We start from the raw sequence: 60012 nt of genomic DNA on the forward strand, positions 1-60012 counted from the left end.
AATGGCCGCCCAGGGCCACGGGCCAGGTCCCAGCTGCCGTGACATCTCCCATTGAGGCTCATCAGGCCCATTACCGAGTGCCCCACAGCCCTGGGAGGGCGACCCAGTTACTTGTTCAAGTTAGGAGACAATTCAATTTCTTGGTCCAGCAGAAAACAAGTGTCAGTCGCATTATCTTCTACAGAAGCAGAATATAGGTCTGCTGTATATGCAAGTCAGGAAGTAATTTGGTTGAAACAACTTTTGGAAGATTTCGGCAAGCCATTAGCTCAACCAACAGATATTTATGAGGACAATCAAGGATGCAGTAAACTTGCTAGGAGTGAGATTAGTGCGAGGACTAAGCACATTCATTTAAATCATCACCACTTATGTGACTTAGTGGAGCGTGGTGTAATCGAGTTTGTTTATTGCTTGTCTGACAAGAGGATAGGTGATGGTATGACAAAGCCATTATCAAGAGCCAAGTTTGTGGACTTCAGAACCGCAATGGGACTAACAGGGTAAGTAGTTGTGGAGTGGGGATGTTGGAACATGTTTGGTGCAACAACTCCATTCCTGTCTATGAGTGTTTAGTTGCTAAATTTGTATGCTGCTTATAAAATTAAAAAAAAAAAAAAAAATCCCGGAGACTCACCACACAGGGAGAGCATGTGACTATTTCCTGTTTTCCTCTGTGTATGAGAGAAGCAGCCTGGTGTAGATGTTGCACAGATAGACACACAAATGATTACTGATCTATTAACCTTATCATATATTGTTCCTGCATAAAGAAGCTCTGTTGTCACACGCTTGGAGAGTATCCTGAATAATCCGCTGCCAACAGGTCTGTTTAAATTCTTATGCAGTAAACTTTGTAGCTTAATGTACCTATAAATATTTTTCTAAAGTCACTTTAAGCATAAAGTGTATTACATAAACACTAGCCTTAATAATAATCCAGCATTAAGAAATAATATTCTAGTTAAAGTTTATTGAGAGTCTCAGGTCATAGCTTCCCATTAAGTGCTGCATCTCCGACAATCGTAAACAACTATAATATAGAATGCTAATCAAAAAGGGTTTAATAAAACCATACCATTTTTGTAGAGTAGCTGCATGTTCTGACAAGTAACTATGGTCAACCTGGAGATGGACTTTTTTTTTACCCAATTCATAAGATGGTAAAGCCAATGGCACTTAAAAGAGGCAAAATTCACATCTTGCAAGTCAATCCTTTGTGACATGAAGGGTCATTTTAATAACTTATTAGGCTGTAAAGGAGCCTCTTGTAGTTTTCTTACAGGTAAACCTAAAAAAGAAAATGTGCAAATGACAGTTACTTTAATGTGCTTAAAGATAGCAGAATTTCAGTGCAAAAAAACAGCAGAGAAAATGCAGCATTTACACTACATGTGTACACCGTCTAAATGTCTAAGCAAAGTGGATGTGATTCCATGAAAACTCCACCCTCTGTGCGTCTTAAGATGCTATTGAACTCTGCAGTTTTGGTATTTTTTTTTTTTATTTATAGACTTCTGAAAAAGGTATGAAAAAATGCCATTGTATTTTTAAGTGCAGAATCAACGTTTTTCTGATAAAAAAAAAAAACAAAAAAAACACGCATTAAAAAAGCGGATTCACTTCTGCACAAAAAACGCATCAAATATAGGGGGGGGGGGGGAACACGCATAAAAGAAACACAGTAAACGCAATAATCAGATAAGACTTAGTGTCATGTGGTGAGGACACTTGCATTAAAAAAAAGCATTTATACTATATGCGACCACAGCCTTCGCTTTTATTATTTTTTTTACAAGTTTAATATAGAAAAATATCTATCACGCCATTTTTGGCACCATTTACCAATCCCTGTAAATAGTCTGATCACTGTTTTGGGCAGGTCATTGCGATTAAAGCGACAAATATGTCTGTGTTAGTTGTCGATTTGTAATTTAAAACGGCAATATTTTAACCCCTTCATCATGGAGTCCTTTTTCATATTTGCATTTGTTTTTCGCTCCCCTTCTTCCCAGACCAATAACTTTATCTTTCTGTAGATATGGCCATGTGAGGGCTTGGTTTTTGTGGGACGAGTTGTACTTTTGTACACCATTGGTTTTACCAAATTTTGTACTTCAAAATAGGAAACAAATTCCAGCAAAAAAAAAAAAAAAAAGTGCAATTCCACTTTTTTTTTTTTTTTTTTAACATGTTCTCCAGATGCTAAAACTGACCTGCCATTATGATTCTCCAGGTCATTACGAGTTCATAGACACCAAACATGTCCACGTTCTTTTTTATCTAAGTGGTGAAAAAAATTCCAAGGTTGGTTAAAAAAAAAAACAAACGGCATTTTCTGAGACCTGTAGCGTCTCCAATTTTCAGAATCTTGGGCTGGATGAGGGCTTATTTTTTGTGTGCCGAGCTGATGTTTTTAATGATACCATTTTGGTGTGTATACAATCTTTTGATTGCCCATTATTGCAATTTAATGCAATGTTGCAGCGACCAAAAAAAACCGTAATTCTGGGGATTTGACTTTTTTTCGCTGCACTGTTTATCGATTAGATTAATTCTTTTTATAGCTTGATAGATTGGGCAATTCTGAATGCGGAGATACCAAATATGTGTAGGTTTGATTTTTTTATTGTTTTCTTTTTAATGGGGCAAAAGGGGGGTGATTTGAATTTTATATTTTTAAAAAAAAATTTTACATTTTTTTTTTACTCAATAGTCTCCACGGGAGACTAGAAGCTGAAGTTGTTTGATCGCCTCTGCTACACATAGGTGATGATCAAATCACCTGTGTGTAGCAGAAATGCTCACTTGCTATGAGCGCTGACCACCGGGCGGCGCTCATAGCAATCCGGCAGTGACAACTACGATTCCACCCACCTCTGTTTCAGGCACATGTCAGCTGTTCAAAAAAGCTGACATGTCCCGGGAAAGATGTGGGCTGAGTGCCACAGCCCACATAAAAAGGGGGAGACACGACAGGCGCCGTACTACTGCGCCACTATTGCGTGTGGCTCAGTACGTTTAGCTCCTGCCTGTGACGTTGTGAGTTCGAGACCTGGGGAGACTAGCAAAAAAAAAAAAAAATATGACTTTTTTGTAATTGCTTATTATTATTAGTTCAACAGGAACAAAAACAAAATGACTTTCTTCACCTCAGTATACAAGTACAAAGAAATATACTGCTGTATACAGTGTGCATGTATTATTTGCTTGTGTTCACTACCTGCAATACATGTCAAGATAATCAAAATCTTTTATTCTCATCATTTTGAGCTGTTGCTCATACATAAAGCTGCCACTTGCGAAGAAAAGAGAATACGAGATCTGATGACAGAGGGAGTGAATAAATTTAAATTTATGCAGGGAGAGGAGAGAAGTGGCCCCGCCCCCAAGAAGCTGCTGTGAAGACATCGGAGAGGAGAGTATAGAAGTCGGGACAAAGCAATGATGTGGCGGGACAGTCCTGCTGAATCCAGGACGGTTGGGAGCCATGCATCAGAACATGAAATGACTTGACAATTTATTTAAATAGATCTGTTAGGCCTAATGACTTACTTTGAAAATCCATGTCAATGTCTTTAGAATTATTTTTTTAAAGAAGTGCCCCCAAAGTTTTTATCCTATTACAAGCATCATATTATACAGCGCTGTGTACTTACAATTGCTCATTTTGCCTTCCTACCCGGCTAATTCTTATGTTTTTTTTCTGCATTAAGTAGTAACAGGAAGTCTCTTGTCTCTGCATTTATCATTCCCCTCTTCACCTCCGGACCCATCTGCTCCACTCCTGCCCCTGTCAGGGACTTTTGTAGTGACTCATGAGTTGTGGACTAGAACATGTGTAAGAGGGTCAGGGACTAGCCCTGTAAATGTTGATACTACTGTTTGCTTGTACATGATTGCCACATTTGAATGTTACGTATCTGTGCATGTATGTGTATGTATATATATATATATATATATATATAATATATATACACACACATATACATATACATATATATATATATACACACATATACATACACATATATTTATTTATTAGGGACAGTGCAGTTATTAGCAAGGACACTAGATGGGGGCACTGAGCACATTCATAATAAAGCACAGCTTTTAGGACACTTTAGAGTTAGAGGAGTATTAGCTGGGAACTAGTGTGAGATTTTCTGGTTTATGGTCAGTCAGGGGTGGACCCCTGGTGCTGCTCAGATATTCCTGTTCCTGAGCTGTGTAGCTGCCACACAAAGTGTGAAGTGGAATCCCTAGCCATCCATAGTAGATGTGGGAGAATTGTGCAGAGAAGTGAAGTGAAGTGTATGGTATCTGCAGCAGTGAAGAAGCCAGTGAAGAAGTCACTGAGGAAAGGTCAGCCTAAGGCCTCATACCCATTGGCGATTAAAAAAACAGTCCGATTTCTGGACTGTTAAAAAGGGTGGAGTGTTATGCGAGTGTCATGCGATTTCTAATCTTTCCATCCATTTTACATCCGTTTGCAATCCGTTTTTTTTTCCCCAGCAACTATTTTTCTTCGGTCATTTACAGGACCATTTACAGTGTTCTATACCACAGAATGGTAATTTATCCGTTTAAAACGGATGGTCCGTTTTTTTTAATCCCACCCATTGATTTGTATTGGCAAAAATCGCAGCATGCTGCGATTTTTTTCTCAGACCGATTTTGGATGAGAAAAAAATCGCAAGTGAGATGTCACCCACTCACTAACATTGGTCAGAGTGCAATCCGATTTAAAATCGGATTGCAATCATCCGATTTAATCGCCAATGGGTATGAGGCCTAAGTCTGGGTGCTGATGAAGTAGTCAAGTGGGCCACCAGCGAGTGCTCGGGTAGGATAACCAAAAGGGGTGGACAACCTAGTAGACGAGTATTTCCGTGTCTGGACTGAAGTCGGTTCCAGGGAGAGAGGATGAAGTGCAGGTTTCACCGGGCTCCTCATCCCGTAGTGACTTTGTGGTCCATGCTGGTGTAGCTGAAGAAGCTAGGGAAAGCTGAGAAGATGTATTGCTGGTACCATGTCAAGTGTGCTAATGGTGTATTGGATGTGCTGTGTCCTGAGGAAAATAAAACTGATTTGTTTAAAGCTATCCTGGGCTCTGCCTCCAATCCTTTGCACTCCAGGAAGAATGTGGGACGCACCAGGGAAGAATCAGCTGCCAGCACAGTAAGTACAGATTGTGCTGATGAGTCCACCCGCCAGCTGTATTATTACACATGCAAAAGTATGGCCCTTTCCAGGGTCACCAAACTCCCTGAGTCCCAAACTCCCTGTCACATGGACACAGTTTCTCAGTCACCTGGCACTCCTGAGATCCCTCGCCAGGATGAGGAACAGCAGTGCAGGCAAGGTAGGTGAAGTAGGAGTTGGGCTGAACAATACTGCAGTCTACTGGCATTGTGGACATTGGTTCGCCTCCTCACAACTCCACTTAAAGGGAATCTGTCACCCCATTTTAGCCCTATGAGCTGCTGCCATCGCCATCGGGGGCTTATCTACAGCATTCTGTAATGCAGTAGATAAGCCCCCGATGTAACCTGAAAGAGAAAAAAAACGAGTTAATTCTACTCACCCAGGGGCGGTCCGAGTTTGGTTTTGGTCTGATGGGTGTCGTGGTTCAATCTGGTGCCTGCCATCTTCTACAGATGACGTCCTCCTCTTTGCTTCCCGTCACGGCTCCGGCGCAGGCCCTCTTCCGGCGCCTGCGCACTGTAGTACTCTTCTCTGCCCTCAAAGCAGAGCAGTGCGCGTGCGCCAGAGCCTCGACGGGAAGCAAAGAAGAGGACGTAATCGCTAGAAAACAGGAGGTGCCGGACCGCGAAACCCATCAGACCAAAACCAGACCAGGACCGCCCCTGGGTGAGTATAATATAACTCGTTTTTCTTATCTTTCACGTTACATCGGGGGCTTATCTATAGCTTTACAGAATGCTGTAGATAAGCCCCCGATGGCAGCAGCTCATAGGGCTAAAAAGAGGTGACAGATTCCCTTTAAAGAGACGACTCCCAGCGCTCCTCTAAGCTGCATCAGTGATGCCATAACGCTGAGGCAATGTCACCTTTGAGCCTGACCGCTCCTCTATGCTTTCAGGCCGCATCTGCAATATTGTAGCCACCTTTCTTCCCCAGGACATCAGATCCGTATGTGGTGTTTGCAGGTACGCAGGATGCAGTGACGAGTCGCGAGACAATTTGGTGCTTTCTATACAAAGTTTATAAGACTAGAGGGAACTTTCCTCAGTCACGGCCTGATAACCAAAAGGGGTAACACAGGTTGCCCTCGGAGGGGCTCTATACAAGCAAACACAAATGGGTAGAGCATGACTACTTCCGGCAATAGCCGGTCACTATAGGGCCGCAGTATGGCCGACTACGGGTCCTTAAATATATAGTCAACTTAGCCGTCCAGACGTCCCTCGCCATTCAGGATGGTGGTCTTTCGGCGTAGTAGTCGCTGGGCCCAGTTGCTGAGGCGTTGGCGAAATCTTCGCGCCCTCCGGCGCACTGATGACACTGGAGCCCTACAGGCCCCGGCAGAGTCCTTGGACTGGTGGGCCGCAGTCCCCAGCCTGGGGCAAGCAGCAGCAATGTAGGGTGGCGAATCACAAGCCACCTGCGCAGCTAACGACTGCGATGGGGAGTCCTCGGCCAGCAGAGGCTCAGCCCCTGCTGCGGACCAGAGCGGGACAGTGGTAGCCGCCGACGGCACTGTACCTGCCGTGGCCACTGGTGAGAGCAGGGCGGCTACGGGTGGTGGGGAACAGGCCGCAGCCGCGGGCTGGAGCGAGATGGCAGCGACCACGGGTAGGCCGCAGCCGCGGGCTGAGGTGAGGAGGCGGGTCGAACTGGGGCCGCAGTGGCCGTGGGCTGGAGTGGGGCAGCAAGTCTCGGATGACCGCCTTGGCGGCATCCCTCTGGAGTCCTCAGTGGGTGTCTTCCCTGGCACTGGTAGGTCGCTCTAGCTTTCAGTCGCTCCCACGGTCTCCTGCTGCCTGTGTCCCGGTCTGCTGACTCATCGTCCCGGGAATTCCCCGCCTCCTTTATACTGGTCCCTCCCCAGCCCATCTGCTTGTCACAACGGTCCATCCACGAACTCTGTCCCCTGGGGACAGTTTCCCCCGGAACCCAGATGACGGCTCCCTTGGTTCCAGTCCGGACACTCGACGGGGGCCGTTCCTCCCACACGTACAATACAATCACCTGTGCTCTCTGGGATTTCACTCCCGCATTTCATCCACCAATTATAGGGTTCCACTCTCTAGGCATTAGGCAGTTTTGACCCAAATGTGCAACTTTTATTGCTTTATATGGGTTGCACAGCACCAAATCCATCTCAAACATAAAACCCTACCCTTGTCCAGGCTCTAACCTCAGTCACTGTATTCATAAAGAGACCCTGGTACATCTCTCTCAACTACAGTTCACATCTTGGCTAGTCTCACCCGTAGCACACAATTCTACTTCATCCATCAGACTGATACTTAGGAGACTGTCACACAAGGAATATACTTCCGGCTTCTAAAGCCCCTGTCACACAGTGATCTCGCTAGCGAGATCGCTGCTGAGTCACAATTTTTGTGACGCAACAGCGATCTCACCAGAGAGATCGCTGTGTGTGACACTGACCAGCAACCGGCACCCCTGCCGGTTATCGCTGATCGACCTGGAATAGCCAGGACATTTTTTTGATCGCTGGTCTCCCGCTGGCCAGCACGCATCGTGTGACAGGCGGGAGAACAGCGATCAGCGCGCTGGTAACTAGGGTGAACGCAGGGTTTCTAAGCAGCGCGCGTCACTTAGAAACCCGATGTGAACCGCGCCGATGCAGGGAGCTGGTAACCAAGGTACACATCGGGTTTCTAAGTTACGCACGCTGCTTAGAAACCCGATGTGTACCTTAGTTACCAGCTCCCTGCATCAGCGCGCTGGTAACTAACATACACAGCGACGCCGCGCGCTCGGCGTCGCTGGTGAAGCTGCCTGTTTGACAGCTCACCAGCGATCATGTAGCGACACACCAGCGATCCTGACAAGTTGATATCGTTGTCGGGATCACTGGTGAGTCGTTATGTGTGATGGGGCCCTTAGAGACACACTTCAGGTGCTTCTAATCAAACACTGCAGAGCTGAGATTTAATCTTTTCCTTCCCAGCTATTTTACACTGCATAATCACAATGAGATGGAGAATTATTTGGTCAAGTCAGTTTCACCGTATAGTGAACATGTTAAATAAAAAAAAAAAAAAAAAAAAAAAAAAAATTGTGGAATTGCATTTTTATTTTTGTAATTTCAATGTACTTGGAATTTCCTTCTTTCCAGTGCATCACATGATGAAAAGAATGGTGTTATTCAAAAGTACAACTCGTCCCTCCAAAAACAAGCCCTCATACGGCTATGTGGACAGAAAAAAAAATAAAGTTACGGCTCTTGGAAGAAGGGGAGAAAAAAAAACAAAAAACAGAAAGAAAAAAGAATCTATGGAAAATAGCCCAGAGCCCAGTCATCGAGGGGTTAAAAGGTATATTTTCTTGTTTAGATTGGATAGAGGAGAAACTTCATAATTGCTGAGGATCTGACTGCTGGGGCCCAAAATTGATTGAGTGAGAACTGAGATTCTGAAGAGCCCTATATGAAGTGTGAGGTAGCGCTGTCATTCAAGGCTGGGGGACACTCGCTTGGCAGCAAATAAATCACATACGGTATGGGTTTTCCATAAAACCATATCAGTCTGTGAGGTTTATTATTCAGCATAAACCAAAGGAAGCACCACAAAGTTCATATCAGCATAGCGTCCATTATATAGGCTATTCAGCCTCATCATTATCTCACTCGTCAGGGTTCCTTATGCGGCTTCACCATCACATACGTTAGTTCCCTCCAGGGAGCTCTCAGGCACACATCGTCAATGCTCACAGCCGCTCCACAGGCTGATAGCCAGGAGATCCTTCTCCTCACAGGACCTTCCAAACTGGACCAATCAGGTCCCAGCATTCACCCATGTGACCTACCCTGGCCACCATATATGGTCCGTAGCCACGCCCACCGGGTCACATGGCTATGACCTCATCACAGGTCCTTCACATACTCACAGCCTTTTACTATAGGTGTTATCAGACACACCCCTGGGTGGATTTGTAGGCAGCTAGAACCCGCCCATCTCTCCAGCTGCCTGAAGGCTTCTCCCTAACACATAGGCACGAAAGATCAGCTCTGCTGATCAGCACATAACCAAGCCTTCATCTCAAAGCCACCCACTTTGAGATACACAACGGCCACTCATCTGCTCTCTTGGGACATCCACACAGCGCCCCCTAGCAGACACAGTAGTCATTACACCACAGAAGGTAGTGGTGGTCGATCATGCACACTGCGATCCATGCATTCTTAACGGAACCACCGAAAATAACTAAGCGCTGCACTCCGCTTGTCCTCGGCATACCCATTAGCTTGAATGGTGTGCCAATGGGCATGATTGACCAGTGCTCCTTGTACAAAGGGATCTTCAGAGCCCTAGTTCTCAAGACTGGGAAGTTTTCCCTATCCCATCAAAACTTGAGACTACCCCTTAAGCTTTGGTTCAAACGTCAAGCCATGATATCTCAAAAGAGAAGCGAGCCATTTAAATTGTCTGAGAAGAGCAACTTGCTTAAATTAGTGCTAATTTTAAAAGTAAAGGGGCCAGAAATAAGGTAATAGAGGATATCATTTTCATATATGTGAATGACAAGCAGAAATAGAAGCATTAAATGTTTTTTACCAATATTACCTGAGGCACGACGTTTCATTTTGGAAGGGATCTGCGAACCTACTAGATTACTTGGACGGATGAAAGTATGCTCTTTTTGGACACTCCATGCTGGGTCAGACCCTGAACATCAAAGAAAGACAAATTACATAAACATTTAAATTATGAAAAAATGCTTACAGTCAGCGATGGAAACTTATCAAGGTTCTTACCAGAAGATGGATTTCCTGAAGAAACTTTGAAGGAACGAGCAGCACTCAGAGGACAAGGACCACTGTGGACTTTCCCAGCATATATCTGAGTAGAAAGTCCAGAAGATGGTCTAACCAAGGAAGATGCAGGAAATGGGGGCACATCAATCATTTTCTGCTTAGGAAAAATAGAATAAGTCATGTTTGGAGAAATTTGCATGTAACCATAATTCCTCAATAGATGCCACTGTAGAAAATGGCATTTTTAGCGTTTTTAGTCTTTTTAACACTTCAAGCTTCCAAAGCCATAAAGCAGTTAAAAAGAATTGACCCATCCTTTCTTCTGGTGGCTTCTACTTAAAAGCTGCTCACTATTAATACATACAGTTATTAAGAAAATACTGGCCGCAAAACTTACAAAAGAAGTCAAAGTGATAAAAACAAGACAGACTTCAGAGTATGTGACCTCCTGCAGGCAGTCAAGAAAGAATGGACCAAGCTACTGAGAGGAGAAAGGCTTGCAGATCATGAAAATAACACGTAGTCAATGGATATATGGAAAAAAAAGTGTTCCTGTACTCCTTCTTTAACTAGCTAATTGGTACTGATGACAAATTGGCACCCTGTTGGGATTACTTGAAAACAGGTCTGACAGTTTGAACTTTTAAGCAGAGCTTTCACCAAATCAGTGTTGAAATTTGGATTAGACACAAATCAGCTTAGGGCTCACTCACACTGGCGTATAAATTGGACAAGTGCAATGAGAGAAAACATTGCATTACATTCTAAGGGAAGGCAGAGAGCTGTGTGCTTGTCTTATTAGTCTGGAGAGGGGGCTAATAACCATGGAGCTTTCTAGTCTATTAATATCAGCCAGTAGCAGTCTGCTTAGCCTTTACTTGTTATTGAAAAGGGGGATCCCCCCCCCAAAAAAAAAAAAAAAGTGGGGACACACTTATTTTTAAATAACTAGCAAAGGCTAAACAGACAACTGCAGGCTGATATTAATAAGCTGGGGAGGTCCATCGATATTGGCCCCTTCCTAGCCTAATAAGATCAGCCCTCAGCCGCTCCAGAATTGGCGTATCCATTAGACGCAGCAAACTAGCTTTAAATTACACAGATTACAGTATGTAAAAGATTATGCTAAAAACGCATTGCATAAGAATGTCATACAGATGCTAGTTGAGAAAAATCAAATTGTGCTCCCCCTACTTTACTGCATCAAAATTGGACTTATTTTTTATACTCTAGTGTGACTCCAGCCTAAAAGAGAAGGAAAAAAAGAGAGGATATACATATGCGTCCTCGATTGGGTGTGGGGTGGGGAGTTTACAAAAGGATAATCAGCTGCATATTTAGACCATTCTTGCCTTTAGCAGCTAGCTCCAGGTCCTGAAGTTTCACCATTTAGATGTTGCCGTCAGTCTCTGACAGTAACACTCAATAAGTTGTGATAGCCGTGTGCACAATTGCCCCAATTTTGCGATCCCATGACAACTGGCTAGGCTTCATAGGAGATTATTAAATTTCTGTAGTATTGTAGTGTATAATACAAAAAAAAATATCAAAACAGACAATTTCAATTTTCAAAAAAAAAATTCAATTTTTTCTTAAAAAAAGGGACAACAAAAATAAAAAAGGGGAAAAAAACAACAACAACTTGCTTTAACAATTTTACTGATATTTGTGGATGGTTAGAATAAACTTCCAGCAGATGTGTGGTTGGATAATACACAGTAAGTGAATTTAATCATCCCTAGGATAAACTTACCAAAAATATAACAAAAGGAACTATAGAAGCAGCAACTCTGGTTCCTATGAATCTTGTAATGTTACTTCTACAGTTGTGGCCAAAAGTATTGACACCCCTACAATTTTGTCAGATAATACCCAGTGTTTCTTCCTGAAAATGATTGCAAACACAAATTCTTTGGTATTATTATCTTCATTTAATTTGTCTTAAATGAAAAAACACAAAAGAGAATGAAGCAAAAAGCAAAACATTGATCATTTCACACAAAACTCCAAAAATGGGCCAGACAAAAGTATTGGCACACTCAGCTTAATACTTGGTTGCACAACCTTTAGCCAAAATAACTGTGACCAACCGCTTCCGCTATCCATCAATGAGTTTCTTACAATGCTCTGCTGGAATTTTAGACCATTCTTTTTTGGCAAACTGCTCCAGGTCCCTGATATTTGAAGGGTGCCTTCTCCAAACTGCCATTTTTAGATCCCTCCACAGGTGTTCTATGGGATTCAGGTCTGGACTCATTGCTGGCCACCTTAGAAGTCTCCAGTGCTTTCTCTCAAACCATTTTCTAGTGCTTTTTGAAGTGCGTTTTGGGTCATTGTCCTGCTGGAAGACCCATGACCTCTGAGGGAGACCCAGCTTTCTCACACTGGGCCCTACATTATGCTGCAGAATTTGTTGGTAGTCTTCAGACTTCATAATGCCATGCACACGGTCAAGCAGTCCAGTGCCAGAGGCAGCAAAGCAACCCCAAAACATCAAGGAACCTCCGCCATGTTTGACTGTAGGGACCGTGTTTTTTTCTTTGAATGCCTTTTTTTTACTCCTGTAAACTCTATGTTGATGCCTTTGCCCAAAAGCTCTACTTTTGTCTCATCTGACCAGAGAACATTCTTCCAAAACGTTAGGCTTTTTCAGGTAAGTTTTGGCAAACTCCAGTCTGGCTTTTTTATGTCTCGGGGTAAGAAGTGAGGTCTTCCTGGGTCTCCTACCATACAGTCCCTTTTCATTCAGACGCCGACAGATAGTACGGGTTGACACTGTTGTACCCTTGGACTGCAGGGCAGCTTGAACTTGTTTAGATGTTAGTCGAGGTTCTTTATCCAACATCTGCACAATCTTGCGTTGAAATCTCTTGTCAATTTTTCTTTTCTGTCCACATCTAGGGAGGTTAGCCACAGTGCCATGGGCTTTAAACTTCTTGATGACACTGCGCACAGTAGACACAGGAACATTCAGGTCTTTGGAGATGGACTTGTAGCCTTGAGATTGCTTATGCTTCCTCACAATTTGGTTTCTCAAGTCCTCACAGAGTTCTTTGGTCTTCTTTCTTTTCTCCATGCTCAATGTAATACACACAAGGACACAGTACAGAGGTTGAGTCAACTTTAATCCATGTCAACTGGCTGCAAGTGTGATTTAGTTATTGCCAACACCTGTTAGGTGCCACAGGTAAGTTACAGGTGCTGTTAATTACACAAATTAGAGAAGCATCACATGATTTTTCGAACAGTGCCAATACTTTTGTCAACCCTCTTTTTTATGTTTGGTGTGGAATTATATCCAATTTGGCTTTAGGACAATTCTTTGTGTTTTTTCATTTAAGACTAATTAAATGAAGATAATAATAACAAAGAATTTGTGTTTGCAATCATTTTCAGGAAGAAACTGAGTATTATCTGACAAAATTGCAGGGGTGTCAATACTCTTGGCCACAATGTATATACAATATTCTATACACCCGCTACTGTGAAGAGACTATGAAACTAGGAATTTCAGATGTTAAGACATGGTAAAAAAAAAATAAAAAAAAAAAAAAATAAATTATATATATATATATATATATATATATATATATATATATATATATTTTTAGGGTACGAACCTTAGAAAAAATAACTTTATCAGCCCTTATGGAGGTTACTGGGGTCTGTTGCTGCAGTATGCTACTTGATGTATCACTTCTACATGGTTGGCCATTCAGTATAGTTTTTCTAGGCAAATTAGTATGGGCTAGTGGAAGTCTCATGTGGGTTCTACCAAGAGTGCCTTGATCTTTTTGTAATGCTTCTACTGAAGCCATCTGTGGAGTTTTGAAGACGGCTAGTGCTAAGGTACTGCGAAGAGTGGGCTGTGGCATTCTAGATGCCATTACTTTTTGAGTAGACCTTTTGAGAGTTTTTGGGTACTGTACACCCTGGGACGTACTTCCCCTAATTCTGGCCTCTCCAGCTAATGACTGTCTGGAAACCTGCGGTATTACTGTAATTTGTTCCAACGTTACATTGTTGATCTTATCTTTCTGATTACTAGTCATCTTGGGTTTTGAATTCACAGGTAGTCCGCATGACTTTTTAAGAAAAATGTGATTTCCAAGACTTGGTAGAGGTGTAGACGTAGTGAATGGGATAGGTCTGTTGTAGAAGACATTTTCATCACGGGCAATATCAGTCAGGTCCAGATTATAAGTTAAGTCTGATAAATTGCACATACTTCTCCTTGGGGAGGATTGAGCCAAGGCGGTTATTGGGCACATGGGTCTACTATGTTTGTCAGGTTGATCGATTTGACAATCCACATTTTTAGAAAGATCAAACACTGTACAGTTTGTCGCAATCACTTTGGTAAGATCACCACTGTCAATGCCAGTGACCTCATTGCAACTGGACATTACAGTATGTGTTGCATTCATTTTAGGCTCTTCATCTATCACGCCGACGTCTGGAGGGATATTTGATGCATTTTTATGACTAATCAAGCGTGTCCAGTCTTGGACACCATTTCTTATGGTTCCCCGATTCACAGATATGTCATAGGTAACGTTAGGTTCAGCCTCTTTACAACGTGTAAAGGTCTTATAAACGGCACTATCTGGGGTTATTTCCGGATGAACTAAAACAATGTTCTCAAGGCAGTTGACATTTGCATCTGGTTTAATAAAATTCACGTTTTGCAGTGGGGCTTCAACAGCCACCAAATTCCTTTGTACAGGATTTTGAAAACATGCATGTAAAATATTTATAGTCTTATTCTCAGGGTCTATCCCTGTGCCCCACATAGTCCCAATGTTCACCATCACATCTACTTCTGATAGCTTTCGTACCATTTGTGTTTCAGCAGCTGCACACACTTCATTTTTCATGCCCATTACACCCAAGGTGACATCTGCAGCAGAGTTTTTAGAGCATACAGTCCCGATAGTCTGCATAGCGTCTACAGCAGGAGATGCATTACATATTTTTCCGATATAGTTTGTGTCATTTGCTATGGAATAATTACTTCCGGCACCAGTGGGGTCTTCAGGTACAGGAGCTTTGCTGCATGTTAAGTTAGCCTGAACGACATGCCTTCCTGACCAATCATCAATAGTTATGACTTGTGTGCCAAGCGCTATAGATCCATCACACGTAAATATATCTTGGGTTGTATTCACTAGTGGCAATGTATTAGGCTCTTCCACAGTGTCTTGTATGATGCATGGTAACCCATTAGACATGCTTACATTTGCACGTGAAGCATCAGCAGGTGACAATGACATCTCCCTTTGCATTTTTACTATATCCTGCGTGGCTTTAGCTTCATTCACCATCACATGCATTGTACTTATCTCCTGCGTGACATCAGCAATGGGATATTGATTGTGCATGGTTTGAATTTCCCGCTTGACACCATCAGCTGGTGCTTCATTATTGATCTCCTGTGTGGCATTTGCCACTTCAAATGTTTTTACAGAGCCCCGATAAGTGTCAGGTTCGATCATTTTGTTTGGTAGAGTGTGTAAAATGACATCAGTTATAGAATAGTTTATATTCATCTTTTCCAAGTCAAGTTGGCCAACACCCGAGTTCTCCCTGCAAGTGCTGCCGAACTGCACAGTTATTGTGGAGTTAATAGTGGCAGATAGATCTGGAGGCGGCTCTGCTTCAATAGAAGACACATTCCTGTACATTATCCTTTCTGTGTTGTCTCTCTTCAGTTGCTTGCAAATTTTATCACACTCGGCTGCAAAAAAACTTCTGAATTCCAGATCCAGAGTTGGACTTTCATGATTATGGAAATTTCCTTCTTTATGAATCCACGGTTCACTTTTCCATCCTCTCGGCACATTCTTCTCCCCTTTGGCTGGCAGGTTGCTCTGTGGATGTGCCATCCTACTTTTCCTTGCAAAGAGACTGCGCTTTATACGGCCTGCTGAACTAAAGTTTGGCTTGCGCTTTTCTTGACTTGAATTCCTATGTGCACATAGTTTTTTATTTAATACGTAGTTAAGTACTTTTACCATACATTGTGCACTGGACTTTCCAAGACCAGGACTCTTGAGTTTAATTAAACTGGAAAGAACTGAAAAGTGTTCTGTGTCACCTAAAAGGGAAAAAAAACAAACAAAAAAAAAAAACATAGTAAATTACAAACATATGGGACTTATACGTCAAGCAGTTTTCTACGGAATTCTGGCATGCAACAGCTTGAAATAGTGCCAAAGATTAAGCAACTCACTTTTGGAATTTTTAGTTCAGTCTCATTTTGTTCTGCCCACTTTTTTTGAAAAGGTTGGGGGGCTTCATAGGTATGCAGCGTGGCTGAGAACATCTTAGTTTTATCTTAATTTACTCTACAAAAGAAGAATGGCTCATCCATATGCAGGTGTTGTTCTTCAATTCTTAGTCAAAGACTCATTTGTCAAACTTGTAAAGTTTCTAAGGGTTAAGCCTTTTAAGACCTGGCCACTTAGTTTTTCCTTTTTTTTTTTTTTAAGCTTCCTTTCCCCTCTTTCAAGAGTCAAAATGTTTAAAAATTCTTTCATTGACATATTGTAGTGTGAGCGCTCAGGTCTGCCACTGTTTTTACGGTGTTAAATTTGCAGTAAAAATGACCCAGCATCACAGATCTGTACGATTACAGCAGTATCAAACCTCAGAATTTAACCACCAAAAATAAAGAAACTTTTTTTACTGCACTTTGTAAAAAGATTTTGTTTGAGTAGCGAGTTTGAGAACTTTCCTGTCCCCCACCACCCACTCATCGATTAACCTGTATAGGAGGGTGTATCTTTTTGACCGCTGAGCTATAGTTTAACTTAGTAGAATTTCATACAACATTTAGATCACTTGTTATTGCAGTTTTTTGGAGACATGGGAGGATGTGCATGTGGGAAAGTGCAGTTACCAATAATCTGCAATTCCAACTTTTTTTCTCTTTTTCATGTATGGTTTAAATATTTTCTTTTTTTGATCATCAATCTTATGAACAAGACAGTACCATATTTTAAAATTAATAAAGGAGGTTGTTATTAAATGAGTAAATCCTGTTCTTCCCCTGCCTATCAAACTTTTTAGTTTTAGTCCCACCCTTGAACTTGAACCTGCAAATCGCTTGAGTACCTATACTATACCCTGCAGTACCACAGTGTTTGGGTTCAACAGGAAGCCTTCAACAAGCCAATGCCTGCCTTTGTAACCTGCGAATATGTTGCAGGACGAGCATCGGCAAGCAGGCCATTAAAAAGCTGCCATCAGGGAGGGAGTCTACATTCTTAAATAGAAGTGATCGGAGCTGCAGTTACAGGCAGATGCCATATATTCAACACAGCCCAAAGTTGCTCAGTATTGAGCAGGCTGCACTCCGACTGTTCCATAGTATCACGCAAAAGACCTGGTTGTTAAGGGTTAATATTAAGGAGGTTCAACATTTCCCTGACTTGCGATTCTCTTAGCTTGTATGTTAGAACTAGTAATATATTTAAAAAAAAAACAAAAAAAAAAACTTACCTTAATTTGGCAAACTAGGGACTTACTGCAAAAGAGCAAGGAAGGTTCTCCTGAACATACAATTGTAACCAGTGAAATACTCCAATATAAAAATCACACTACAGATAAAACACTAATGAAGTCTTTCTAATTCTGCAAAACTGCATTAAAAATTCATTTTTATTGAATAATAAAAATTGAATTAACACAAGTTGTCAGTAATAGGTAAATTTTAAGTATAAGGGGTCAATTTAATACAATGCAAAATTACATGGTAATTTTCATGTTTTTAAGTAACAGTGCACATTTTAAAACATGGCAAAGCTTGAATTCACGTTTAGCTTATTTGGTGCCATTGTTCTGGGGTGGGGGTGGGGGGTAGGGGGTCAAAATCCATTGGCAACTCTGCCTCAAATCATCCCCACCTCCCCCGATACCACAGTGATTTATGTCAATATCTTGCACCCTGAAACTCCTGGGGTCACAGCCATGAAAGCAAGACAGGACTTTTGTATCACTTGAAAAGCCTAGGCAAAACGCAGAATTGTGTGGTGCATCCCAAACTTACAGCTTACTATGGCTAAGCACCTCATTTTTCTAATCATATTGGAGGTACAGTGACGCTGCCATGCATTATTATGTGAATTCTATATTTGTGCACTTACATTAGGTATAATCATGTTACTTGAAATTTTGAATATCATGTAATTTTGGTTTCTGTTCACGTTAACCCCCCTATACTTTGAATCTCTCAAAAGCTATCCACTCACATTTACTTTATAAAAATGATTTGAACATATTTTTTGGACTAGAATGACTGTTATTGGTCAAATACAAGGAACACGAAGTAGCAATCTTGTGGAAATCTAGCACCGATCATGGACGTTGCTGTTAGTGATAGCCGACACCTGCACACGATTACTGCGACACTCAACGTGAGGCCACGCAATCGTGCCGCCATAGATATACTGCTCTTTGCGGGAACGCACCTTAGTATATTTATATAATCTTCAACACTGAAAAGCTATTTGTTGTAGGGCAGAAACTGGGAGAGAATATAAGTTTACACAAATGAACTTGACAACGTCAATAAATAAATATGATAGAAGAAAACCCACTATCCTCACCTTGATAATTAATTCGTCTCCTTTTGGCACTACATTTAGTTTCATCCAAAACAGACTTGGGGGTGCAATAGAGTCGGGGAAGCGGCTCTGCCTCAATGGTGGAGATGTCCAATTCTTCAAGTTTCCTTTTGCTTGCACTCCAACCTTGCGATGCCTTACTTTTTAGCTGCTGGATTATCTCATTACATTCTAAACTGAAGAAGCTTTTGTAACCTGATGGATATTCGCGAAGGTCAAGAATCGAAGACCCTCCTTTAGGCACACTTTGCACTGGGGTGCTAAAGTACTGTTCACATTTGGAAGGTGGGATATCAATCTCAGAAAGACTGTCTTCTTCCTTCAGCCCAGAATCATCTATTAATGTTTTAGAAGGTTTCAGAATAGTAAAACTTTCTGCTTCCATCGTCACGGCACAGTCGGGCCTTCCGTACGAATGCATATTCCCTACTTCGGCCAAGTTTCTGTCACTCATTTTTGCACAACCATTTATGTCCAGTCCACAATGTGAAACGCCTCCTCGTTCCCAGGTCACCAGAGGGTCCTAAGAATTAAAACAGCATTCAGATGTGTATCATTTATTTCCTGCATTCTATTGCTCGTAACTTTGGAGAATGAAGTATTACATGTTATCTTCCCCATAGGGGCGGTCAGCAATAGAGTGAAGCTTAATGCTGTCAGGTCCGTTACTGCAGAATCCAAAGTTCTAAGAAGTTGTCAAATACCTGAAAACAAATCCAAAGTTACATGGCGTTTACACTTCATCTTCTTCATCCTTAACGATTACAGGAAAGAGCTATACTACTAATATACAGTTGGTCACTTACACAGAAATCAAATAACTTTTTACATGCCCCATTAAAATGTCTAACTTGCAAAACATGAAAATTAAATGTTTAATGATCTTTATAAAACAGTGTAAAGCAGCAATATAATCCAAAAAACAATTGCAATGGGCCACAACGAATTTCCCCTCCTCCCACCACTTCCTATTCTACGTTACGCATTGCGTCAAACAATATATTAAATTGTGAAACTTAATTACCATTTAGGCTAATTTTAAATATTAATAGTATGAACTTTTACAAGAACAGTGATAAAAAACAAAATTTTTTTAATACAATTTCTTTAATGAGTTGGGAAAAAGTGGATGATTTAAACTTTTATATATTTTTAAGAAACTGATATTTTCACTCCCCCCCCCTATTACAATCTCCTATGGGTTGGGATTCAGGGAAAACCAAAATGGCACCAATTGGGGCCCTTCAGTAGGTCCATAGCAGTCAAGGAAAATCCATTGGCACCCAGGGATCTCATTGCAGGGAAAATAGGTGCAGGTACTAGCTGGCAACAGTCACTGTACCAATTCCACTGTCAGTAATTGACAGCAGCATCTAAATTAAAGGGACTCTGCAGCCCAGACTGGCAAGTACAGGCGCTCTGTGCACCCTTGGTGTGACCATTTTAGTGCACTTTACCACCTACTAATCTTTATCGATCTCAGTCTCTCACTGGCTCAATCAAGCCAGAGCTGTCAAAAAAAAAAAAAAAAAAGGAGAGTGGGGGGGAAGAAGAGACACTGAGTGCTTGTACCCGGTTTGGTCATTCTATGTTGACAGAGTCCTTTTAAATAGCAGGGATGAGATGTAGCTTCAGTCACTGCTGTTACAGGAAATGCAAGCTGTGAAATGGAGATGGCACCAGCTTTGTATGGAGGGAGCTCAGCTCCTTAGACCACCATCTTAAACATAGACCCCAATGCACAGTTACATCAATATGCAAGAAGAAAAAAGGCATGCACATAAGGACCGAACTGTAAGAAACCGCCTAAAGGAATTGGGATTTAAATACAGAAAAGCTAAACGAAAGCCATCATTAACACCTAAACAGAAAAAAACAAGGTTACAATTGGCTAAGGAAAAGCAATCGTGGACTGTGGATGACTGGATGAAAGTCATATTCAGTGATGAATCGCAAATCTGCATTGGGTAAGGTGATGATGCTGGAACTTTTGTTTGGTGCCGTTCCAAATGAGATTTACAAAGATGACTGCCTGAAGAGAACATGCAAATTTCCACAGTCATTGATGATATGGGGCTGCATGTCAGGTAAAGGCACCGGGGAGATGGCTGTCATTACATCTTCAATAAATTCACAAGTTTATGTTGATATTTTGGACATTTTTCTTTTCCTCAATTGAAAGGATGTTTGGGGATGATGAAATCATTTTTCAAGATAATGCATCCTGCCATAGAGCAAAAACTGTGAAAACATTCCTTGAACAAAGACACATAAGGTCAATGTCATGGCCTGCAAATAGTCCGGATCTCAATCCAATTGAAAATCTTTGGTGGAAGTTGCAGAAAATGGTCCATGACAAGGCTCCAACCTGCAAAGCTGATCTGGCAACAGCAATCAGAGAAAGTTGGAGCCAGATTGATGAAGAGTACTGTTTGACACTCATTAAGTCCATGCCTCAGAGACTGCAAGCTGTTAGAAAAGCCAGAGGTGGTGCAACAAAATACTAGTGATGTGTTAGAGAGTTTGTTGGTTTGTTTTTCATGATTCCATAATTTTTTCCTCAGAATTGAGTGATTCCATAATTTTTTCCTCTATGCTTGGTTTAAAAAAGTAACCATTACTGACTACCACATTTTTTGTTCTTGATTTTTTTGAGGCCATGTACCCACATATGCAGAAAATCCCTGACTGAAAATCGGTCTCCTTCCCAGAAAACGTGCGTTTTTTTCCCACGCGTTTTTTGCGCATAAAAGCGCCCCCAGTCTCATAGAAAACAGTTAGAAATGCAGATTTTTCCACGAAATTAATGAGCATGCTGCGGTTTTTACCGCGATGCGTTTTTTTTGTGGAAAGACGCATCACTATGCACAAAAAGTGCAGAATTCATTAAAATGAATGGGATGCTTCTTGTAAGCATTTTTTTAAGCGTTTCTGCTGGTAAAAACGCTTAAACGCAAAAAAAACGCTTACGTGTGCACATACCCTCAGTGTTTCTTAAAGCCAGAAAGTTGCCATTTGAATTGACTTTAGATTTGTGCCATGTCTGTGATCTGCTTTTTTTCTACAAAATTAAACAACTGAATGAACATCCTCCAAGGCCGGCGTTTCCATAATTTTTGCCAGGGGTTGTACACAGTCTCTCATGTGGCATCTCAAAGTTTATTGCCAAATCCTGCTATAGACTTTTATTTATTACTAATTGCTGTGTGTCTGTGTGTTGTCCAACAAGGGAGGTGGCTTTGTCAAAGAGGGGCATGGTTTAGTGAATAAGGGCATGGCTTAATGCGCTACACTATGGAGCAAAATTCTGCCAGAAAGAAAGCCAAATAATAACAATGACAAATTTTGTTTTCCATCTTCTCCGCACAGCATGCTCCTACTCGCTTCTCCGAGAAAATCGGACCTCACTATATTGACACACTGATCATAATACTTGAAAAAGGCCACAATATGGCCGAAACATTGTATTTGGCAATGGCAGAATAAACAATTTTTGGTCATTTTTTTTCACCCGGATTGGATGCTGCTCTCTTTTTTCTACACTGATCATAGTGTCATTTGCATAATCGGCCCGATTATTTTGGATGGGAGGATCGACGGCTGTACCCGCTGAGTTTTTGAAGTTACTGCTTCGGGAAATGTCAGAATTGCTTATCCCCCCCCCCAAAAGCTATTTTAATGCATGTGGTCTTGTTTCCTTTTCCTCCTTGATGGTTTTGTATCACACAACAGTCTTAAAAGAAGGGAGTCAAGATGGAACATGTGAACAGCAATTTTTATGCTGTGCATCAGGTCCATTTTATGGATTGCTTTTGTATGCAGATTCTGGGCATTTTTTTCAGGTGGATTCCACCATGTGCACCTGCCTTATGTTTTCAAGGCTTAAAAGGGGTTTCCGCACAAACAAAATTTCATTTCAAATCATTAGATCTTGGAATAATAATAATTTTCACAACTGGATGCGTTTCTGACATCAGACGTAATAATCCGATCATGTGACCTGGGTCTGTCTAACCAGGGACAGATTATTACGTCCACCCAATCATCCATACACACGGGTGATGTGCGGGCGATAGCTGCCAGGTGTCAGCTGATTCTGACAGCTGACACCTGGCACTAAGTGCCAGGAGCGGACACGCACCACTCCCAGCACTTTAACACCTGAAATGCTGCGATTGAACGAGATCGTAGCATGGAAGAAGCCGGCAGAACGGGGTCCAAATCATTGCCATGGTGACCTGATGTCATCATGACGACATCCGGGTCACCAGAGCTAGGAAATTTGCTGATCATGTGCAGTGCATGATCAGCAACTTTCCCTGTCAGTGCAGAGCTGACAGTTTCTACAATTTGGGGATTCTGCTGCATCCCTATGTTGCACAAGTGATCAGCCTGCAAAAAATGATTGTCCCATAGTGGGACAAGGTAAGAAAAGTAAGATTTTTTATTTTTTAAATAATTGTAAAAATATTAAATAAAAAAAATCAAACTATATATTGTACCTATAAATAAATACGTGAATGACAAAAATATAAATGAAAGTACACAATTGGTATCGCAGCGTCCGCAGTGACCCGGACCTATAAAACTGTCCCACTGGTTAACCCCTTTAGTGAACACCAAAAAAAAATAAAAATCAAGGCAAAAACAACACTTTATGATCATACCGCTGAATGAAAAGTGGAGTAAAAAAGTGATCAAAAAGATGGATATAAATAAACATGGTACTGATGAAAAAGTCATCTTGTCCAGCAAAAAAACAAGCCGCCATATAGCTCCATCACCAGAAGAAAGTTAAAGCTCTCAGAATAAAGAAATGCAATAATAATTTTTTTCTGTAAGAATTTTTATTGTGTAAAAGTGCCAAAACACAAAAAAAACAATATGAATGAGGTATCTCTGTAATCATACTGACCTGAATAATAAAACTGCTTTATCAATTTTACCACACACGGAACGGCATAACCCCTCCCCCCTCAAAAAATAAAACCTGAATTGCTGGTTTTTGCTCATTCTGCCTCCCAAAAATTGGAATAGAAAGCGATTAAAAATGTGATGCGCCCGAAAATGTTACCAATAAAAACGTCAGCTCATCCCGCAAAAATCCCACATTACTTTGTGGATCAAAATATGGAAGAGTTATAGCTCTCAAAATGTGGTGATGCAAAAACAGTTTTTTGCAATAAAAGTCTTTTATAGTGTGTGACAGCAGCCAAACATTAAAACTTGATATAAATCTGGTATTGCACATGGACCCGGAGAATAAAGTTGTCTAATCACTACCACACAAGGAAAGGCGTAAAATAAAACCAATTCTTCACCTGTTGTTGATTTTTTTTCCTTCTGCCTCCCAAATATCGCCGTAAGGCTCGGTGCACATTTATCCTATGCTCTGCAATGAGCGCTTACGGGTTTTCCATGTAAATATCAGGAATACGTGATTCACATGGAACCTCTGGCAGAAGATTCCCTATAATGAGGCAGATAGAGGCACTGTGGACGTTGTCTGCTCTGTGATCCGGCGGTGATGTCTTTTTAGGATTGCATAAAAGTGCTGTCGTAACGTGCAGCGTAACTCTGCTGCCTCATTATAGTGCATGGATCCTTCGGGGGGTTTCATCTGAATCACGTCACTCAGAGATTTAGATGGAAACCCCAAAGTAAGTGCTCAGTCTAGGGCGCTGGATAACTGTTCTCAATAAAAGCTTCAACTCAATCCACAAAAAAAGCAAGTTCCCTCTCAGATCTGACCTCTGTTAACAGAAATATAAGGGGCTTCCACGTTACTGGTAGTACAAAGGCTCTGGAAAAGCTAAATGGCTCCATAACACTCCAAAAGAAATTCAGGAAATTCTCCGCTCTCAAATCCAAATGTCTCCTACCTTACGAGCCACACTGTGTACCTAAACCACATATTGCATCCACGTTTGGCATTTCTGAAGTGATGAGAGCCCGCCTAACTTATGGGTGCCTCCAGAAGCACAGGCTGGCCATAACTTGTGGTGACTACAACATACTAGTCACTACAGCATACAGGAACCTTTCCTTGCAACCAGAAAAAATGTAAAACCTGTCCATTTATAATGACCACGGACAAGATAAAGATCCCCAATTCACATCAGGACTACTAGATCCCAGGTACTTTCAGCTGCATCACATCTAATGTGGTGTACGTAATTATTTGTACTAAATGTCCAACTGGGGTCTGTATGTGGGAGAGACAGGGAAAAAGCTTAGAACAAGGATGAATTCTCATCATCACACAATAAGAGAAAAAAGAATGGATCTACCTGTGGCAAAACATTTTTGTATGCCTGATCATAACACCATGGATATGAAGTTACTGGTATTGAAAAGTAACTTCATATCCCAGAGAGAGAGAGAGAGGAGTGTCTGGGAGTTCAAGCTCATGATGACCTTTGACACTTTCAATGCTGGAATGAATGTGTTGCATGGATTTGTGTCTTTTTACATCAATTAAGGAATTTGCTCCTAAGACCTTGTAGGGGCATCACAACACATTAGGAGTCCCAATCAGAGGACAATAAAACATCCAGACTCCTTGTCTATGAACTGGTCCAATATTTATGTTTCTCCCTCTCCCACAATGATAATTTTGCTTTGCGTCACTTGTCTTTTCTATTGCATTTTTTCTGTGCTGTGTATAAATATGTGATTCTTCAGATTTCATATTAGTCAATGCCAGATGAGACCTGAGTAGTCTCAAAAGCTTGCAATGTGTTACAATCTTTTCAGTTAGCGATTAAAAGGTATCAACCACTCAGGACTCTCAATTCTGAATATTTTTCAATCTACTGACTAACACGGTACAAACATATACATCTTTCCTGATACAGCATACTGGTCACTGCAATGGCAATTTGCAGTTTTCCAAAATGGTGTCACTTGAGGAGGGGAATTCTGCCCTTCTAGCAATTAGGGGCTCTGTATATGGAGTCCGCACACTGTTCTATGAAAATCTGCTCTCCAAGAGGCAAATAGCGCTCCATTCCTCCCTAGTGTCCCTGTATGTCCAAGTAGTACTGTACAGCCACATATGGGGTATTGCCACATTCAGTAGAAATTGTGGGACAAGTTTTGGTGCCATTTTTACCCCCTTCGTGCGAAAATGTAAAATCTGGGGCTAAAACAAAATTGTTGTTGTTAAAAACGCAGATATTTTCACTGCCCAATGGTATAAAATTCTGTAACACATCCGGTGTCAATATAATCATTGCACCCCTAGATCAATTCATTGAGAGGTGTAGTTTGCAAAATGTTGTCACTTATGGGGAATTCTGCTGTTCTGGCACCTCATGGGCTCTCCCAGTAGGTCATGGCACCTGCAAACCATAACAGTACAATCTGGCATTCCTTGCCTTCTGAGCTTTGCACTGTGCCTGAAAAATATTTCCTGACTAGATGTAGGGTATTGGCGCACTCAGGAAAAAATGGACATTAGTTCGTTGTAAAAAAAAAAAAAATTCCTATTAGCCCTTAGAAAAATTAAAAACTTGGGTCTGATACAACATTTTAGTGGTAAAAATGTAGTTTATTCTTTCTTCACCGCTCAGTGGTATAAAATTCTGTGAGGCACATGTGGTGTCAATGTAAGGGGTTGAAGGTTTTACCCCTTTAAAAACATGCATGTATACTTCGTCGCTACTTGATCTCGTTATAATGCTGTCTTTAATGTGTGTATATAAGGCTAAAAATATTATATATATATATATATATATATATATATATATATATATATATATATATATTTTTTTTTTTTTTTTCCCCCTTCCTCTAGTATAATGTAATAATGTTAGTGGTCCACTACATTGAGCACTGAAGTGTATATAGTACAGTAAAGGGTTTAGTGGGAATGTAGATAGTTAATATAGGAGGGATCACTTAGCTTTAGGGAAGGGAGATTCCTGGTTAGGGACAGTGGGGGCGAGAATGCCCACAGAGCTCGGGTGGCCTCTGGCCCGGGCAAGTTAGATACCCCTCAACATTATCTAGAAGGGAGAGCCCATTCATCCAGAACGTGGGGAGCTGCATCACTATAGTCAGAGCAAGAAGCAGAAAAGTTATAGCTGAAGTGCAAGTAGCATAGCTATAGCTACAGACGTTTCTAGAGAAGAAACTGCATTGGAGTACATGGCAGGAAAGACGGGCAGTTTACTCATCATGTGGCAGTTCCTAGCATGAGCAGATGTCCTTAGGGCTGGGGCAAAATGGCCGGGGGGAACTCTCAAAGGAAACCAAGCTGCACAGGGAGAATACCGAGAAAATGTACAGTGCGGTACAACCCGATCTCGAGCCATACAACAGAGTGAGGAAGGAAAGGAAGAAGTGATGTGTAATGTGAATACTGCTGTAAATGCTGTACTGGATCTACTGTGAAGTTCCGAGAATTAAGTTTGGTATTTTGAATTATATTTCAACTGTGTCTCTGATCATTCACCCAAGGCCAAAGGTGACCCCATGAAAAGGAGGGTGGCCCTCAGCAGCGCCAGGAACGAGGAGGCAAGTGAACTACAACAGAAGTGTAGTGCGTCTGTAAAGGGAGGCCAGGGCTCAGGAGTCCCGGTGTCAGAGCCGGCATCAGCACCCGGCACACCCGGGCAAGTGCCGGGGCCCTGGCAAGACGGGGGGGGCCCACTCAGCACCTGAGTAAGGTTTTTTTTTTTTATATAAGTCCGGGGTCGGCTCTCTGGCTCCCTCCTCCTCCCTCCGCAAGACATCATACTCACCTCCTCCAGCGGTGCCTGCAGCTCCAATGGTCTCCGGCACCAGGATCCGCTCCATGTGAGCACACGGTACTGCTCATTAAGGTCATGAATATGGATGCCACTCCACTCACAGGCGTGGCACCCATATTCATGACCTTAATGAGCAGTATCACGTGACCGCACACTCTCACTGGAAAAAGATACCGGATATGCAGGGACCGCGCCAGGACTCAGGTGAGCTGCGTGCCCAGCCAAGGGGAGGGGGAGAATGAGCCCGGGGGGAATGAGCCTGGAGAGAAGGGGGAAATGGCCCCCAACAGCCAGGGTCGGCGCGAGCACCCTTTCAAGTGCCAGAGCCCTGAGCAGGTGGGGGGCCACTGGCCATCAGGGACACCAGCATGCTATGGGCGTCGGATGCCTGTGCCAAAGTCAGAGCCCACGAAAGGGCCCCCTGCTTGCTCAGGGACCTGGCACTTGCGATACTTACCTCTCCCCGCTCTACCTCTGCGGCATCTTCCACATCTCCTGACTGACGTTCAGGTCAGAGGGTGCAATAATGTCAAGTCTGTACACCCTCTGCCTGAACACTCACAGTGCAGACAGCTGGAAGGTGGCGGCACTGAGGAGTCCAGACCAGAGCAGCGGAAAGTGAGGAGAGATGGGGACCATCATACACAGAGTATCATATATGTGGCCCACTATACACTGGAGCATCATATATGAGGCCCATTATACATTGTATGGAGAAATATATGGGACTCATACTCTATGGGGCCCATCCTATACTGTTTGTCATATTATATGGGGCCTATTATATATGGGGAAATATATGGGGCTCATTTATGGAGCATTATATAGGGCCCATTATACAGTTTGGAGCAATATATGGGGCTTATACTGTATGGAGCATTATATGGGGTCCATTATTCTTGATGTAGCATTATATTAAAGGGATTCTGTCACCTATTTTTAGCCCTATCAGCTGCCTGCACCGCCATCAGGGGCTTAACTACAGCAGGGCAGAGCACTGTGCCTGTGCTGGAGCCGCAATGGGAAGCAAAGAAGAGGACATCACCGCTAGAAGATGAGAGGCGCCGGACCACAACACCCATCGGACCAAAACCGAACCGCCCCTGGGTGAGTATAATATAATTTGTTTTTCTTCTCTTTCAGGGTACATCGGGGGCTTATCTACAGCATTACAGAATGCTGTAGTTAAGCCCCTGATGGCAGTGCCGGCAGCTGATAGTCAAAAAATAGGGTGACAAATTCCCTTTAAGCCCATTATTCTGTATGGAGCAATGCATATCATTCATGATACTGTAAGGAGCATTATATGGGGCTCATTATTCTGTATGAAGCAATACATGGGGCTCATTATTCTGTATGAAGCAATACATGGGGCTCATTATTCTGTATGAAGCAATACATGGGGCTCATTATTCTGTATGAAGCAATACATGGGGCTCATTATTCTGTATGAAGCAATACATGGGGCTCATTATTCTGTATGAAGCAATACATGGGGCTCATTATTCTGTATGAAGCAATACATGGGGCTCATTATTCTGTATGAAGCAATACATGGGGCCAGTCATTCTGTATGGAGCAATACATGGGGCCAGTCATTCTGTATGGAGCAATACATGGGGCCAGTCATTCTGTATGGAGCAATACATGGGGCCAGTCATTCTGTATGGAGCAATACATGGGGCCAGTCATTCTGTATGGAGCAATACATGGGGCCAGTCATTCTGTATGGAGCAATACATGGGGCCAGTCATTCTGTATGGAGCAATACATGGGGCCAGTCATTCTGTATGGAGCAATACATGGGGCCAGTCATTCTGTATGGAGCAATACATGGGGCCAGTCATTCTGTATGGAGCAATACATGGGGCCAGTCATTCTGTATGGAGCAATACATGGGGCCAGTCATTCTGTATGGAGCAATACATGGGGCCAGTCATTCTGTATGGAGCAATACATGGGGCCAGTCATTCTGTATGGAGCAATACATGGGGCCAGTCATTCTGTATGGAGCAATACATGGGGCCAGTCATTCTGTATGGAGCAATACATGGGGCCAGTCATTCTGTATGGAGCAATACATGGGGCCAGTCATTCTGTATGGAGCAATACATGGGGCCAGTCATTCTGTATGGAGCAATACATGGGGCCAGTCATTCTGTATGGAGCAATACATGGGGCCAGTCATTCTGTATGGAGCAATACATGGGGCCAGTCATTCTGTATGGAGCAATACATGGGGCCAGTCATTCTGTATGGAGCAATACATGGGGCCAGTCATTCTGTATGGAGCAATACATGGGGCCAGTCATTCTGTATGGAGCAATACATGGGGCCAGTCATTCTGTATGGAGCAATACATGGGGCCAGTCATTCTGTATGGAGCAATACATGGGGCCAGTCATTCTGTATGGAGCAATACATGGGGCCAGTCATTCTGTATGGAGCAATACATGGGGCCAGTCATTCTGTATGGAGCAATACATGGGGCCAGTCATTCTGTATGGAGCAATACATGGGGCCAGTCATTCTGTATGGAGCAATACATGGGGCCAGTCATTCTGTATGGAGCAATACATGGGGCCCATTCTGTATGGAGCAATACATGGGGCCCATTCTGTATGGAGCAATACATGGGGCCCATTCTGTATGGAGCAATACATGGGGCCCATTCTGTATGGAGCAATACATGGGGCCCATTCTGTATGGAGCAATACATGGGGCCCATTCTGTATGGAGCAATACATGGGGCCCATTCTGTATGGAGCAATACATGGGGCCCATTCTGTATGGAGCAATACATGGGGCCCATTCTGTATGGAGCAATACATGGGGCCCATTCTGTATGGAGCAATACATGGGGCCCATTCTGTATGGAGCAATACATGGGGCCCATTCTGTATGGAGCAATACATGGGGCCCATTCTGTATGGAGCAATACATGGGGCCCATTCTGTATGGAGCAATATATGGGGCCCATTCTGTATGGAGCAATATATGGGGCCCATTCTGTATGGAGCAATATATGGGGCCCATTCTGTATGGAGCAATACATGGGGCCCATTCTGTATGGAGCAATATATGGGGCCCATTCTGTATGGAGCAATATATGGGGCCCATTCTGTATGGAGCAATATATGGGGCCCATTCTGTATGGAGCAATATATGGGGCCCATTCTGTATGGAGCAATATATGGGGCCCATTCTGTATGGAGCAATATATGGGGCCCATTCTGTATGGAGCAATATATGGGGCCCATTCTGTATGGAGCAATATATGGGGCCCATTCTGTATGGAGCAATATATGGGGCCCATTCTGTATGGAGCAATATATGGGGCCCATTCTGTATGGAGCAATATATGGGGCCCATTCTGTATGGAGCAATATATGGGGCCCATTCTGTATGGAGCAATATATGGGGCCCATTCTGTATGGAGCAATATATGGGGCCCATTCTGTATGGAGCAATATATGGGGCTCATTCTGTATGGAGCAATATATGGGGCTCATTCTGCATGGAGCAATATATGGGGCTCATTCTGCATGGAGCAATATATGGGGCTCATTCTGCATGAAGCAATATATAGGGCTCATTCTGTATGGAGCTCTGTGTGGTGCCCATAATACTGTATGGTGGACTACAGTTGTGGCCAAAAGAATTATTGACACCCCTGCAATTTTGTCAGATAATATTCAGTTTCTTCCTGAAAATGATTGCAAACACAAATTCTTTGGTATTATCTTCATTTAATTTGTCTTAAATGAAAAAACACAAAAAGAATTGTCCTAAAGCCAAATTGGATATAATTCCACACCAAACATAAAAAAAAAGAGGGTGGACAAAAGTATTGGCACTGTACGAAAAATTATGTGATGCTTCTCTAATTTGTGTAATTAACAGCACCTGTAACTTACCTGTGGCACCTAACAGGTGTTGGCAATAACTAAATCACACTTGCAGCCAGTTGACATGGATTAAAGTTGACTCAACCTCTGTCCTGTGTCCTTGTGTGTACCACATTGAGCATGAGAAAAGAAAGAAGACCAAAGAACTGTCTGAGGACTTGAGGAACCAAATTGTGAGGAAGCAAGAGCAATCTCAAGGCTACAAGTCCATCTCCAAAGACCTGAGTGTTCCTGTGTCTACCGTACGCAGTGTCATCAAGAAGTTTAAAGCCCATGGCACTGTGGCTAACCTCCTTAGATGTGGACGGAAAAGAAAAATTGACAAGAGATTTCAACACAAGATTGTGCGGATGTTGGATATAGAACCTCGACTAACATCCAAACAAGTTCAAGCTGCCCTGCAGTCCGAGGATGCAACAGTGTCAACCCGTACTATCCGTCGGCGTCTGAATGAAAAGCCGGATTACTTACCGGTAATGCTCTTTTAATGAGTCCACGACAGCACCCACTTGGAGAGAGGGATCCGCCCATAGGAACAGGAAACCTACACAGATAAAAGAGGGCGGTCCACCTCTCCCCCTCAGTTGGATTTCAGAGTACCAGGAGGACCGCCAAATATTAGGCCATTATATTATCCAATTATTCTAAGTTATTAACTTCACAACTAAGAAGGTGTATATACATTATGTTAACTTCTAGGGAGGGTTAGTGAACGGGTGCTGTCGTGGACTCATTAAAAGAGCATTACCGGTAAGTAATCCGGCTTTTTACCCTTCGCCACGACAGCACCCACTTGGAGAGACTTTCAGAGACCTTCACCTGGGAGGGACCACCGTGCCGAGGACCGCTCTACCAAAGGCTAGGTCAGATGAGCATGATAAATCAAGCCTATAGTGATTATAAAAAGTAGAGGGTGTAGACCAGGTTGCCGCCTTACATATAGATTCGATTGCGACGTCTCCCCTTTCTGCCCAAGAGGAAGCCATAGCTCTGGCGGAATGTGCTCTGATACCCTCCGGAGGATTCTCATTGCTCTCTGAGTATGCCAGCCCAATCGCGTCTCTGATCCATCGAGACAGGGTACCCCTTGTGACTTCACATCCCTTCTTTTGGCCCTGAAAAGAAACAAATAGAGCCCTACTCTTCCTCCAGCTGCTAGACCTTTCAATGTATTGTAATACTGCTCTTCTAACGTCTAGTGTATGGAATCTTTCTTCCTCTGGAGTAGAAGGGTTACTAAAAAATGAAGGGAGATGGATTTCTTGTGACCTATGAAACTTCCCTGCTACTTTTGGTAAGTATGAGGGATCTGGTTTTAGTATTAGCTGATCCTGTAACGTCACTAAAAAAGTGGGTTCTATTGAAAGTGCCTGTATGTCACTAACTCTTCTGGCTGAGGTTAGTGCAACTAGCAGTGCTGTTTTGAAGGATAGATGTTTAAGGGATATTGAATCTAAGGGTTCAAAAGGCGGACGTGTTAAGGCCTCCAGAACCAGGTTCAGATCCCAAGGAGGAACTCTAGGTATGTGTACTGGCTTGCTCCTCTCACATGCCGAGATGAATCTGCTTATCCATTTATTGCCTGCCACATTATTGCTATAGAGGGCCCCTAGAGCTGACACCTGAACTTTTAGTTAGTGTTGACAGCTAGCCCTAATTCCTTTCCTTTCTGTAGGAATTCTAGGATCGCCGTAATCGGGATTTCTCCAGACTCAGGCCTTGTGTGGGAGTCTAGGAATTTTCTCCATACTCTGGTATAAATTCTTGTCGTTGTTATTTTCCGACTTTGTAGGAGTGTATTGACTAGTCCCTCCGAGAACCCTCTTGATCTCAACATTTCCCTTTCAAGTTCCAGGCAGTCAAGTGGAGACTGTCCACTTGAGGATGGAAAAAAGGTCCCTGTGAGAGGAGCCTGGGGGTTGAGGGAAGCACCCACGGATCTGTTACTGACATCGCTTGCAGGCATGAAAACCACGGCCTCCTGGGCCAGAATGGTGCTATTAGGATTATTCGTGCTTCCTCTGCTCTGATTTTCCTGATCACCTGCGGTAGTAGTATGATTGGTGGGAACGCATATGCCAGTTTGAATTGCCACGGGGCCTGGAGGGCATCCAGAATTTCCGGACTGTCTGACACATTTAGAGAGGCGAACCTTCGCACTTGCCTGTTTTTTCTGGTGGCGAAGAGGTCTATTTGGGGAAGACCCCAAAGCGACACGATGTGTGTGAATATTCCCCGGCTTAGACACCACTCCCCTTGCCGCAGTGTATGGCGGCTTAGGAAATCTGCCTCCACGTTGTCTCTTCCCCTTATGTGGAGGGCTGAGAGAGACAACAAATGTTCTTCTGCTAGGGATAAAATTCTTCTTGCGGAAGACATTAAGGTGACCGATCGAGTTCCGCCTTGTCTGTTCAGATAAGCGACTACGGTGGTGTTGTCCGAAAGGATTCTCACGTCCTCCCCTTGTAACTGTGGAAGAAAATGAAATAATGCATGATAAACTGCCTTTAGTTCTTTTAAATTTGACGAATCCTTATCTTCGCCTATATCCCATAGGCCTTGGGCAAAGTTATTCCCCATATGGGCTCCCCATCCTGTGGGGCTAGCGTCCGTGATAATTATACGGGAGGGTGTTATAACCCAAGGTACTCCCGCCGTTAGGTTATCGTCCTTTAGCCACCACGCAAGGGAGGTTAGGACCTCCTGGGACAGCGTGATTTTCTTTGTCAGATTCCCTCGGTCACGGGACTCCTCTAAAAGAATTTGGTATTGTAGCGTCCTCGTGTGGAACTGGGCCCACTGAACTGCCGGGATGCAGGCAGTAAGGGATCCCAGAAGGGACATTGCTTCCCTTAAGGACATGTGTGGCCGACGTATCGCCATCTTAACCTTCTTTTTGATTGCTGAGATTTTTACCTGCGACAGCAGACACCTTTGGCTTATGGAATCTAGCTCGAGACCCAGGAAGGACTGAACAGACTGCGGCTCGATTCTGGACTTTTTGAAGTTTATTATCCACCCTAGGGCCTGTAAGGACAAGATTGTATCAGCAACTCGATCACTACATTGTCGAGATGAATTTCCCACTATCAGAAAATCATCCAGATAGGGTACTATTAGCGTGTCCTTCTGGCGTAAAAAAGCCATCACTTCCAGCATCACCTTTGTAAATACTCGTGGTGCGATGGAAATGCCGAATGGCATGCCTTCATCGGTGTCTACCACCGCTGGTTTGGTAGTTTCGATATTGGAGGGCCTGTAGTTCTTCCCTAATTATGGCCCTTATGTCTACGGCTGATGCCTGTTTTGCCGTCTCATTAATGCATCTTTTGCACAGCCTTTTTGTGTAAGATTCCGGTAACGGATGTGCACACAGGGCGCACTCTTTATTTTTTGATTTTTCCTTCCTCTTTGTCTGAGATATGATGAGAGAGAGAGAGAGAGAGAGAGAGAGAGAGAGACCGAGAGAGACCGAGAGAGACCGAGAGAGACCGAGAGAGACCGAGAGAGACCGAGAGAGACCGAGAGAGACCGAAGCCTTCTAGGAACACCGGAGGCTGCCATTTCCTCCGGTTCCTGCGCCCCCACATGGACCGGAATGGATCCTCCTGCCCAGTGTCATGTTATCACAGAAGGACCCCGGTCGGCGCCACCGGTACCGGTGTCTCTGCACTCCATACCAGCCGAGGAGGGAGCCGGATTCCAGCACTCCCCCGTCGCTGCCTCTGGACCGGAACCCCTGCCGTTCTCGCAGACACTGCACAGGCGGTTCCTTGGCCCAGGTAAGTTGTAGCGTATCCTGCAGTTCCCCTTTGGAACAGGAAACCAACTGAGGGGGAGAGGTGGACCGCCCTCTTTTATCTCTGTAGGTTTCCTGTTCCTATGGGCGGATCCCTCTCTCCAAGTGGGTGCTGTCGTGGCGAAGGGTAAAAAGGGACTGTATGGTAGGAGACCCAGGAAGACCCCACTTCTTACCCCGAGACATAAAAAAGCCAGGCTGGAGGTTGCCAGAACTTACCTGAAAAAGCCTAAAACATTTTGGAAGAATGTTCTCTGGTCAGATGAGACAAAAGTAGAGCTTTTTGGGCAAAGGCACAACATAGAGTTTACAGGAGAAAAAAAGAGGCATTCAAAGAAAAGAACACAGTCCCTACAGTCAAACATGGCGGAGGTTCTCTGATGTTTTGGGGTTGCTTTGCCGCCTCTGGAACTGGACTGCTTGACCGTATGCATGGCATTATGAAGACTGAAGAATACCAACACATTTTGCAGCATAATGTAGGGCCCAGTGTGAGAAAGCTGGGTCTTCCTCAGAGGTCATGGGTCTTCCAGCAGGACAATGACCCAAAACACACTTCAAAAAGCTCTAGAAAATGGTTTGAGAGAAAGCACTGGAGACTTCTAAGGAATCCCATAGAACACCTGTGGAGAGATCTAAAAATGGCAGTTTGGAGAAGGCACCCTTCTAATATCAGGGACCTGGAGCAGTTTGCCAAAGAAGAATGGTCTAAAATTCCAGCAGAGCATTGTAAGAAGCCCATTGATGGTTAACGGAAGCGGTTGGTCGCAGTTATTTTGGCTAAAGGTTGTGCAACCAAGTATTAGGCTGAGGGTGCCAATACTTTTGTCTGGCCCATTTTTGGAGTTTTGTGTGAAATGATCAATGTTTTGCCTTTTGCTTCATTCTCTTGTGTTTTTTCATTTAAGACAATTTTAATGAAGATAATACCAAAGAATTTGTGTTTGCAATCATTTTCAGGAAGAAACTGAGTATTATTCTGACAGAATTTCAGGGGTGTCAATACTTTTGGCCACAACTGTATATTAGCCTGATATACACATTAAACACAGCATTATAACTAGATCACGTAGTAATGAAATATGCATGCATATTTACAGCAATTAGCAGCATAGGGAGCATAAAGGGGTAAAACCTTCAACCCCTTACATCAATATGATCACTGCACCCCTAGATGATTTCAATGGGGAGTGTAATTTGTAAAATGAGTTCAGATATAGGGGATTTCTGTTGTTCTGGCACCTCAGGGGCTCTGCCAATGTGACATTGCACCCTCAAACCATTCCAGCAAAATCTGAACTCCAATATGACGCTTCTTCCCTTCTGAGCTTTGCACTGTGCCTCAAAAGTAGTATTTTCCACATATGAGGTATCGGCATACTCAGGAGAAATTGCACAACAAACTATGGTACTGTTTCTCCTGTTATGCTTATGAAAATGCAAAATTTGGGGCCAACATAATTTTGTGGGGAAAATGTGATTTTTTTATTTTCACGGCTCAGTGTTATAAACTTCTGTGAAGCACCTGGGGGTTCAAGGTGCTCACCACACTTCTAAGTACATTCCTTGAGGAGTCTAGTGACCCCATTTTGGAAACTTGTGGGGCGTTCACACTGTTTAGGCACATCATGGGCTCTCCAAATGGGACATGACATCAGCTAATGATTCCAGAAAATTTTACATTAAAAAAGTCAAATGCCGCTCCTTCCCTTCCGAGCCCTACCGTGTACCCAAACGGTAGTTTTCTCTCACATGTGGGGTATCGGTGTACTCAGGAGAAATTGCACAACAAAATGTATGATGCAATTTCTCCTGTTACCCTTATGAAAATGCAATATTTTGTGATAAAACATTTATGGGGAAAATTTGATATTTACTGCTCAACATTATAAGCTTCTGTGAAGCACCTGAGGGTTCAATCTGCTTACCACAATCTAGATCAGTTCCCTGAGGGGTCTAGTTTCCAAAATGGTCTCACTTGTGGGGGATTTTCATTGTTTAGGCACATCAGGGGCTCTCCAAACTTGACATGGCATCCGCTAATTGTTCCAGCAAATTCTGCATTCAAAAAGTCAAATGGCACTTCTTCCCTTCTGAGCTCTGCCATGCGCCCAAACAGTGGTTTTCTCCCTCATATGGGGTATCGGCATGCTCAGGAGAAATTACACAACACAGTTTATGGTACATTTTTTCCTATTACCCTTGTCAAAATAAATTAAAAAAAAGTTAGGCTCTGAAGTCAATTTTTAACCCCCGGAGCTTTTTTCGGTTTTGCGTTTTCGTTTTTCGCTCCCCTTCTTCCCAGAGCCATAACTTTTTTTTACTTTTCCATCAACATGGCCATGTGAGGGCTTGTTTTTTGTGGGACGAGTTTTACTTCTGAATGACACCATTGATTTTACCATGTTGTGTACTAGAAAACCAATTGCGTTGAAATTGCAAAAAAAAGTGCAATCCCACACTTGTTGGTTTTTTGTTTGGATTTTTGACTAGGTTCACTAAATGCTAAAACTGACCTGCCATTATGATTCTCCAGATCATTAGGAGTTCATAAACACCAAGCAAGTCTAGGTTCTTTTTTTATCTAAGTAGTGAAAAAAAATCCACACTTTGTTAAAAAAATTTGTGCCATTTTCCAATACCCATAGCGTCTTCATTTTTCGTGATCTTGGGTTGGTGAGGGCTTATTTTTTGCGTGTCCAGCTTATGTTTTTAATGATACCATTTTGGTGCAGAGACAATCTTTTGATCGCTCATTGCATTTTAATGCAATGTCGCGACGACCAAGAAAAGTAACTCTGGCATATTTTGATTTTTTTTCTCACTGCACTGTTTAGCGATCAGGATAATTCCTTTTTTTATTGATAGATCAGGGGATTCTGAATGCGGCAATAACAAATATGTGTATGCTTGATTTTTTTATGGTTTTATTTTGAATGGGTCGAAAGGGGAGGTGATTTGAACTTTTATATTTTTAAACACTTTTTTTTTTTTTTTTTACTTTTGCCATGCTTCAATAGTATCCATGGGAGACTAGATGCTGCCACAACTCGATCGGCTCAGCTACATAGAGCTGTCCTCTATGTAGCTGAATTACTGACATGCTATGAGCACTGACCACAGGGTGGCGCTCACAGCAAGCCAGTACTGACAACCATAGAGGTCTCCAGGAGACCTCGGGTTATCATGCTGACACGCTGGTAACCCGCGATTACGTGACACAGGTCACCGGTGTGCGTATTTCCAGTGCGATTGCCGGAAGCGCCATTTAAATGCCGCTGTCAGCATTTTACAGCGACATTTAACTATTTAATAGCTGCGGGTGGATCGCGATTCCACCTGCGGCTATTGTGGGCACATGTCAGCTGCTCAAAATAGCTGACATGTCACGGGAAAGATGTGTGCGCTACCGCCGGAGCCCACATCAAAGGGAGGGAGTCCGACATCTGCGCAAATGTATGCCCGATGTTGGAAAGGGGTTAAATGTTAATTGATTTATATAAAAAAAAAATTCCTGTGAAGCACCTAAAGAGTTAATAAACTTCTTGAATGTGGTTTTGAGCACCTTGAGGGGTGCAGTTTTTAGAATGGTATCATATGGATCCCTCAAAGTGACTTAATACGTGATGTAGTCCCAAGAGACAAAAAAAAAAAAAAAAATGGTTTGGTAAATTTTGTTGGAAAAGTGAGAAATTGCTGGTCAACTGTTATCCCTTATAACTTCCTAACAAAAAAAAAAAAAAAAAAAAATTTGGTTCCAAAGTTGTGCTGATGTAAAGTAAACATGTGGGAAGTGTTACTTATTAAGTATTTTACGTGCGATATCTCTGTGATTTAAGAGCATGACATTCAAAGTTGGAAAACTGCAACATTTTTAAAATCTTTGCCAAACTTCTGGTTTTTTTTCACAAATAAACACAAGTCAAGCTGATGAAATTTTACCACTAATATGAAGTACAATATGTCATGAGAAGACAAATTTTAGAATCAGTGGGATCCATTAAAGCGTTCCAGAGTTATTACCTCGAAGGGACAGTGGTCAGAATTAAAAAATTGGCCAGGTCATTAACATGCAAACCACCTTTGGGGGTAAAGGGGTTAAAAAAAAAAATGTCCCTGTGCTGAGATAGTCTTATAAATAGTGTCCCTGCTGTGTACTGTGCATTGTCTGTATCTGACTGTGCAAGAACATGGTCATACCACAACACCTGGACAGGGGAGGAAGCAAAAGAGTATACAGACTTTACATGACATGAGAGCGCACACGCTATGTGCACCACGGTGTCCCCTCCACTCTACGTTCTGGCCGAGCTGTAGGACCTGTGAACAGCACAACATAGTATACGGAGCGGCTACATATATTGCGTACATCTGGCCAGTGGGAGCTACAAACAGCTGATTCATAAGGAAACCAAGTGTTAAACCCCCAAGATGTTGATGACCTAGAAGATCGGTCATCAATATCAAAATACTAGAAAACCCTTGATGGAGAACAGATATTTTTTAAATGCCAAATCAGACCATTCATGAGTCACTGAAATATGAGGCCTCAGGTCATTAAAGCCTGAGTCAGAGGATAGCGAGAGGAAAAAAAAAACAAACAAAAAAAAAACTACGCAGTCTTTTTTTCCCCTGTGTCTAGAAGTAGATGGACATGACAAAACTCAAAAACACCTGGTCATATCTTTTGTCTTGCCCGCTCATTTATCTCACTTTCCATAGAAGCCGGATCATTGATCACATTATCAATGCATTTTCTTTGAGGTTTTTGGGGTCACTTCATTAAAGTGCTTACTTGTACAACACATTGAAAAGTCACTCAAGATTTTTGCACAACCTGAAATTGCATAAGCCTTTTTTGCAACTTTAGACATTTTCACGCCAGCTTTGCCAGAGTATGACGGAGCGTGGCGGCCCCCCATCTGATTAATTCATCCAAAGTTACTGTAGTAGTGTAACTTTCATCATAAGGGTTCGCTCACACCTGCGTATATAAAGTAGCTGGAGAGTGTCATACGTTTTTTCCCCTACCTAGCATCTGTACACAATGCGTTTATAGTTACATACAGTAATTCTCTGTCATTTCAAGCTAGTTTACTAACTAATAAAACACTGAGGTCTAAGGAGTAAGGTTTCTCCTTGTGGAGAGTGACATACCAGCTGTGGCTTGTCAAGGTAAGGAGGCTTATTCGCCGTGCAATGCTCCTCTGGGAAAATAATATGCAAATTGCCTCTTCAGAGAGAAAGAGGACTTGAACTCTATAGCGTCACCCGTTGGTAGTAGCGATCCTACAAATCACAATCAATCCTTTAACGAGTCTTGTAATATGACTTAGGATAAAAGCCAAATCAGAATCTCAATTTGCAGACACGGTGTTTCGGGCTATTGGCCCTCGTCAGTGCAAAGTATGAGAACGTGGGGACCCCTATATTTTTGATAACCAACCTTGATGAAGCTGACAGCTGAGGGTTGCAGCACCCAGCTGTGAGTTTTGCCAGGCTGGTTAAAGAAGATAGGGGGAACACACATCGGATTTTTCATTTATTCAGTTATAGCGCAGTCGGCGGGTGAGGAATACCCTCATCATCCACTCCTGCAGTCACTGTTCTTAGCAGCAGCAGGTGTAGGTTGATGGGAGTAATAGTGCTAAAAGCCCCCAACCTGCTGTCATTGTTCTGATTTTAATACAAGTCATCATTCTCCCCTGCTCGTGCCAATCGCCAGCAGAGCAGGGGAGAATGATGAGAGCCATCTTTAGCACCAGCCATGGGAGAACAGGGCTTACTGTAGCGCTTCTTCATTGATGCTGATGCGTGTCACATGGATGACATCAATGTGTGTTCTCCGTGTGCGGGACGTTTTGCGTCCTGTGCCGACTGTAAAAAATAGACATGTCAGCATGTTTTGCCCACAGATGGTCTGTGGAAACACACTGACGTGCACACATCCATTCATTTGAATGGGTCTACGTGAATCAGTGTCTCTGGTGGTGAAATCTGTCACTACACGTACCGTAGACATGGATGTGTGAAAGAGGCCTAAATGTTATTCTGGAATAGCATTTATTGCAAAGCTACCTTCTTCAATCCAGTGATTTGAAGGGCAGTAGGAGGCAACACAAGACAGGAATAACTTGGGGTTTATTCAGATGGAAGTTTTTCATGTACAACTATGAGTTTCATATATGCTCTTTATGGATTGAATGTATAGGTACTATAGGACAGTTCAAATGTCTGTGTTTTTTTTGTGAGCTAAGTGGTTGCCAGAAAATCATGGAGACATGTCTATGGGTCCATGAAACAACAACAACAAACAAAAGTGTAAGTTATTGGATGCCATCCCTGCACTGTCCAGTTTCCACTGACTGTTTCCAGAGAGAAGCTTGAGAAATCTACATTTGATTTTTTTTTTTGCTGTTGCAAAAACTGCTGAAACTCTGATGGTAATAACTGACCAAACTTAGACCGTATTTTATTTGCATACGATCCGACCATCAGCAGGTCCAACAATTGTAGGCTGTAGGTTGCATATTTTACTGATATACATCCAAAATATGGCCATGTGCAGGAGGCCTTATAGTTGATAAGATCGGATCTCAGCTACTTAATTCCTTAGATATCAACAATGTTATTTAGGCTAATAAAAGTAAGAGGGAACCATCAGCGCCCACTCGCATTGCTCTGTACTTCCAGTGCAGTTTTGAAACATGGTTCTTGGAGACATTGAACACGAAATAACCGCATCATGTGAACCTATACCTATATTTTTCTTCCTGCAGGCTTTACACTGCATGTTGGCTACCAAAAGACCACACTATCAAAAACTGCATGTATAATGTCAGTCTTCCACATGCACCAAATCCTCACAAGTATATTAAATACCTTATGACAATAAGGCACTAAAGTGTTTTCATCTGGTCAATGTTGCCACATGTTTGTCAGCAGCATAAAACACCCTGGACAACAATATTAAAGGATACAAAACAACTATTCCTACTCTCTGTTAAATCAACATTTTGACACCAATTACACAAACAATGAATATGCAAGATGTAACCCACCAGGTAAAATCTTCCCTTTTACTGTCCTCATCAAACGTGATTACTTACCTTTCAGGACTCAAGTACTAGAAACCACACCTTTGCTACTTTACATGTCTGAATTTTCAATAACAGATGTAATCAAACAAACCATTCGATCACAGACCAAGTTTAAAAAAAAAAAAAAAAAGAGAAACTTACCCCATCATCCCCTTTGAATCACTTTTAGGTGAAACTTAGTTGCACAGGTGTCCTAGAGTTTTAATTTAGTCCTATGCTGCATTCAGACTTATTGGTTGATGTGGAGACACTTGTGGTTGAATCCTTCAAGGCGACTTTCATATTGCAGAGACAAAGTATCATGCTACACTTCCATGGGCCCAATTAAAAATGTGTGGGTTTTTTAAGTTACTGTTTTTTTTTTATCTTTTGGCATTTATTTACTTTTTTTCCCACAAAATTCTTCAAAATAGCACATGTGGTTTATAAATTTTGCACAGAAGCAAAAAAAAGTTCTTTATCATTGTCTTTAATTCTTTTGGAGCAAAAAGTCACATTTTGCTTAATGTAGCAAAATCTGAGTCGAAAATTCAGGCATATATAAAATCATTCTAAGAGGAACTGTAGCTAGTACATTTCTGCAAAAATTTTGTGACTTTTTAAAAAGTCACAATTGATGAATAAGTAGAAAACATCTTGAAACTGCACACATAATTACGAACATAAAAAAACAACGACAAAAATAAACAGCTGAACACAAATTATAGAGTTTAAAAAGGAACAAATTAAAAGAAAAATGAAAATCAGGGAAACACCACTAAAAACTAGGCAAAAAATGAAAGACGCAAATGCAACACTGAATCGTGCTCTGCATTTGTAGACTTTCAAAAATTAGCTATAGACTTTAGGGCTCATTATATGGACTGTCCGAGCCGCATTAACATTGGTTCAAATGCTACCCAATTTGAGTCCATAGGGCTGTTCACATTACAGATTGTTCACACCGACAAAATGTCTATTTAAAAAAAAAAAATGCAGTATTGTCTTCCGTAGTTCAGATGACACCCACTTATTCCAGACTCTTGGAGCATAAAAATAAAAAAATTACAGATTATCTGTATAGCATCTGATTTTTACATATACATTGCCATTCTTAACATAGGAAACTATATTTGCTCTTGTAATTTTTAAAAAATGTTAATGTGTAAAGACAAATGCCATGCGAATGTAAAAAACAGACATATGGATGGAAAACATACAGATGACTATATGAATAAAAAATGTTTTCTTTTTTCTGGATCCAACAATTTTTCATAAGCTTGTCTGAACTCAGACATAAAACAGCATCCAACATTTTTGACAAAAATAAAAACACTACAATACACACTGTATATAAATCCAGTCAATAGCTATTTTAAAAAAGGAAGATTTAGGCTATGTTCCCACTATGATCTTTTGGTGAGTTTTTGATGTTGCACTCACAACACCTGTAAAGGTCACTTGATTTTTTTATTGTGTTTTTGAGTGTTTTTATATAGTTTTTGATGCTGCGTTTATTTGTCTCTTTTTGGAAAGTCGTGCTTTAAATAAAAGTGCTTTATTTTTTATACTTCTTAGTATTTGGCTTTGACAACAGCTTTATTGGGACAATCATGTGCCAATTTCATGCATTTTTAGTGCATTTCCACAGCGGAAACGCTCTAAAAACGCTTTTATGCATTTTTTACCGATGTGTTTTCTGCATCTAATGTACACGTTTATAGTGAAAATCCTCACAGAAAAATCAGAGTACCCACAAGACAAATTGACATCTTGCAGATTTGAAACCGGCACTGCATATCAGCTTGCACAGCATTAAAAAGAAGCCCAGTGGGGGAGATTTCTGTAAATCCCATCCAGTGTACTGAAGGTGGGTCGCCCTCCCAGGGCTGTGGGGTACTCGGTACCGGGCCGGTGTCGGCGGGATGTGTCACAGCAGCGGTGACCCAGTCCGTGGCCCTGGGCGCCCAATTAATGGGGGAAATTGAATCGTAGAATGTAGTGAATGGAATAGTTTGTGACGCCACCTCTGGTGTTTGGCAAGAGAGGTGTTAAGCCGACGCTGCATGCAGATCCGCTTGGACTGGTGGTATGGTGCAGCAAAGATGTAAAAGCTCCCCACAGGTGAAGCTGTAGTGAAGCTGTAGTCCCAGGGCAGTGTAGATGTGGTTGGCACGGGGATGTAGCGGTGCCGGAAAGGTAGGAAGCAGACAAGACACAGCGGGGTGCAAATACGTGTACAAGATTTAAAAATGAAGAAGTTACAAAAACCAAGTGCTTCAAAAATGGTCCTATGATGATAAGTCCAAGCATCAATGTCCATGGTCCATTCCTGGGCAAATGGTGAACTACAGTTGTGGCCAAAAGTATTGACACCCCTGCAATTCTGTCAGATAATACCCAGTTTCTTCCTGAAAATGATTGCAAACACAAATTCTTTAGTATTATTATCTTCATTTAATTTGTCTTAAATGAAAAAACACGAAAGAGAATGAAGCAAAAAGCAAAACATTGATCATTTCACACAAAACTCCAAAAATGGGCCAGACAAAAGTATTGGCACCCTCAGCCTAATACTTGGTTGCACAACCTTAAGCCAAAATAACTGCGACCAACCGCTTCCGGAAACCATCAATGAGTTTCTTACAATGCTCTGCTGGAATTTTAGACCATTCTTCTTTGGCAAACTGCTCCAGGTCCCTGATATTTGAAGGGTGCCTTCTCCAAACTGCCATTTTTAGATCTCTCCACAGGTGTTCTATGGGATTCAGGTCTGGATTCATTGATGGCCACCTTAGAAGTTTCCAGTGCTTTCTCTCAAACCATTTTCTAGTGCTTTTTGAAGTGTGTTTTGGGTCATTGTCCTGCTGGAAGACCCATGACCTCTGAGGGAGACCCAGCTTTCTCACACTGGGCCCTACATTATGCTGCAAAATTTGTTGGTAGTCTTCAGACTTCATAATGCCATGCACACGGTCAAGCAGTCCAGTGCCAGAGGCAGCAAAGCAACCCCAAAACATCAAAGAACCTCCGCCATGTTTGACTGTAGGGACCGTGTTTTTTTCTTTGAATGCCTCTTTTTTCTCCTGTAAACTCTATGTTGATGCCTTTGCCTAAAAAGCTCTACTTTTGTCTCATCTGACCAGAGAACATTCTTCCAAAACGTTTTAGGCTTTTTCAGGTAAGTTTTGGCAAACTCCAGCCTGGCTTTTTTATGTCTCGGGGTAAGAAGTGGGGTCTTACTGGGTCTCCTACCATACAATCCCTTTTCATTCAGACGCCGACGGATAGTACGGGTTGACACTGTTGTACCCTCGGACTGCAGGGCAGCTTGAACTTGTTTGGATGTTGGCGAGGTTCTTTATCCAACATCCGCACAATCTTGCGTTGAAATCTCTTGTCAATTTTTCTTTTCCGTCCACATCTAGGGAGGTTAGCCAAAGTGCCATGGGCTTTAAACTTCTTGATGACACTGCGCACGGTAGACACAGGAACATTCAGGTCTTTGGAGATGGACTTGTAGCCTTGAGATTGCTCATGGTTCCTCACAATTTGGTTCCTCAAGTCCTCAGACAGTTCTTTGGTCTTCTTTCTTTTCTCCATGCTCAATGTGGTACACACAAGGACACAGGACAGAGGTTGAGTCAACTTTAATCCATGTCAACTGGCTGCAAGTGTGATTTAGTTATTGCCAACACCTGTTAGGTGCCACAGGTAAGTTACAGGTGCTGTTAATTACACAAATTAGAGAAGCATCACATGATTTTTCGAACAGTGCCCATACTTTTGTCCACCCTCTTTTTGGTGTGGAATTATATCCAATTTGGCTTTAGGACAATTCTTTTGGTGTTTTTTCATTTAAGACAAATTAAATGAAGATAATAATAACAAAGAATTTGTGTTTGCAAACATTTTCAGGAAGAAACTGAGTATTATCTGACAGAATTGCAGGGGTGTCAATACTTTTGGCCACAACTGTATACACAAGTTGGTGGCCACGCAAGCCCTGTGGTATAATGTCCATAAAACAAGGTGAAAAACTGGAAAATTTAAAGGAAAGTCTTACAGGTTACCTGTAGGTACAAAAGCTTAAACAGTTACAATACTCAACTTTATTTTATATTGGACAGTTATATGCGGAATCTAACTGGTAGTATGCCTTGGGTGATACGAGTAGATCTGCGTAACACTGGTGTTGTAATGGCCCTTACTGATTGTCTGGTTCTAATTACTGGTGTAGTATGTGAACAGGGTGGCACATGTCTACGTATTCTTAGAGTCACTATGGGCATGTCAGATTTACTACTGGCAGGGCGAGGGTTCTCTGTCTCCACTGCTGGGGTAGCATCTGCTGCCTGATTTTCCTGATCTTCAGGGTTTTCTGGAATCACGTCTTCCTGTACTACCAATTGGGGAAATGTCAACACTGGCACCACTATAGCATCGTTTACTTTAGTCCAATTCGCAGGGAATTCTCAAAGTATTGTGCTGACCTTCTCTTCTTCCTCTATGGGTTGGATGTTATCTGGTTCTTCCATTCTTTCTTTCAACAGGTCAGGACATAGTTTCAGGTGATCTCTTGATATTGCTGCTGAGGTTTCTCCTCCATCTTTGCTAATAAGGCATACCTTGGTATTATCAAATTTTGAGGGCAGAATGGTATAAGGTTCAGCTTCCCATTGATCATCCAATTTGTGCAATCTTCTTTTCCTCTTGAGAACTTGTTCTCCTAGCGACAACAGAACGGCAGGTGCATTTTGATTGTAAAGCTTCTCCTCCTTTTGTCTTGCCTGACCTAGACTCTTTTCCACGCATTCTTGAACTCTTCTGTACTGTTGTTGTCTTTCTGTATCCCAGTCAGCGTCTGGTGACGTTACTTCAGGCGTAAGGACTCCCATGTCCAAATCAATAGGCAGTTTACCAGGTCTTGCTCTCATTAAGTAGGCTGGGGTACAGTTGGTGGAATTCACTGGAATATGGTTGTAGAGGTCCACCACATCTGGCAACTTCTCTGGCCACAGATTTCTCTCCTCCAAGGGCAAAGTCTTCAGGAGGTCAATCACTACCTGGTTCATCTTCTCACACATGCCATTGGTCTGTGGGTGGTACAGTGTTGTCAGGATCTTCTTACAACCATACAAGTTACAGAATTCTTGGAACACTTCTGCCTCGAAAGCTGGACCTTGATCTGTAAGCACTCTTTCACGATACCCATGTGGTCTACAGAAGTGCTGTTGGAATGCTCTGGCTCCTGTCCTGGCCGTTTGATCTTTGACAGGCACAACTACCAGGAATCTTGAGTAGTGGTCCACGATGGTAAGAGCATAGATGTAGCCTGACAGGCTTGGAACCAGCTTCACACGGTCCAGGGCTACCAACTCAAGTGGCTGTTTGGTGATGATTGGCTGCAGAGGAGCTCTCTGGCTGTTTCGATCCTTTCTGCACAGGTTACATTGTCCACACTCCCGGCACCACCTCTCAATGGCTTTCCTCATACCAGCCCAGTAGAACCTCTCCCGGAGCAAGGCTTCCAACTTCTTCCATCCGAAGTGTCCAGCTCCATTGTGGTATGCTTCCAGGACCATTGATGCCTCGCTCTTTGGGACTATCACCTGCCAGACCAGCTCATGAGTGCGGGCATTGATACTCCTCTGACACAGCTTTCCTTCATAGATGAACAGCCGGCCTCTCTCCTTCCACAACTGCTGGGTTTCTTCAGGAGCATCCGACTCTGGGCGGGAGTCAGCTTGTGACAGTAGCTCTTTCACAGGCGGACTGCAGGGTCACTATCTTGCGTTTCTGCCCAGTCATGATGGGGCAATGGATTCAGGGTGACCTCCTTCAAGCCAGACCGTCAGTTTCTCACTCCTTGGGCACGTTGGGCCGCAATTGGCTGGTGGAAGGGAGGTAGCGCTATTTCTTCAAGAGCCTCAGGGTCTTCTCCTGCATCTGGCAAATTAGGCATCCTGGACAGCGCGTCAGCATTGGCATTCTTGTGCCCTGCTCGGTACTTGATGGTGAATTCATAGTTAGATAGCCGAGCCATCCATCGCTGCTCCAGTGCACCTAGTTTTGCAGTTTCCAAGTGGGTCAACGGATTGTTGTCCGTGAAGATAGTAAACTTGGCGGAGGCTAGGTAATGTTTGAACCTTTCAGTGACAGCCCAGACAATGGCAAGGAACTCCAGCTTGAAAGAACTGTAGTTGTCAGGATTCCTTTCAGTGGGACGCAGCTTCCTGCTGGCGTAGGAGATCACTCTTTCTTTTCCATTCTGTACCTGCGACAGTACTGCTCCTAGTCCCACATTGCTGGCATCAGTGTACAGCACAGAGGGTTCGTCATAATCTGGGTAGGCCAGAACTTCATCACCTGTGAGAGCCATCTTCAGCCAAGTGAAGGATCTCTCCAGCTCTTCAGTCCATTCAAAGGTGGAATTATTCTGTTTGGTCTTCTTGGACTGCCCCACCAGAAGATTTTGCATAGGGGTGGCTATTTCAGTAAAGCCTTTGATGAATCTTCGGTAGTAGCCTACCAGTCCAAGGAATTGGCGTACTTCATGAAGGTTGCTGGGCTTCGGCCAGTCCCGGATGACTGTGACCTTGTCAGGATCTGGTGCCACACCTTCTGCACTGACCACATGACCGAGGCACTGTACCTTGGGCTTCAGGAGGTGGCATTTGGAAGGCTTCACCTTCAGGCCAAAATTGGGCAAAGCTTCAAACACTTCAGCCAGGTGTTCCAGATGATCTTCATAGGTTTTGGAGAAAACAATGACATCATCCAGGTACAACAGGACCGTCTCAAAGTTCATGTGTCCCAGGCAGCACTCCATCAGCCGTTGAAATGTTCCTGGAGCGGTGCAGAGCCCGAATGGCATATAGTTGAACTCACAGAGACCCATTGGGGTGGTAAATGCTGTTTTCTCCTTGTCTGCCTCTGCCACAGGAACCTGCCAATACCCACTAGTGAGATCTAAGGTGGAAAAGTAGTTAGCAGTTTTAAGTGCAGCTAATGATTCCTCAATTCTAGGTAATGGGTAGGCGTCTTTATGTGTAATGCTGTTAATTTTCCTGTAATCAACACACATTCTCATGGTACCATCTTTTTTCTTTACAAAAACTATGGGAGCTGCCCATGGGCTACAACTGTTTCTGATAACCCCAGCTTCCTTCATCTCTCTCAACATACTCTTAGCACATTGGTATTGTGTTGGGGGTATAGGCCGGTACCTTTCTTTAATGGGTGGATGATCTCCAGTGGGGATATGATGTTGAGCCCCTTTTGCCTGCCCAAAATCTAGTAGGTGTTTGCTGAATGCCCGCTCATACTCTTGTGTCACTCTGTAAACCCCATTTTTCTGGTATGAGGGCGTAGAGTAAGTTCCCACCTGCAGTTGCTGACATCACTCCTCTGGCTGCTTTCCAGAGCCATTGTCATCCACCTTGTCGGATGAGACCAAGGGCTCTGCTGCCTGCAATGAGTTGTTATTAACAGTGAGCAGCTTAGCAACTGTGGCGTACCGAGGGATTGTGGCCTCCTCCTCCCCACAATTCAAGAGGCGTACAGGCACTCTCCCTTTTCGTACATCATCCACCCCTCTGGCTGTCAAGACAGTGGGCCTGCTATCGGAGTATACTGGTTCTACCAATGCCTGGTAATCCCTACCTCTGAGACCTATAGCTGCCCGACACCAAATCAACATTTCACATCTGGGGGGTATTGCAATGGGGAAGGGATCACTCACTCTGACACTACCAATTTCTCCACCAGAGAGTTCTACCTGTTGTCTTTGCATCAGGGCTCGGATCTCCTTCTGCAGGACTCGTTGTTCACTGGAACCAGCAGTCTCAGCCACCTGTTGCAACAAGACAATAACCTCGGAAAGACAATTTTCAATTACATTTGTACCACAGCATGTGCGGAATGCTATTGAATTCAATGGGCTGCTTATTTTATGTGTTTTTGCAGTGCTTTCGCGGTGAAAAAACGCGGCAAAAACGCATAAAATCCGCAGGAATTCCGGACGTGTGCACATAGCCTCAAACATGGAGCCAAGGGAAGCAAGGTTCCCATGGGACGAAGGCCGGTTTGCATCTGAATAACGATTCAATGGGTCCAGATACGGAAATACATGGGATATGAAATTCTTATATAAGGAACACACCTATTAACCCACGTCATAATAGCATTTTAAAACAATCTAAGACATTGACAAACAATACAAGAATAACAAGTTTCATAAAAATATCACCATTTCGATTTTATCATTAAAACTAAGGGGACCTTGAGCTTTAGGCCTGTTTCAAACGTCATGGCTCCGGTACGTGTAGTGACAGTTTTGTGACAGTTTTCAAATGAATGGGTCTATGCAGATGTCAGCATGTTTTCACGGACTGTGTGTCCATGTGCAAAAGACGCAGACATGTCCATTTTGACCCGGACATATCTGCCGCGACGCATGCAGCACACGTGCACACGGAAATCAGTGTACAGAGGTCAATAAGACACCTATCCATTACTAATCCTATAGTAAGTAAAGGGTTAAATAAACACACACACCCACACACAGTAAGAATAAAGTCTTTTAATGAAATAATACACCACACATTTTATCCATCTTTATTACACTGCTAATATCATCTCGAATCCCTCGACCTCCTGTAAAAAAAAACGAAAAAAAAACCCCAACAATATACCAGACCTGTCCGGCAGTCAATCAAGTCCCACGGCGTAAATCCATATCTGGGGGATAATCAGTTAACAGCCGGAGCGGTGCTAATTCGACCGCTTGGGCTGTAAACTACTGGGGAATGAATGGGAAGCAGCGCGCACAGGTTTGCTGCTGGCATGAACTCCTGTGACCTCAGCACCATGGGAAAATGACAGTGCTGAGGTCACAGGAGTTCATGCCGGCAGCAAACACAGACTCAGTGATGTCATCGCTAGTCACTGAGCCTGTGCGCGCTGCTTCCCATTCATTCCCCAGTAATTTACAGCCCGAGCGGTCCCATCAGTGTTTAAACATGTACGTGAAAAAATGGTACTAGTGTCATCTGTGCTTTGGATCAGTGTATCCATTTTACCATCAGTGTGTGATTAGGGTTTTTCATGGATGGATAAATAAATATATTACAAAGCTTCTCCTATCCTTTGCAATGTTAAATACGGACAGCACACAGACCGCACATGGATGGTACACTGATGCACACAAACAGCACCCGGATGGTACACTGATGCACACGGGCAACCCTCAGATGGCACACTGATGCACACAGACAGCACACGGATGGTACACTGATGCACACGGGCAGCCCTCAGATGGCACACTGATGCACACAGACAGCACACGGATGGTACACTGATGCACACGGGCAGCCCTCAGATGGCACACTGATGCACACAGATGGTACACTGATGCACATGGACAGCACATGGATGGTACCCTGAAACCATCCATGTGCTGTACTTGTTTTTCATTGACCCATAGACTTGTATTGGCCCCTGTCATCCTGATGCTGAAAAAAATGGTCAGGTGAACAGTATTATAGATTATAATAGGTACGTGTTCTATCTGTGAAAAAAGCGGATACAACATGTACGTGTAACACGGACGTCTGAATGAGGCCTGAGAAAGTGATAAAGAAATTGTGAAGGGTAGCATTTTAGTGATCAAGAGTGTAATTTTGCCAATGTTGCTGTTTGTTACATTAGCGTGTTCTCTGCATATTTGGCTTTGTGAAGATTGAATAGGATGTTAGGTTTTTTTTCGGAGTGCAAAAATGGAGTAAATAAAAAGAGAAATTGCAAATCTTTGCTCAATTCTAATTCCAAATAAACTCTTATTTTTATATACACATCAAATATTAACTCCAAACTTTATCGTGATAATGGTAGTTTGACCACTGTTCTCACCTTTATCTGACCAGTATACAAAGGAATAGACACCTCATTCTCTCTTGCAAACTTTCATACTGTGAATACCAGCTCAGAGTTTGTGCTGATGCCAATATCAGGATTCCAGTGGGTTGCAAGAATTGTTTGGCCATTATAACCTGAGCACCATATTTTTCTCTTAAAGTCCATATTTGGATTTGCCATGTGCCAATGCTGCATTGGAGTCCACAAAAAGCAAAATAAATGTCTCAGCAATGGGCAGTTTTCCATTGTGCTCCCATGTTTTCTGTCATGGCCTTCCTCGTTACCGTCCTCATTCCGTATTTTGTAACTATGTAGATGTTATGTGCCCTCTTCCTGAGACTATCCATGCATTTTTTTTCAATACCCATGTTTAATTGCTCTAATTAAATGTATTGAATGGAATAATTGTATTATATGTAAGTGCATTTCCATTCTTATTCTTTTAGCTCATTCATCATGAGGCTGGATTAGCAGATTATTCCTGTATTTGGAACACAAGACATCAAGAAACTCTTAGAGATGGATCCTGTGTTTCTGGAGCCATGGTGTTTAATGTATCAATACATTCTTAAAAGTCAGGACTGTGCTGTTTTTTCATATATGGCACCATTTACTTTTTTTTGCATGTGGTAGCTCACAAAAGGATAGCATTTGTTACAGTTTTCAATTTTCTGTCATCATATTTTGTAAGTCGTTGACTCACACATTGTCAGCTTAAATGGATCTAGACTTTAAGCAATCACACGGTCCAAATGAGACCCTAAGGGTATGTGCACATGTTGCAAATTCTGCTGCGGATTTTTCTGCGCAGATTTTGCAAAATCCGCAGGTAAAAAAACCTGCGTTTTATCTGCAGATCAGGCTGGTTTCACATTAGCGTTTTTTTAGCGCAGCGCATCATGCGCGTCCATGCGCGTCCATGCGCATGTGCCATGCACACCTATGTTTAACAAGGGGGCACATGGTCTAGCGTTTGCACGCGTTTGTATGCGTTTTGGTGTTCATGCGGTTTTTTGTAGTGTGCGCCTAGGGGCGCCGGACGGAACCTGTTGCATTTTTGTTCTGTCCAACCTGTGTCAAAAAACGCATGCGCACGGAATGCGCCAAAATAACACATTACAGTCTATGGGAACGCAGGCGTGCACATGGACATGCGCACGCCTGCATTTAAAATCACATGCGTTTTAAGAGTTAACATGGCTAGAAACGCATGCTCCTAAAAAAAGCAAATGCATGCAAAATGCATGATGCTTTTTTTGCATGCGTTTCAATTGCGCACGAAGCGCAGCGCTAAAAAACACTAATATAAAAGTAGCCTTAGCCTGCTTTTTTCCTCTGCGGTTTGACACCTCTACAATGGAGCAGGTGTAAAACCGCTGCGGATTCCACACAAAGACGTGACATGCTGCGGATTTGAAACATCAGCAAATCTGCAGCATGCGCACTGCGGTTTTCATTTTCAATAGAAAAAAGTGCTGCGGATCCGTAGGGCCAAATCCGCTGCGCATCCGCAGCAGAATCCGCAATGTGTGCACACACCCTTTACATGATCAGATAATCCTTTAGATGATGAACGACGTGATCGTTACTCATGATGATGAGAAAACAATCTCAGACAAGTGTTTATAGAAGGCGAGGATCGTGAATGAAGTGGTTGAATAATGATCATTGCATTGTAGCATTGAACATCACATAATGTGTTCATAGAGAGATAACCCTATTGAGGACTTGAATTTGCACTGTTCCTTGTGTTGGTGAAATCGTTGGATAAGCAAACAATCTTTTGCATTGTACACTTTTCACAATTATAATGAATGATGGGTCGTTACTGTTAGAAGCAGATGGATTATTGGCTAGTGTAAATGGGCCTTTAGTTTTGCTCCTTTACTCTTATCGCCATTTCCTTTTTAGGTAATACCTTCACCCTTTGTTTCCCTCCTTTTTATGTTACTTACGTAAAAAGTGCCCCTACATTTGAGAACGCTTTTTTTCTTACTTAAATTCAGGCAATTTGTGAAAAAAATACATTTTGCAATTGGGTTTCATTAAAAATGTTCATTCATTTTCATTGTTCATTAAAAATTATGCACCGATTGCCTCCTATGGGCTGTGTATTACACTGTTTATTGCTGGCTGCAGAATGAGTTAATGGGGTTTGCCACGTTATCTTTCTCTCATGTTTATCAATCTTCCATTTCATATTTCACTAACATGTTGAGTTTTTAATTGATTATCTAATTTATTAAACTTAGATATCTATAATACTCGTTCCACATTCTATGAATATTTTTATGTGCACTGCTCAAAAAATAAAGGGAACATTAACATACCACATCCTAGATATCTCTGAATGAAATATTTCAGTTGCAAATTTTTATTCATTGCATAGTGGAATGTGTTCAGAAGAGTAAAACATAACAATTATCAATGTAAATCAAAATTAATATCCCACGGAGGTCTGGATTAGGAATGATACTCAAAATCAAAGTGGAAAATCAAATTACAGGCTGATCCAACTTCAGTGGAAATGCCTCATGACAAGGAAAAGATGCTCAGTAGTGTGTGTGGCCTCCACGTGCCTGTATGACCTCCCTACAATGCCTGGGTATGCTCCTGATGAGGCGGCGGATGGTCTCCTGTGAGATCTCCTCCCAGACCTGGACTAAAGCATCTGCTAACTCCTGGACAGTCTGTGGTGCAACGTAACATTGGTGGACGGAGACGGACATGATGTCCCAGATGTGCTCAATCGGATTCAGGTCTGGGGAATGGGTGGGCCAGTCCATAGCTTCAATGCCTTCCTCTTGCAGGAACTGCTGACAGACTCCAGCCACATGAGGTCTGGCATTGTCCTGCATTAGGAGGAACCCAGGGCCAACAGCACCAGCACATGGCCTCACAAGGGGTCTGAGGATCTCATCTCGGTACCTAATGGCAGTTAGGTTACCTCTGGCGAGCACATGGAGGGCTGTGCGGCCCTCCAAAGAAATGCCACCCCACACCACTACTAACCCACTGCCAAACCGGTCATGCTGAAGGATGTTACAGGCAGCAGATCGCTCTCCACAGCGTCTTCAGACTCTGTCACGTCTGTCACATGTGCTCAGTGTGAACCTGCTTTCATCTGTGAAGAGCACAGGGCGCCAGTGGCAAAATTGCCAATCCTGGTGTTCTGTGGCAAATGCCAAGCATTCTGCATGGTGTTGGGCTGTGAGCACAACCCCCATTCTGTGGATGCCGGGCAATCAGACCATCTTCATGGAGTCAGTTTGTAAACGTTTGTGCAGACACATGCACATTTGCTGGAGGTCATTTTGCAGGGCTCTGGCAGAGCTCCTCCTGTTCCTCCTTGCATGAAGGCAGAGGTAGCGGTCCTGCTGCTGGGTTGTTGCCCTCCTACGGCCCCCTCCCCGACTCCTGGTGTACTGGCCTGTCTCCTGGTATCGCCTCCAGCCTCTGGAAACTACGCTGACAGACACAGCAAATCTTCTTGCCACAGCTCGCATTGATGTGCCATCCTGGATGAGCTGCACTACCTGAGCCACTTGTGTGGGTTGTAGAGTCCGTCTCATGCTACCATGAGTGTGAAAGCACAACCAACATTGAAAAGTGACCAAAACATCAGCCAGAAAGCATTGGTACTGAGATGTGGTCTGTGGTCCCTACCTGCAGAACCACTTCTTTATTGTGTGTCTTGATAATTGCCAATAATTTCTGTCTGTTGTCTATTCCATTTGCACAACAGCATGTGAAATTGATTGTCAATCAGTGTTGTTTCCTAAGTGGACAGTTTGATTTCACAGAAGTTTGATTTACTTGGAGTTATATTCTGCTGTTTAAGTGACCCCTTTATTTTTTTGAGCAGTGTATATTATTTAATTATATTTATACCTATCAATGTATATTAGATGAATTACCGTATATACTCGCGTATAAGCCGAGATTTTCAGCTCATTCTTTGGGATGGAAGTCCCCCTCTTGGCTTATATGCGAGTCATATCCCGGGGGTCGAACCGGGGAGGGGGATCGGGGGTGTCAGAGATCATACTGACCCCCCTAGTGCGGTCTCTGCCGCCCCCTTGCTTGTTCCATGTTCTCGGCGCCGCTGCTCTTCCTGCATTCAGCGGTCACGTGGTACCGCTCATTAAAGTCAAGAATATGCGCATATACATGACTTTAATGAGCGGTACCATGTGACCGCTGAATGCAGGAAGAGCAGCGGCGCTGAGAACATGGAACAAGCAGGGGGGCTGCAGAGACCTGCGCCAGGAGGGGGTGAGTATGACGGGGGAGCCATATTCACCTGTCCGCGTTCCACCGCTGCACGTCGCTTTGCTGTCTTGCGTCGTCTGACAGTGACATTCAGGTCAGAGGGCGCAATGACGTAGTTAGTAGGCGCCCTCTGCCTGAACAGTCACTGCAGAGCTGGCAACGCTGATGAGCAGTGGGCAGCGATGGAGGTGAGTATATAGTTTTTGTTTTTTTTTTATTTGTAGCTGCAGCATATGGGGCAGAATCTATAGGGCATTTTATGGGGGCATAATATATGGAGCAACCTTTGGGGGCATAATCTATGGGGCATTATATGGGGGCATAATCTATGGGGCATCTTATGGGGGCATAATATATGGAGCATCTTATGGGGGCATAAACTATAGGGCATCTTATGGGGGCATAATCTATGATGCATCTTATGGGGGCATAATCTATGGGGCATCTTATGGGGGGCATAATCTATGGAGCATTTTATGGGGCATAATCTTTGGGGCATCTTATGGGGCATAATCTATGGAGCATCTTATGGAGCAGCATATGGGGCATAATCTATGGAACATCTTATGGGGCCATAACCTTTATGGAGCAGCATATGGGGCATATTATTCTATGGAGCATCTTATGGGGCCATTATTAACCTTTGTGCAGCATTATATGGGGTGTATTTTATATGGAGCATCTTATGGGGCCCATCATGAACTGTATGGAGCATTATATGGGGCATATTTTTTATATGGATCATCCTATGGGGCCATCATGAACTGTATGGAGCATTATATGGGGCTCCTGATTCAATATGGATATTCAAAAACATTCAACCTACTGATGTCTCAATTAATTTTACTTATATTGGTATCTATTTTTACTTTTGAAATTTACCAGTAGCTGCTGCATTTTCCACCCTAGGCTTATACGCGAGTCGATAAGTTTTCCCAGTTTTTGTGGCAAAATTAGGGGGGTCGGCTTATACACGAGTATATACGGTACTTACTACACTGTTTATTAAAAAGTTTGTACGCTACTCAGACAACCCCTTGTCAATCACTGTTGCTCCCCCCTAAGTAAAATAATAACAGTTATAATCACCTCTGATGTCAGCACTGTTCCAGCAGTGTCAACAATGGCTCTCCCCAGGGAGTGCATGACATTATCTTAAGTCAGATCAACGGACACTTCACTGTCTTCTCCTTCAGATGTAACTCACATCCAGAGAAAGTCAGATCTTCTGCTCCTCTCTCACTTCCTTTGTACCTCTGATTTGTTTGAAGATGTGAACAGTGGAGCGGTCCCTGTTTGGCAGCAGGGATTGTGTGAAATTGTTATCTTTATGATGAACAAACAATTGTAGATGTTACCACTGAAACAGTAGCATAGGAGCTCTAATCAGCTCCCTGCTACACCTGTTACTGTGACACTAAGTCACTACTCGTGGGCAACCCGCGAGAAAGGGTGGTCAGGAGGTCAGATACCAGAAGAGCTCATAGTACAGAGGGGTAAGTCAAAGGCATAGTCAGGAAACAGTCAGGGGTCAAATGCAAGAAAGGTACATCAAGACAAGGGAGGAAAACAAATATTCAGAGGCCAAGTACGCGGTCAGATACTTGAAGTCAGATTGTCAAGAGCTGGAGGGATAATCTACAAGAGTAGTCACTAGAATTGGGTGAATTTAGTCGGGTCCCTACTTTTTCGGCAAGCTATAGCACTTCCCGAATAAGCTGCAGAGGGAACCCGGATACTTGGAGCACGCCGGCTGATCAGCTGATCAAAGCCGAAGCTGCATGTGTTGCGGCTGATCAGCTGGTGCGCTCCATGTATCCGGGTTCCCTCTGCACCTTATTCGGTAAGCGCTAAAGCTTGCCGAATAAGCAGGGACCCGAACAAATTCGCTCAACTCTAGCAGACAAGACAAATCCTACATCCAGTAACAAGGTGTCAGAGGAAAGAGACACAGGGCTAAGCAGACACACATCTGTTATGAGCTCATTTTCTCCTTTACCTTTGATGTCCGATGAACTCCCTCTGCTGGTGACAGAAGGTAGTGAAATTGATTTGGATGGGAAAAACCTGTCATCTGAACAGGTGGAGTGTGATTGGACATCCGGAATCTCTGAGTGGATATAAGGCCGCCGACGCCCTGCTGGGTTGCTGGTGATCCTCTCTGCTCTGAGCTCTCGCCTCCAGTTTAGTCCTGTCTACTAAAGCTAAGTTTTTGCTCTGCTATTTTTCCATGAGATTTTGTCTGGTTTACTTAGTGTTTGTGTTCAGCCTGCCCTGGTTGGGACTGGCTGAACTCCATTTTTGTCTCTGATCAGTTGATCTCTTTGCTCTGTTTTCAGAATATACCTGAGTGCTGATATAGTGATTTTGAAGTCTAGTGACTTCAGGGCCTTTTTCTATCAGACGTGTTGGACATTATTTTTGGCAGGGTTTTTGCGTGATTGCAGACAGTTGCTTTTCTTTCCTGTCCTATCTAGTTAGTGAGGGCCCCATCGTTTGCTCAGCCTGTCTTTCTGTCTGTGTTTGTGTTTTCATCTGTTTTCACCATCAATACATGTTGGGGGCTGTCTATTGCTTTGGGGTCTGCTCTGGGGCAGTTTAGATTTCCCCTTTCTTTCTTTAGGTTTATTTAGTTCTCCGGCTGTGAACGAGGTGTCTAGGACCACCGTAGGAACACCCCACGGCTACTGTTAGTTGTTGTGAATAGGATTAGGGGTCTGCAATCCGCTAGCTACCAACCATCCGGTTTTCTGGACTTAGCTTGTATTTTTGTTTTTCACTCCTCCGGTGACTCATTCATAACACACATCATTTAAATCCACATAGAAAAGATAAATCCGCACAGCAAAAAAACAAGCCCTCAATACAGGTGCATGGTGAATATCAATCGCATATTCACCGCTGTCATTCCGATGAAATCCAGGTGCCTCTCCAACAAAACCAATGAACAAGATCCAGAATAGGAAGAAAACTGATGGCACTCATTGGTAAAATCCACCTTTTATTGCAGCAATTAATCCCTTTACTCCCAAGGGTGGTTTGCATGTTAACCCCTTCCTGACATGAGACGTACTATCCCGTCCATGGGACCCGGGCCCCTATGCCCATGGACGGGATAGTACGTCTACCGCGATCAGCGGCGCCCACATGGTGAGCGCCGCTGATCGCGGCCGGATGTCAGCTGATTATCACAGCTGACACCCGGCACAATGTGTCAGGGGCGGTCACGGACCGCCCCTGACACGTTAACCCCTTGTACACCGCGATCAAACACGATCGCGGTGTACCGGGAGTTAAAGGGAAGCATCGGCAGGGAGAGGGCTCCCTCCGTGCTTCCCTGAGCCCCCCACGGCAGCGCAATGTGTAGCGCTGCTGCCGGGGGCTCCTTTCCTGCAGGCCCCCGAATCCAAGATGGTGACGGGGGCCTTCGGGGGCCTGCAGGAAGCTGGCTTCCTCAGTGCCTGCAAAGCGCAGGCATGAGGAAGCCTTCTGCAGTGCCTGTGACAGATTGCTGATCTGTCACAGTGATCTGTGATGTGACAGATGAGCGATCTGTCACAGGACAGTGATGTCCCACCTGGGACTATTTAATAAAGTAAAAAAAAAAAAAAAAGTGTTAAAATAAATTTAAAAAAATCGCCAAATAAATTAGAAAAAAAAAAAAAATATTCCGCCAAATA

General features: G+C 43.1%; 1 protein-coding gene across 4 annotated transcripts; it reads right to left on the minus strand.

Annotated features, from left to right (window-relative positions):
• Nucleotides 1-1152: 1152 nt before the first annotated feature.
• Nucleotides 1153-42438, minus strand: LOC141059931 (uncharacterized). Of its 4 annotated transcripts, none has more exons than XM_073556148.1 (7): nucleotides 42305-42438; nucleotides 19206-19304; nucleotides 18583-19123; nucleotides 13594-16070; nucleotides 9974-10127; nucleotides 9783-9884; nucleotides 1153-1291 (listed from the first exon to the last, which is right to left on the minus strand). In XM_073556148.1, the coding sequence occupies exons 3-7, from the start codon at nucleotides 19052-19054 to the stop codon at nucleotides 1233-1235; spliced, it is 3264 nt and encodes a 1087-aa protein (XP_073412249.1). In that variant the 5' UTR covers nucleotides 19055-19123; nucleotides 19206-19304; nucleotides 42305-42438; the 3' UTR covers nucleotides 1153-1232. The 4 variants fall into 4 exon arrangements, with proteins under 4 accessions (XP_073412249.1, XP_073412248.1, XP_073412251.1 ...); XM_073556147.1 differs by lacking the exon at nucleotides 42305-42438 and adding an exon at nucleotides 42173-42293; XM_073556150.1 differs by lacking the exon at nucleotides 19206-19304 and having other exon boundaries at nucleotides 42305-42427.
• Nucleotides 42439-60012: the final 17574 nt, after the last annotated feature.

This window comes from Dendrobates tinctorius, unplaced genomic scaffold (assembly GCF_039654945.1).
Source record: "Dendrobates tinctorius isolate UK_male_01 unplaced genomic scaffold, ASM3965494v1 ptg000231l, whole genome shotgun sequence".
NCBI classification, from domain to species: Eukaryota; Metazoa; Chordata; class Amphibia; order Anura; family Dendrobatidae; genus Dendrobates; species Dendrobates tinctorius.

Coding starts and splice junctions, on each gene's coding strand:
- LOC141059931 (XM_073556148.1), bottom strand. CDS start 19,054: ATGAGTGACAGAAACTTGGCCGAAGTAGGGAATATGCATTCGTACGGA. Junction 16,071..18,582: donor GAGACGAATTAATTATCAAG/GTGAGGATAGTG, acceptor TTTCCCTTTTAG/GTGACACAGAACACTTTTCA. Junction 10,128..13,593: donor ATAAAGTTATTTTTTCTAAG/GTTCGTACCCTA, acceptor TTTCCTAAGCAG/AAAATGATTGATGTGCCCCC.